This window comes from Pinus tabuliformis, chromosome 4_1 (genome assembly GCF_031772625.1).
Source record: "Pinus tabuliformis cultivar Carrire ecotype Pingquan chromosome 4_1, CPIR1, whole genome shotgun sequence".
Taxonomy (NCBI): Eukaryota; Viridiplantae; Streptophyta; class Pinopsida; order Pinales; family Pinaceae; genus Pinus; species Pinus tabuliformis.
In genome coordinates, this window is record NC_142303.1 from 836,863,735 (window position 1) to 836,935,823 (window position 72,089).

The window sequence follows — 72,089 nt, forward strand, 5'->3', positions numbered from 1 at the left end:
ATAGAGGGACGCGATGATGGATAACTTTGTCTAGATCCTTTAACAACTACCCACATGTGATGCATTTTCATCCAGTAGCCACTTTGGAGGTACCACTCCTTTTAAGGTACAAGTTAACTTCGATATTCCCATATCCAAAAGCCTGATAGATGTAGACGCCGTGAATAAATGGTTAAATCTATTGGAAGGATATTTTTCAGTTCATGACTTTTCCAATCAAGAAAATTTTACTTTTGCACTTCTTAAAGCACCCCACACATCAAGGATTGGTGGGAAACCTACTGTGAACAAAAGGACGAGAGTGAACCCTCACTATTTTTAGCCGCACCCACTTGGAATTCTTTTTGAGACGCCATCAAGGAACAATATTACCCTATTGGGAGCTATGAAGACAAATACTTAAAGTGGACCATGCTATGATAGGGAAGGGACCAAGATGTGCCAGATTTCAAAAATACTTTTCATACCCTTTGCACGAAGTTGGGTATCAATGATATTGAGTAGAATTTGGTGCTCAAGTACCACAACTGTCTACACAAGTACATCCAGGACGAGATGGAGTGATTGGACATTTCCTTGCTCGTCACGGAGTATCATTACACTATTAATATTGAGTAGAAGTTTAAACAGAAGAAGTGGGACTTTGGATTTGCGAACCCAAAGCAAGGAAAAGGCACCACCAAACCACATAACGAAGGACCAAGCCAAGGTGATGCTACCCAGGACAATCTACCAAAGCCACAAGCAAACAAAAACACCTCGAAGATGAAGAAGGACATGGGAAAATGGTGTGAGTTCCATAAGAGATCCACTCACAATACAAGTGAGTGTCAGGCTAAGTAGTCAATGGCGGTCGAACTAAAGGTTTCTGAATTAGATGCAGGTTCTGACTCTGAATCAAAACTTGATAAGGGATATGACAAAGGGAAGCAGATCATTGATGCAGAGCCTAGTGCCACCATAGCCACCACCAAGATCCAGAAGATTGAGCCTGAAGATCTAGAGGAGGGGGAATGCCTCTTCGACTCATAGATGTGGGTGAAGGGTTCTCCGCTATAATTCATTGTCAACGACGAGAGCCAAAAGAACCTCATTTCAGTAAAGGTCGTGAAGCGACTAGGCCTAAAGTCTATAGCACATCCACAACATACACCATCGGGTGGCTTCACCAAGGATGAGATCTTCGTGTCAGCCAGCAGTGCCGCCTTCCCTACAACATCAAGCCCTTCATGGATGAGGTACTGTGTGATGTTGCTCCTCTTGAAGTTTGTGATGTGTTGTGAGGACAACCATACTTGTGGAAGAGACATGCTATATATGAGTCTGGACCTCACTCTTTGATTATTACTTTGGCTAATAAGTTGTACAAGATACCGGAGGTAGCCTCACCTACCATCATCTCTTTGATCACTATAAAGCAATGCAGTAAGATCATTTCCTAGACTAGGAAATTTTCTTTCCTTATGATTCGCCCCCAGGGCAAGAAGAAGGTTGTGGCCACGAATTCCAGGCAGGGATCCTCTGCATAGCAGCAACAAATGAACAATGTTGTGGAGGAGTACAGGGATATTTTCACCTCACTCACAGGGGTACCTTTGCACTATCAGGTTAAGCACTCCATCGATTTGACCTCGGGTGCACCACTTCCCAATGGACTGATCTATCAACACTTTTTTCTGGAGAATAATGAGATCAAGAGGCAGATTCAAGAACTATTGCAGAAAGGGCACATCAGTTGAAGATCATCACCTTGTGGGAGCCTGATTGTATTGGTATAGAAGAAGGATGGGACCTAGAGGCTCTGTATTGACTATCAGGTGCTGAACAAGATCACTGGCCAAAATAGGTACATAATCTCTCCGATTGATGACCTTCTGAACCAGCTCAAGGGGACCAAATATTTTAGAAAGATTGACTTGAAGTTAGGTTATCACCAAGTGCCTATCGAACCCTCCAATGTGTGGAAGGCTACTTTCAAATCTAAGGAGGGCCTTTGCAAATGGTTGGTCATGCCATTCAGATTGATGAACGTCCTTGAAACCTTCATGAGATTGATGGATGACATCTTGCGACCCCTCACCAATGAATTTGTGGTGGTGTATTTAGATGACATCTTGATCTTCATCCCGAGTTGGGAAGATCACCTCTACCACATTCAAGAGGTCCTTCAAACCCTGTGCCAACACAATTTGTGTGCTAACTTGGAGAAATGCACGTTTGGCTAGACTGAGGTTCAATATCAGGGGTACATCATTGATGAGAAGGGTGTACATGTGGACCCATCCAAGATACAAGTCATTTGGGATTGGCCAACCTCAACCACTCTAACAGAGCTCCACAACTTTTTTGGTCTTGCCAATTTCTACTGTAGGTTCATGTTGGGGTTCTCTCATATCACTTGGCCTTTAAGTCAAGTTACCAAGGGTAGAGAGAAATCAAAGTTTTTTTGGTTGGAAACCCAACAAAAAGCATTCTCCGAGTTGAAGAGTCACCTTTGTTCTACACTAGGGCTCACATTACTAGACCTGCAACAACCATTTAAGATTTGGACAGATGCCTCTGACTATGCTATTGGTGTGGTTCTTACTCAACATGGGCATCCAGTGGCTTACCACAATGAGACACTTTCAGACATAGTCTGAAAGTACCCCACTTACAACAAATAAATGTATTCCATTGTGTAGGACTACCATCAATGGAAGCATTACATTTTGGGGAAGGAAATGACCATCCACATAGACCACCGACCTCTACAGTTCATACAAACACAAGGGAAGTTATAGAAAGATCGACATCAGAAATGGTCCAACTATTTGCAACAATTCCATTTGAACATTAAGTATAATAAGGAGAACACCAATAATGTTGTTGATTGCCTCAACCAACCACCGGTCATGGCGCTGATCACTATGCTCGAATCTTGTGGGAACGAGACATCAGGGTGGATCCATCTTTACAAGAGTGGTCTACAGTTTGGCAGCATATAATAGACACTCCTAGAAGGGAAGCAAGTTCCAAAATTTCACCTTCAGGATGCACTGTTATGCCACTTGACACACATCTATGTTCCTTCAAGTGAGCATGCCAAGATGATTTGGGAGGCACACTACAGTTGGGTTGTTGGATATTTCAGAGTAGAGAAAACAATGGCAGTATCGTAGAAGTATTTTTATTGGCCGAAACTTCGTTAGGATGTTGGGAATTACATTAGATCCTGGACTGCCTGCACCATTGCCAAACTAACCATCAAGAAGCAAGGCCTGCATACTCTTCTACCTACTCTTAGCCAGCCTTGGGAAGTTGTCTCCATGGATTACTTGTAGGGCCTTCCTTTTACTAAGCATGACAATGATTGCATTTTCATGGTCGTCGACAGATTCTCTAAGATGACCATCATGGCAGCCTACAAGAAGAGTATCACAGTAGAGGCCATTGTAAAGCTATTCTTTGAGCGAGTATAGGTACACTTTGGGATCCCACAATCCATTGTCTTATATCGGGACAACAAATTCTTGAGTGCACTTTGGTCAGGTCTCTGGTCGACGTTGGATACAAAACTTACTAAGTCCATGACTTTCCATCCCCAAATTGATGGCCAAACAGAGGTTTTCAAAAGGATGATTGTACACATTCTGCGCATGTACAACTTGAAGCATTCACACACGTGGGATGAAAGTCTCCCCTATGTCCAACACAACTATAACAAAGCTCTCCACAACTCAACATGCCATAAGCCCTTTTAGGTAGGGTTGGGATTTCAGCCATTATGCCCCATTGATGTGGCCATAGCATTTGCAGCCAGTTAGGTAGATTCAACTCACGTTCAGTTCGAAGCTGAAAGGGCTAAAAGCTTCATTGAGCACATTCAACACATCTACTAGTAGGTCCATGAAATATTGGACTAAGCCAATGCTAAGTATAAGCAACACCATGATCAACATTGAGTACCGCACAAGTTCCAGGTGGGTGACAAAGTTTGGCTATATTTTCATAATGAACACCTTGTTGGGACCCACCGCAAGCTTTGTCTACTCTGATATGGGCCATATACCATTACCAAGGCTGTTGGTGACAATTAATTTGAGCTCAACATCCCACCGTTCCTTGGTATACATCCAATGTTCAATGTAGATCACCTTCGGCCATACTTTCCACCATTGTTGGACGCATCTGACATTGTAGAACAACTCACACCAATAGATCTCAACCCAAACTACATGGAACATGCCACACCTGATTATATCATGGAAACACAGATCAAGAGCACTCGCCAATAGAGGATACAACTATATCGAGTTGTCAAAGTAGGCCAACTCCTTCACTAAGGCAAGTGGTCCGCCAGGGACCAGGTTCAATAGAAATTTCCTCACCTCATGGAGGCTTTGCACGTAATGGGGACCATTGCTTCCTAAGGGGGAGGAATGATCCAGGTGGATATTGGTGGCCACCCAACTATTCCACCTAGACCCCCCAGCTAGTTTCAATTGTTTCCTTGTTCATTTCAGCATTTACTATTTTTAGCATTTTTTTCGGGTCTTGAACTTCCAGAGTAGTTTTGACCCCCTAAACGACATTCTTTGGGGGTCTAGAGTAGGCTCATAGCCATATGCATGGGCCTGCGGTGAAACCTGTAGTACTCAGAGAGACCTTTCCAACACGGTATTGTACGAGCCAAATGGAGATAATATGACCAAGTTATGACCCGGGAGGTTGGTCGCCCAACTAACCCCAACGAGGCCCACAAACTCTTGGATTTACATCTCCTGGGGTTAGGGTTTTCTCATGTTTTCCAATAATAAATAGGCCCTTGAGCCTCATTGTAACATAGTTTATAGGCATGTAGCCGCCACATCTCTTCTTAGGGATTGCTACCGTTTCCTGAGCTATCTTATTTCCATTTTGTTTGTAAGCATACTTCAATATTTTTATATTAATGAAATGAAGTGATTTTCTGTTGCATCTCTGTGTTTATGATTATATTTGTAAGTTGTTGCGTTCTTGGTTAAGTTCGGATCAATTAAATGCATCTTAAGTTAGCCTTAATAGCCTTCCAATAAGAGAAATTATTGATTAATTTGATGAAACACAATTTTATGAAGAAGAAATTAGTATAGTTTGGTTTTGTGATTTCTAAAGATGGTCTGAAGATGAATCAAGAAAAAGTTAAAGTGATTATTAATTGACCCGTTCCAAAGAATGTATTTGAGGTAAGATTTTTTCATTGTCTAGGAAGTATTTATATAAATTTTATTAAGAGCTTTAGTAGCATTTGTGCTCCTATTGTAGAGACCATCAAAGAAGGTGAAAAACCATTCAAATGGATAGTAGTAGCTGACAGGAATTTTAAACTACTAAAACAAAAGATAACACAACATCCTATCTTAGGCTTAACGGATTTTCTTTTCTTTTATTTATTTATTATTTATTTATTTATTTTAATTTTTTTTTTTGAGAAAGATACAAGTGGAGATGCTATTAGAGTTTTTTTAAGCCAAGAGGGAAGACCATTTTCCTATTTCATTGAAAAACTTAATGAAGCAAAACAAACGTATTCCTCTTATGACAAGGAGTTCTATGCTATAGTTCAAGCCTTAAAAGAAATGGATACGTTATCTTATTCCCAAGGAATTTGTTTTGTATACTGACAATCATGCTTTGCAGTTCATGAATGATCAACTAAAATTGAATGAAAGACATTCTAAGTGGGTAGCATTTATGAAAATTTTCACTTTTGTAATTAAGCACACAAGTGGTTCATCAGATATGCTAGTTGATGCATTGAGTAGAATTAATTTAATTCTACATGAATTTCCTTTTTTTTTTATGATCTAAAATATATGTACAAAAGATGATGTAGATTTTAAGGATACATATGCAACATGTTAAAATATAGTTCATATAGATATAACTCAGTGGTTGAGTTATGTGATTCAAGAAGGATCATTGTTCAAGGGTAGTAAGCTTTGCATACCAAAATTCTCAATGAAGGACACTTTGATAAAGAAAAGGCATAATGGAGGACTGTCAGGACACTTTGGACATGATAAAATGTTTGCCTTGTTGAATGTTTTTTTTATTTTTGGCTAGGCATGAAAGATGATATAATTTTTTTTTTGAAATGTGTAGAGTATGACAACATGCGAGAGGAATGAGTCTGAATATAGGTTCATATCAACCACTTATATTCCAAGTAGGCCATTGGACTCAATGGGTATGGATTTTTTTGGGGTTTTCTTCAAACTCAAAGAAGTATTGATTCTATTTATGTCGTTGTAAACATATTTTCAAGGATGGCCCATTTCATAGCTTGTATGAAGACTAGTGATGAAACCAATGTTGCTAATTTATTCCTTAGAGAGGTTTTAAGGTTGCATGGTTTGCCAAAAAGTATTCTTTCAAATAGAGATGCAATATTTGTAGGCCATTTTTGGAGAACATTGTGGAAAAAACTAGGCACTAACTTGAATTTCAGTTCAACTTACCAACCACAAACATATGGGAAATTAGAGGTGGTAAAATGGAGCTTAGGAAATATCTTAAGGAGCTTGGTGAGTGGCATCCCAAGAAATGAATCAAGTATTTGCTCAAGCCAAGTTTGCATATAATTATTCACAAAATAGAAGCACATGGATGAGTCCATTTTAGATAGTATATGGAATACATTTGAGATAAATTTATGAGTTGAGAAATTTAGGAAAAAAAGAATTAAGGAGTGCTAATGGTGAACACTAAAGACTTTGTAGCAAGTATTCAAGAGTTACAAGAGAGTCAAATAATAGTTGCATGAAAACAAAAACAAGCATATGCAAATAACTAATATGAAAAGAATATCGATGCACCTTAAAGTTGGTGACTTAGTGATGGCATATATGAGGAAGCAAAGGTTTCCTATAGGGACATATAATAAATTACAACTTAAGAAGATTGGTTGATGCAATATTCTATGGACATTTTCTTCTAATTCTTATGAGTTAGAACTCCCAAATGACATTGGGATTTCTCCAATTTCTAATATTTCAGATTTATATCCCTTCAAGGAGACATAAATTGTTACAAAATATGACCCTGTAGATGATGAATATAAGACTAGTGGATGGAAGAAATAATTGGAAAAAGTTGTTCAAAAATAGATTGAAGTAGCGTTGGATCAAAGGGTAACTAAGAGAACTAATGATAAGTAATACTTTTAGTATTTGGACAAATGGAAGAATCAACCAATAAGATATGCCACTTGGATGATAGTACAAGAGATTTCCAAGTATGGCACAACCATTGAAAAAATTATGAACAATTCTTTTCTTCCTCGGGAGTCTAATGTAGGAGCATCTACCAACCAAATTCATCTTTGACCTTCTTAGGTAAAACCCATTTACCAAAGGAAGTTGGTTTCATTATTTTTTTTTTATTTGTAATATTTTCCTCAATATGCTCTTAGAAGGTGTCTATGTTTATAGGAAGTTATATGAGTGTCATCCAGTTGCTATGAAAAGGTATAGACTTAGACAAATTAAGGATATGTTATATAATGTAGAGAAATAGGTTGAGCTTTTTGAGTTGAATACAAGAGATTTATGTAATAGATTTAAATGAAGTTGAAGAATTATAGTTTTAAAAAAGAGACTTTTGTGAGTTGGATTTTATAGCTAGAAGTATATTTTGGATTTTGGGAATTACACTGAAAGTCATTCCTCTTAAAAAATTAAATCCAGCCTTAAGGAAATTTGGGTCTTAGTTAAGTGTGAATACATAAAAATCATCTGAATCCAAATCAAAGTGCTAGTTGAAATCAAAGAAAAACCTAGATAAAGGACCATATGGATAAAAGGGAAATATCCATTTCAGAGTGATATCCATAATTAGAACAATATTTGGATCACACACAATATTTAAATTAAAGAAGAACTAGATCATCTAAATTTGAAATTCAACAAAATTTGTGGTTTATGTTGAAACAAAAATTGGGTTTTAAGCTTGAATATAATACATTTATTTGATAACTTGGAGTTGGGAGTCGATCACCATTATTCCACACAAATTTGAATATAAAGAGAGGAATAATTGATTACTCACAAAGTTTTTTAAGGGCATCAATCTAACATCAAGGAGAGGAATTTAGTTTAACTAAGGTCATCGACATCAATACCCATCATAGAAATCTCAACCATGTAACTGAAATAGAGTTTTAGGAAAGGATGTCAAACTTATGTAGTTCATATGGATGAGATAGCCGAGGACGAAGTTCTAAGTATTGAAGAAATTCAATTTTAAAAGAGTATGACAATGTATTTTGGGGAGATTCCAATATTTCCACCAAAGAGGGATGTTGATTTCCTTATTGATTTGGTGCCTGGAGCTTGCAAAGTTTCTAGAAATATTTATATAATGGGCACAATATAATTTAAGGAATTGAAAATGTAGATTGAAGAACACTTGGTAAAAGGGTAGATACTTCCAAATGTGCCACCTTCGGGTGCCCTACTACTGGTTGTCAACAAAAGGATGGAACATTAAGACTATGAATTTATTTCACATAGTCGAATAATATTACGATTAAGAACATGTATCCTTTACTAAGGATAGAAGTTTTTTAAATCAACTGAAAGGTGTAATGATAGTATCCAAGATTAACTTGAGATCAAGGTAGCATTGGGTGAGAATTAATGAATAAGATATAACAAGAAAACATTTAGAACAACACATGGACATTATGAGTTTGTATGGCACCATTTGGGTTGTCAAATGCACTAATTGTCTTCATGTGTTTGATGAATGGTATTTGCATAAATTAATTATAGAAATTTTGCATTATCTTCTTGGATGAAATACTCATCTATTCCAATTCAGAATAAAAACATGAACAAAACTTAATGATATTGTTATAGGTATTAACATAATATTAGCTATATGCCAAGGTGAGTAAATTTTCATATTATCAAAAATAAATCCGTTATTGGGGCCATATCATTTTAGAGGAAGGCATAGTGGACCAAGAAAATATTAAAGAAATCAAATAATTACAACACCAAGAAATGTTACATAGGTCAAATCATTCATGGGACTTGTTGATTATTATAGAAGATTGATTGAAGGAATTTCAAAGATTGCACACCTAGTCACATATTTGCAAAAAAAGGGTGTGAAGTTAAAAAAAAATATGAATGTGAAGAGAGCTTCCAACATTTGAAGGATTTATTGACGACTACATGAATATTACAAATTGTTGATCCAAATGTGGATTTCAAAATTTATATTGATGCATGCAAGAAAAGGCTCAGTGTAGTCCTTACATAAAACCATAATGTAGTATGATATGAGTCAAGAAAGTGTTAATTTGGCAGCTCATTGAAAAATTCCAATCATGGTACTAGATTACTCTTTCTGAGAGGACCAATTTTGACCTTTGAAGCATTGGATTTGGACAAGGGAAAGTGTATTTTTGAAGAAAAATCCACAACGTCACATTTGAACAAGCTAGCCCTAACAAAAGCTTGTAAATACAAGTGTCCTCAACCTCATTTGGACATAATTACCAAGAATATTCTTCTCTCTTATTTGGATTGGTTTGCATAAGTCTGAAGTGAGTTGATGGAGTTTGGTTTGTACATGTCCAAAATTGCAGGGTCCAAAGGTCGCATGTGTGATTAGGGTTTTTGGTTTCCAGCTGCAGGGTTGTCATAAGGAATTTTTGGCTATAACCGTAGACATACAGTCTCATCTGTGTAGTTGGAGCCTCTCAACGACACACATAACTCTCCTTCCATATGGTTGGGATCTAGGGTTTTAGTTTGACAATTGATTGCAAATTAGGAAAGCTGTCTCTGATTAATATTGTTGTTGGGATCATATTTTTGATATTGTATGGTTTCTATTGTTGGTTGCTTTTGTATGGGCTCATTGTACACTCTGTTGAACATTTTATGACAATCTAATAGAAGAATAATTTCAAAGGGTTTTCCCCATAGTGAGTTTTTCCTTGGTCATTAACAAAATTCTGGTGTCTCTTGTTGATGTGTTGATTGTATCCTACTGTTATTTTCATTTACTTCTCTATCTTCAATTACCCTTGATTGAAAATATTATTAATTGATGAAAGATTGCTAACTAAAAAAGTGTATTGGGATAAAGTAATTGAAACAACATAAAACAATGATAAAAATTAATATGGTATCAAAGCTAAGTTGAAGGACACGCCCAAGGGAGACAAGAGTTGAAGCAATCATCTTTGGAAAAGTTGAAGGAGCCTATCTAATCAAGTCAATATGTTTTCCTCTTACTTCAAGGAAAATGAGAAGTTAGCTAATTCATTTAACTTTTCTACATGGAAAATCAAGTTGGAAATCATAGTTGATAACAATGATGCTTTAGAATACATTCAAGGAAAGGTACCCGATCCTCCGGAAAATTCTTCCGCTGCTGCCAAGAAAAAGTACAAGAAAGGTGAGTTAAAAGCAAAGAAAATTATAGTTGATGGTTTACAAGATAATTTACTTTGATATGTTGGAAATTTGAAGGTGTCTAAGGATATGTATGATAAGCTAGCTGGCATCTCTGAAGTCAGTAATTTGAATAAAATTATCTCCTTGAAAGATCAAATCAAATATATGAAGATGAATAAAGTAGAGCCTATGAAATCCTACATTATGAGGATATCTCATCTTAGAGATCAATTGCAGAGAGTTGGGGAAATTGTGCCTGAAAAGGAACTAGTGATTGTAACCCTTAGATGTCTCCCTCCTCTTTGGGAAACCTTCATTACTACTATAAGAATCAACAACAATTTCCCCTCATTTGATGAGATTGTTGGAAAGATCACTCAAGAAGAATCAAGGATGGTTTCTATCGGTAGGATATAAAAGCATGAAGAAGGAGAGCCCACTACATTTGTCACTCATAACAAGAAAAATAAATTAAAATGAGTTCCATCAAATTCAAGGAAGCCTCCTCCTCGAAATTCAAAGAGAAGGAATGAAAGAGAAGCATCGCACATTGAATGCTACAATTGTGACAAGAAAGGTCATTATGCTCGATATTTCCCTGAGAAGAACAATGGTCCATGCTACAATACTAGAAGCAACAATATCAGATTTAATAATCAAAGAACCAAAGAAATGATCATAATGGAAGATATGAAATAAGAAGAAGATATTCTCTGATTCATCATGAAGAAGACCTCCTTCCACAAAATAAGTCAAGATATACCAGGTATGAAAGTAATGCTATAAATCAATTTGAATATGTCCTTATTTCTGCACTCACTAATTCCTCTCCTATGAATTCATCGAATAGTTGGTTGGTTGAGAGTGGGGCCACTCATCATTTCTTTGGGTATAAGGAAGTTCTCTCTAATTTGGTAGAGAGAGATTCAATTTTGAAAATTATTCTTGGAGACAACTCCACTTATCCCATAAAAAGATATGGGACTGTAAAATTTCATTTGGATTCCAAGGAGTCTATTTTTCTCCATGACGTGATGTATGTGAAAGGGTTGAAGAAGAATTTGGTATCAATATCTATTTTGGAAGATAAAGGGATGAGGGTTGCCTTCACCAAGGGAAAGGTTGTTACTTGGCTTGGGGGGTCCCCAATAAGAGATGCATTCACATTGGGATATATATTTAAAGGAATATATAGAGTCATTCGAAAACCTATTCTAGCATTGGTCCATCATACTAATCATCTACGAGAACTATGGCACCGAATATTGACCCATCTACATTATGATTCTCTTCCAAAATTGAAGAATTTGGTCTCTATAATTCTTTATGTTCAAGCCCAACATGATGGAGTATGTCCATGTTGTGCCAGTGGAAATAAGACAAGGGGACCATTCCACTCTAGCAACAATAATACGAATGATATCCTCCAACTCATTGATTCTGACATATGTGTACATTCTATTGGTTTCCATCTTTATTATATAACCTTCATTGATGATTTATCAAGGAAGACATGGATATATTACTTGAAGCACAAGGATGAAGCCTTCAAAATGTTCAAGGAGTTCACAGATTTGGTTTGAAATCAAACAAGGAAGAAAATTAAGATATTCAGGTCTGACAATGGTGGAAAATTCATCTCAAATGAATTCATAGATTTTTGTAAGAAGGAAGGCATCAAGAAAGAGATGATTGTTCCTTACAATCCGAACAAAATGGAGTAGCTAAAAGAAAGAACAAGTCTATTGTAGAAGCTGCCCATTCCATGTTCCATGATCAAAAGTTGCTAAAGTTCCTTTGGGGAGAAGTGACGAATTTTGTAGTATATGTTCAAAACAAGGTGCCTCATAAAGCATAAGACAACAAGAATATTGAATAAGTAGTTGTAGGTGTCAAGCCTGATGTTAGTCACCTCCATATATTTGGGTACCCCATATACTTCCATGTACCAAAAGCCAAAATAAACAAGTTAGAAGCCACAAGAATAAAAGTCACGTTTGTTGGATATTGTAAATATTCTAAAGCATTTAGAATATATATTTCTGGTTAAAGGAATGTTGAAATTAGCAGGGATGTAATGTTCGATGAAGATGTTTCCCTTAGGAAAGCAAGGGACCTTCCTCCTCCTCCTCTTGAGAAGAAGAATGATGATATGGATATTTTAGATGGTCCTTTCGTGCCTGAATCTGAGAGAGACATTATTGATGATCCCATGGAACCCATGGACCTTTGGATCCTCCTTCATGTGATCCTCCTACTAGGAAAAGGCCACTTTGGCTTTGTGATATATTATAGGATTCCGATTGACACGTTCCTACAAGAAGATAATTTAGAGAAAGCAAGAAGCCATGCAGGTACTAGGGATACATTGCAACTATGAGTACTATGATTCAAACCAAACCTCACACTTTGAAGAAGCTGTGAAAGAATAATTTTGGAATGATACTATGGTCGAAGACTATGAATCAATTATGAAGAGCAACATATGGGATTTTGTTTAAATACCAAAGGGAAAATCTATGGTAACTTCAAAATGGCTATTTAAGATCAAACATGGAGTTGATGGAAGAATTGGGAAATATAAGGCAAGGTTCATGGGGAGAGGATTCTCACAGAAAGAGGGAGAATATTATGTTGATATATTTGCACCTGTGGCTCAATATACAACCATTTGTTTGATTGTTGCTCTTGCTGCAAGTTAAGAATGTACCCTTCATCAGATGGATGTGAATACAAAATTCCTTCATGGTATGTTACAATAAGAAGTCCACGTTGAGCAACCATAGGGATTTGAAGAAGAGGATCGAAACACTCATGTTTGCAGGTTGAAGAAGGCATTATATGGTTTGAATCAAGCCCCTAGAGCTTGGTATGCCCACATAGATAGTTATTTGGTAAATATGGGATTCATAAGAAGTAATGTCAATCCAAACCTCTAATTCAATTTAGTCCAAGGTATGCCATTGATTTTTGTTTTATACATTGAAAATATATTCTTGACAGGTAGTGAGCAACTGATGGTCAAATGTAACAGGGATCTAGCCTCTGAATTCAAGATGAAGTACCTTGGACTCATGCACTACTTTATAGGCCTTGAGGTGTGGAAAAGGTCTGGTGAGATTTTACTTTCACAAGGAAAATATGCTGTGAATTTCTTGGAGAGATTTGGGATGACGAAATGCAAGTCCCTACCCACACCGATGGAATTGAATTTTAAGAAGTTATGTGGAGAAGCTGTAGGACCCGATTTGGTGAATCCATCCTAGTATAGATAATTGATTAGGGCTCTAATGTTCGTAGTGAACACCTATATGAACATATGCTATGTAGTGAACATGTTGAGTTAATTATGGACGAGCCTCTCCATGCACATTAGGTTGTGGAAAACACATTTTGAGATACTTGCATGGGATGACCAACCCTCGTATGAGATATTCTATTGGAGATGTTCAACTACATGGATATACCGATGTTGATTGGGCACGCAATGATCTAGATAGGAAAATAACTTTTGTATTTTATTTTAGCCTTGGATCTACCATGATATCTTGGATGAGTAGGAAAAAAAAGTTTGTAGCATTGAGTATCGTAGAGGCAGAGTACATTGCTGCTAGCATGGCTAGCTGCAAAACAGTTTGGTTGAGGAATCTCTTTGGAGATTTGTGTGAGTAGGTCATAGACACTACAATGATATATTACAACAACAAGGATGGGATTCGAATGGAAAAGAACCCTGTTATCACCCCAAGAAACTCACCTAGGTTGTGAATCAGTGATGCTCAGGAACATTAAAAATTCAACAGTTTTGTTGGATAAAATGATGGATAAATGGAAGATTTGCAACACCTTTAAGCCAGATAACCACTCCTACTATGATTTGCCCCAGACATGGGTGAAGACCCCAAACTACAAGGCTTTCGACCACCAACTACTCACGGTTTAAGGTAAAAGTGATGATGGAGGATACTGATTGCACCAGCAGATGCACAAAGCTCTGTGATGGCCAGCTGCAATCAGTTAGAGGATCTGCACGACTATTATTCAATAGACAATGAGGATGACAGCTCTCTGCTATTTGAACAACAGCAACCTGCAAACAATTTTCAATGAACTACTAAATTTTAACATAGAGGTGGGATGACAGCCCCTCAGATGCCAAATATTCACAACACATTAACAAAATGCAAAGCAGGCAGAGCCTAGAACATAGAAGGAGTGAAAAGCGAGCAGGTGATAGCAAAAGAAGCTTGTATTGATGGAAATCAAGACCAGAAGGTGCAGGTCTCATAGTATTAACAGTCTCCAGAAGTTAAAAGGATACAATAAGCTCTCATTTATCAAACACTCATCCATCTATTACATCTCTGTTCTGGGTATATATACAATTTGTTTACAAAATTGCTCTGTTAAGCTATGCGTGGAGGAATCAATAAATGATCACCAACCACATTTACAATTAGATATGGGCCACTGATACAAATATGGCCGTGTTGTAAATGGATTTGACCCCCTCTGCAAGCTGGAGTATTAACTGAAAGACGCCCCATAACTGATAAATGCAGTGATCTGCTCGAGGCTATCCTTTTCAATCTTCGGCCACTCTGTTAGTTAAATGCAGTGGTTGCAAAATAACTGCATTGAGTGGTAAACAATGGCCGCCTTCGGGAGCACAGGACAGGCTATGGACACGGGCAACATGGAGGAAGATCCACCGTTGAATATCATGGATCGACGGAGGAGAGCGCTTTGCAATGGCTATCGGGAAGAAACCGGAACAACGAAACTGAGCCGTTGGATGAAACAGACGGACGACAGATATAGCTCAGCGGGAGGAAACAGGTGGAAGTGGGATCAGCAATTATCGTTGGATAAAATGAATGATCGGTGGATGAAGGGATACACTATCAGGAAGCGCAAAAGGCAGAAAGATTGAGTTACACGCAAATACACTGTCGGAGGCGGAAAAGCAGACTTGAAATTTTATACAAGGGAGCAGCGAGTTGAATCGGGTTCGGAACCTGATATCGCATCGGTGGAGTGGAGTGGTTTACATTAACAACAAGCCCTGACCCTGCGACTTGCGATCGCCGATGAATATCGCATCGGCAGTTCGGAAGCGGGCGCGAACAGACATGGGCCGTTAGATCTCGGGCAGCCGGATCCGACGGCTAACGCAATATCGCATCGGAGGAAGTCATAGAGGGGAGCCCTTTACACAAAGATGCGATTGCGATCAGTGATTGGGCACGGGCCGTTGGATTGTCAGGACTGATCGGATGACGTAGAAATGATTCCAACATCACAGCGGGAAGACAAGGGGAGCGGAAGCCTTTTTACAGATGCGATCGCTGATAGCGACGAGGCTGCGGACCCGATAAAAGAATTAGCCGCAACTTAAAGTCATGTCGCGTCTGAAGGGGCAATCAGTGATCAGCAATCGATGATTATTAAGGACACGGCTTATGAGAGACCTGCGGAAAGTTGCGATTGCGATGAAGGAAAAGGGGCTTAAGAAGAGTGCGCGGTCACACGGTCACGGTCATATGACCGTTTGAACTAGGTGTGTTATAGACATTTTTGTGCCTTACAGCATGAAGCATGAAATGTCCATAATCTAAGGGATCCAAAGTCCCTAAACATGTTGTTCCTACCCCTAGGGGAACAAGGTCAGCAAACCACAGCAATCCAAACAAGTTCTCCACTGAAAATTACTCAAAAACAAGGCAATTCTGGATCATGTCAACTGCTCCACTGAGCATCTGTGCTGAATGTCAACTGCTCCATGGACCACCTGCGTTGAATGTCAACTCCAACAAAGGCTACCTGTGCTGAGCGAGTCTTGACATGTGGAAGTCTCATTCCTCAATGAGTCAATGCCCAGGAAGCTTCCATAATGACACTTGGATCAAGGAATTCGACTGGTGATGAGTAAGAGGTTCTAGATCTCCAAGTGGAAGCAAGAACCTCCAAGTGGACTCAAGAAGTGAAGAAGAACTGGAGTGGGAGAGGACACTAGTCACATCTCAGGCTGACTCATCCTCTCTCCAAACTCCTATATATGGATCTCTCTCCCATGAGATCCAGAGGCTGGAATCTTGTGAATGTAAAGAATTGTTGTTGGTTTGAGTTTAGAACTATTGGGTGATTTGCTTTGAAGGAGGTGAAGAGGAGATTTCTTTCTGCTGGGAAGGTGATGCTGGATTGGGCCTCTTATGGTTGTATCACTTCCTGAACCTTACTTCTTCCATTAATAAAGCATTTGAGGTTCTTCTATATACATGTGTCTCAATGATGTATTGTTATACTGGTGTATTTGATTTATTCTAATCCTTGAATCAATTATGAATGTAAGCTTCTTGTAGTTTCCCTCTCTTGCCATTTTGCAGGATCTTGGTGTAGCTGGGCCAGTGAAAGAGCAAGGAGCTGGGGGCAAGCAGCAAGGAGAGAAGATTGGATCAATCATTAGCGAAAGACATCGGTTAGTGGATCTCTTTCTCCCCTCTTTTACACCTCATAAAGAAGTAATCTTAGATAGCTTTGCTTTGATTGTTGCTAAGGAACTATCACCCTTAGAGTGGGATAGGGTCATTCCGTATTGGATACTTTTCCCAACAACATGGTGCCTGGGGCTAAGGAAATATGGGTCTCTAGTGGATTTCGGGGTTGTACACGGGAAATGAAAAGGCTTTAAGAGGAAAACAAAGATGGCAGGGCTATGGGAAAAGAGAAGATGAAGGAAAATGGAGAAAAAGACTGCTGCGATCTCCCCCTCTGAGTGTAAACACATGGCTGATCTGAACATTGGTCCTCCAAATACTGAAGTTTGTAGCAGAGCTAACACTGGCTCCTTCTGGGGATGAGATCCTCCCTGCGAGGTCTCAAGAACTGCAGACCAATGCCTTCCTACAAAACAAGCTTTAAAAACATTTGCCTAGTGTCCATTGGGCATGGAGTCAACTAAGCATACAACATAAAACTGTAAAAGAACTTAATTACAAACATAAAAGCCTGAAAATGCAAACTTCAAAATTTGCCCATTTGCTGGGCCACCAAAATTGTTTCTCCTGCTCTCAGCCCGGTTCATCATATATCAGCAGGACAGGATTGATTTGATCATCCACCTCAAACAGTTTAGGACACTTGAGCTTAATAGGTAGAGATGATCGATTCTTCATTCCCTTTCTGTGTGTTTTCCTCCTTGGACGTTGTTTAGAGGAGCCTTTGTACACCTGCTGAATAATTATCGCTGCTTTGTACTTATCTTTGTCTTCTGTGGTCTGCATGACTAATATGAATGAGGCACCATTGAATTCTTGTGCAGGAGACACAGAGACGACATTTGCCCCTGAATATTTCTTTGAACAATCCTCATCCAAGGAGGATTCCCATGACTGAACATTTTCTTCCTCTGTCATCTGGCAAGCTGCCCTCTCATTCAGTGTGGAGGCCATCTGAGCAGACATTAGAATATCAAGACTGAGATGATCAGCTTCAGCCTTGAGCATTAAATTACTTGCTGCCTCAGTGTTCAAGGAACAACTTCGAGGGAATTCTACTTGAGCAGACAGAGAAACATAAGATGATGGGGAGCATTCTTCTCCCTTCTTGATTACTAGTGCGGGGACATCGGCAGGTTGCTCAAATTGCAGATCTTCGTAGTCATGGGAAGTTGAGCTGGCTTTGGGCTCAGAGTCTTCGAGGACGGAAGGATCTGCTGCTAGCTGCCTCCGCTGATAAGCTTGTTGTTCTGCAGGTACAACAAACTGATAAGCAGCGCCTCTGGATAAAGCTTCTTCATAAGCAGCTCTGGTTAAGAAGGGGGCATTGCCCTTGTTTTCCAAACCATTGACCTCCTCCTCCTCATCAAACTGCTCTTCTTCTGAATGCTGCGCAGCTCTTAACCTGGAAATTTCAAAGGCCAATAGCTCTATCATCCTGGCCATTTCGTCGATCTCATGATCTGATGATGATGAGAGCCCATCCCTCTGCGAGTTTCCAGACTTAGTATTATCATAGAGCAGATCTTCCTTATTCCCCCAGTACTTTAAAAATACCTCATCTAGGGCCTCAATGTCTGCAATAGACCTAGGGGCTAGTTCATTGAACCATTTTTTAGCATCTCCCTCTAGGCTTTGGATAAACACCCTCATCCATACATCCTCTTCATAGATGTCCAGGTTATCAGCATAATTATAAAAAGACTCGAGGTGCTCTTCTGCTGATACTCCTTCTGTACCAGTAAACTTAGGCATGTATTCTTGATAATCTCCTGCAGGCATGGCATGTAATGGGACCGGCAAGACTAGGGGTCTATACCTAGCAGCAATGATTTTTTCTATTTTTGTGGGAGCTTGCTGGCTTGCCATGACTGAGGTATATGAAAGAATACTGGTAGGCTGAGAGGAAATAATCAATGGAAAGACATTTATTTTTATGCTGATAACCTAGATATCAATGAAAAGGTTGACAGAAACAGAGGAATACGATGGACAGCATGGAAATCTTCTTTCAACTGAGGTCCGAAAGGGAACTGAATGGGGAAGGAGCTGAATGAATCCCTGAAGGAAATACTTCAACAGCAGAGATACATAAACTTCTTTAAGGCTTACCTGACCCTGATGCTCCTTCTGCAATATTTTCTTCTGCTTAACGGTCTTCTCAGGATCAAGAACTGGTCAGCTAGTGATTTCTGAATATTTCCCCGAGCATGCTTCACAAACTGCGCCAGAACTTCAATGTGGAGTCGCCAAAGGATGGCCTTCCTCCAGTGGAGTCGCCAGATAAATGATTACAACCAAAATCTGTGTTCAAACCTTGTCTTTCATCAAAGTTTGAAGCTGTGTAATCTCCCAGGGAAGCTGAGCTTCGATTCTCTTCTCCCCAAAAACGACGCCATTTAATGTTATCACCCCAAGAAACTCACCTAGGTTGTGAATCAGTGATGCTCAGGAACATTAAAAATTCAACAGTTTTGTTGGATAAAATGATGGATAAATGGAAGATGTGCAACACATTTAAGCCAGATAACCACTCCTACTATGATTTTCCCCAGACATGGATGAAGACCCCAAACTACAAGGCTTTCAACCACCAACTACTCACGGTTTAAGGTAAAAGTGATGATGGAGGAGACTGATTGCACCAGCAGATGCACAGAGCTCTGTGATGGCCAGCTGCAATCAGTTAGAGGATCTGCACGACTATTATTCAATAGACAGTGAGGATGACAGCTCTCTGCTATTTGAACAACAGCAACCTGCAAAAAATTTTTCAATGAACTACTAAATTTTAACATAGAGGTGGGATGATAGCCCCTCAGATGCCAAATATTCACAGCACATTAACAAAATGCAAAGCAGGCAGAGCCTAGAACATAGAAGGAGTGAAAAGCGAGCAGGTGATAGAAAAAGAAGCTTGTATTGATGGAAATCAAGACCAGAAGCTGCAGGTCTCATAGTATTAACAGTCTCTAGAAGTTAAAAGGCTACAATAAGCTCTCATTTATCAAACACTCATCCATCTATTACATCTCTGTTCTGGGTATATATACAATTTGTTTACAAAATTGCTCTGCTAAGCTATGCGTGGAGGAGTCAATAAATGATCACCAACCACATTTACAATTAGATATGGGCCACTGATACAAATATGGCCGTGTTGTAAATGGATTTGACCCCCTCTGGCAGCTGGAGTATTAACTGAAAGACGCCCCATAACTGATAAATGCAGTGATCTGCTCGAGGCTATCCTTTTCAATCTTCGGCCACTCTGTTAGTTAAATGCGGTGGTTGCAAAATAACTGCGTTGAGTGGTAAACGTTGGTCGCCTTCGGGAGCACAGGATAGGCTATGGACACGGGCAGCATGGAGGAAGATCCACCATTGAATATCGTGGATCGACGGTGGAGAGCGATTTGAAATGGCTACCGGGAAGAAACGGGAACAACGAAACTGAGCCGTTGGATGAAATAGACGGACGACAGATATAGCTTAGCGGGAGGAAACAGGTGGAAGTGGGATCAACGATTATCATTGGATAAAATGAATGATCGATGGATGAAGGGATACACTATCGGGAAGCGCAAAAGGCAGAAAGATTGAGTTACACGCAAATACACTGTCGGAGGCGGAAAAACAGACTTGAAATTTTATACAAGGGAGCAGCGAGTTGAATCGGGTCCGGAACCTGATATCGCATCGGCGGAGTGGAGTGGTTTACGTTAACAACAAGCCTTGACCCTGCGACTTGCGATCGCCGATGAATATCGCATTGGCAGTTCGGAAGCGGGCGCGAACAGACATGGGTTGTTAGATCTCGGGCAGCCGGATTCGACGGCGAACGCAATATCGCATCGGAGGAAGTCATAGAGGGGAGCCCTTTACACAAAGATGCGATTGCGATCAGTGATTGGGCGCGGGCCGTTGGATTGTCAGGACTGATCGGACGGCGGAGAAATGATTCCAACATCGCATCGGGAAGACAAGGGGAGCGGAAGCCTTTTTACAGATGCGATCGCCGATAGCGACGAGACTGCGGACCCGATAAAAGAATTAGCCGCAGCTTAAAGTCATGTCGCGTCCGAAGGGGCAATCGGTGATCGGCAATCGATGATTATTAAGGACATGGCTTATGAGAGACCTGCGGAAAGTTGCGATTGTGATGAAGGAAAAGGGGCTTAAGAAGAGTGCGCGGTCACACGGTCACGGTCATATGACCGTTTGAACTTGGTGCCTGGGGCTAAGGAAATATGGGTCTTTAGTGGATTTCGGGGTTGTACACGGGAAATGAGGAGGCTTTAAGAGGAAAACAAAGATGGCAGGGCTATGGGAAAAGAGAAGATGAAGGAAAATGGAGAAAAAGACTGCTGCGATCTCCCCCTCTGAGCGTAAACACATGGCCGATCTGAACATTGGTCCTCCAAATACTGAAGTTTGTAGCAGAGCTAACAAACCCCATATATCATGACAAGTCAAAGCACATAGAGATATGATATCATTACATTTGATACATGTTGCAAAGATGAGTTGTTAGAATCCATCACGTATTGATAGATGAGAAAATTACATATATTATTACCAAGGATTTGCCGAAAGGGAATTTCTTGGTCTTCAAAGAGTAGCTTGGACTAATGTATGTGACCCCTCTTGATAAGGTACATTGCTATTCAAGGACATTGAGGCAAATCTTCCCCTTGTATGATCTCCCAAGGTGAGGAATTGAGATGTAGGGCTCTTGGGGTTGAGGGATCTATGGAAAATATGGTAACACCCATATCTATCACACATAGGGTGGAAGATGTAGCTCCCATATCTTGGTCTAGAAGAGTATACCCCAGTTTGAAACATACCAACAAGTTGGGCTTGCTGGGATTATAGCTCATCATATGGCCAACAGGTTGAGAAAATATTGGGGTGTGTGATCCTTATCTTTGGTAACTCAAGTATCTCATCCAAGAATGATTATAATGCAGGTGTTCTACCACATGAATCTTGAGGGTTGTTATCGGGAAGATCACTGAGAAATAGGATGGATGAGATATTGTATTGATCGACACAGGGTGGAAGATGTTTGCTCCTATACAAGATGACTTGGGGTGAGAGTGTCCCATAGGACCTTCCCCATTGTCATAGACATGAGGTGAGAGTTTCCCTTAGGACCTTCCTCATTATCTTTAGAGGGTGGTAGCTATTGGTCCTCGATGATTCTTCTTCTTTAGATTCAAGAATGTTTCAACAGATAGAGTTGAGCAGAGATGGGACATGATATGATGACGGGATACTTATGATGATTACATGATGCAGTTGGAATTTCTCCATAGCTTAGAGGGAATGTTAATTTTGCAGCTCAATGAAAAATTCCAATCATGGGACTAGATTCATATTTCCAAGAGGACCAATTTCAACCTTTGAAGCACTAGATTTGGACAAGGGAAAGTGTATTTTTGAAGAAAAATCCCACAATGTCACATTTGAACGGGTCAACCCTAACAGGAAATTGGCCACTCTTGGAAGCCTATAAATATAAGTGACCTTGCTATGCATAATTTTCACTATTTTAGACAAAGGTGAATTTCATAGATCTAATGGTTTGATCTAGAACAACATAAGGAAAAAACATAGAGTTTTCGTTAGAGAAATTAGAGAATGGGAAAGAAGCCTACCTCAAATTTGTAGCAAGCCTTCCTCTACTCCTTGCTTGTGAGTTCTAATTCCATCTCCAAGCATTATAATTAGAACTTGCACATACGACTAAAACAAGGAAAAGATCCACAATATCGACACAACATAATAAAACATCTCTATTCAATTAATTATAAATGCATTGAAATACATGAGTTTAAACATAACACAACAAATATAGGAAAAAAAGATACTATTTGTATTAATAGATATAGGAGAGAGTTTACAACCATAAATAGAAGCTAACTTTGTAGATGTCTCCCCAAAGTTGACTTGTCCTTCCTTGTCACAAAGTACACCATAACACCAACCCTAATGCATAAAATTGATGACTCCTTTAGGTTAAAAGCAACAACATGGGGGCACAATAAGTCTCCAAATCCAACCTAAACCTTTTGGGAGGTAGTAAATTTATAGGAGGAGTTGGTAGTTTGGTAATTCTTATCCAATAACTAATCTAGGCTTGAGAGCCACTTAAGAGGGGAAGATGAGCTCAAGGGATAAGAGATAAGGTCTCCAAGATAGGATTCTAGTTCTCTTTCCATGATAAATGGTTAAAAATACCTTGGAAGCATTTGGAAGAGGAAGCTTCAAAATTATTTTTTATTTTTCCTCAATTTCTAGAATCAACACACCTACAGAAAGGAGAAACATTTTCTAGTCAGCATTGGTGACCAACCATGCAACTTGTGCTGAGGGCATGTGGGATAAAGGGCTAGGTGCATTGGGACTTAAAACAATGATTTTGAGTATGTAGTGTCAAAAACTCATACTTTTTTGGAGAAGTGATGCTTAGGTATTTGTGAATAGATGATGACAAAATATACATGGATGTTAAATGATCTAGTTTTCACACCTATAACCATATGTGAAAAATGTCCTGTAACAGATTTCCCAATAAAGTAAAAAGTCAGAAGCAATAGTTGATGGTTGAAGTGATTTACCTTGTGCCAAGTCCAAATCAAGAACAACCGATTGAGGTCATCACCTATCACAATACATTTTTCATCATGATATTATTACTGAGGGAGGAATACCCATGCTTAACATGTAATCCAATATTACATGTACAATGATCAAAATTCTCATCCACTGATGATAAAGTGTGGACTCATATTGGATCACTGTCTTATATTAATCCTAAAATTGGAGCCTGGATGGATGTAAATAGATCCAGGGTCTTCTATCTCATTCACTTAATCATTCAAAAGCATGAGCCTAACCATGTGAATAGATGAGTTGATGTCGAACATGGTAGCCATCATATGATTACCAATCAATGATGTAAGTCATTAACAGATGCGAGAGAAACCACCAAGGATGTGAGCTGTTAACGGATGCGAGAGAAACTGCTGATGATGTTAATGGTTCTCAAGGTATCGCGGCACAATCTATATGGTGTGAATATATGAGTTGAAGTCAAACACCACATAGAATCTTCTAGTTGAAGGACGATGATGAAAACCTGTCGCCGAAAGTGAGGAGAATTTCCATTGATGTATGAAAACCCCAAGGTATCGAAGGGCATTTCTAAGTCATATTCCCAGATAATGAGTTGATGTCGACATGAAGTGACTTGTTGCAGGAGGGTCTTGATGTATGCCTCATCAATGACTTGAAATGGGTATCAAGATTTGAGATGAAATGATGTTGATGCAAAGAATTTTTAGGAGCAACAAAAGTTCTAGGAGTATCATAGCAGATGTCAACTAAGGGACTTCTCTTGAACATATCGGCAATAATGAATGGAGTTGGTAGCATTGACCAAAAATTGATGATGAATGATTTTAATTATGGTGTGATGAACCAAAGAGGAAAGCAGATTTCCCAAATGAAAAACAACAAAGATGAAGTGGAAGAGTGTCATTTTCAAGAGAAATTCATTGCCAGTAAGAGGTTAAGTACCCTATTTTCCCAATTTCCTAGTCATTTTTGACTAGTACCTCTTTATTTTTGACAAGTTCGAGGAGTATAACATATGCTTGATCTGTAAGTTCATCCTTTAGATGAATCCCTCTATGTGTTTTTAAAGAACCCTGAGTATTTTTAAAGCAAACCAACTGATACAATCTGAGAAGCCAAGGGTTGTTATAGACATATTTGGGCACTTCAACCCCAAACTTATATGTCGATAAAATAGGGCCCTTCAACCCCTAAAAGAGTTGTTTTATACCCTAAAAGAACATGGTCATCTGATTACATCATCCCCAAAAGTTCCAATTGAGAAACCATCCACAAATGGCCTAAACTGAACCATATTGACTACTCCATTGGCAAGGTGCGATGCATACTAAGTATTACACTAGCTAGGTGTGATGCATACTGTTTTGGCCTTCTATAGGGTGCGATGGGCAAGGATGGACAAATGCCCGAGACAATTTTCTAGGTGGTTTCTCATGGAATCTTCTAGAAACCTCTCCTATGAAACTTGCCTCTCTGAATTTTCCCAGGGACGAGTAATAGATCCAAGAAATCTCCAAGTGGAACCAATTATAACAAGTGGAATGACACTAATCAAAACCCAGAGATGGCTCACACCCTTGCACACATCTATAAATGGATCCCTCATCTAAGAGATCCAGAGGCTGGAATATTGTGAATTGCAAGGAAGTGATGATAGTTTGTAATTGAGGAAGGAGCATTGTATTGTTGGTGTGATCTTGTTATTTCATGAGGTGAAGAGGGATTGATGCTAGATCAGACAACTGGGTTGTAATTCTCCCTTATATTTAATAAAGTTATTCAAGTTTTCTTCCATATGATTGTGCAATTATGAATGTTATCATTTGTGAATGCTATTGTATGTTCATTATATATCTGATTATGTAATGTTTATGTTATAATAGATCAAGATGCTTTTATGGTTCTTTTCTACTGTGTTTCTACAGGTACTCTCCAAGCGGGTTAAGTACAGGGAGGATTTGCAAGCTCTGTCAAGGGGGGGAGAGATCAAGCAAAGGATTAAGCGAAAGTCCCAGGTTGGTTCCATTGTCTTTCTCTTATCTATGATACATAGGAGAAATCATTGAATTGCTTTAAACTGTTATTTCTAGGGTAGCTGCCAAACCTAGAGGGCTAGTTGTTCGAAAAGACACTAGTTTTCCTAGAAACAAATTGGCGACTCCACTAGGGAACAAATAGATGTTTGTTTGTTGTTATTGTTTATTTTATAAACTATAGACAGAGCCTGAAATCATCCAGGTAGCCTTCAAACTTCTTTGCTATGCAATTGCATAGTAGATGAATGCTGCTTTAGTCAATCTTTGGTTTAGTTTATGAATTAAAAATTTGAATTACAAGCATTCTAGATGCCCTTTTGGTAGCTCAGTAACCTCTCAAGACTTGCCTCTATACTTTTCTCTTTACTGTCCATCATAGCTTAGCTTAACTCACTGAAAACAACTGCACATCTGAGCCAAAACCCATTTTAGTTGTGCTCCCTGGCCCATCGCACTGTTTGTCACTGTAAACCAGTATGCATCGCACCTCCCGAGTGTGTAAAGTGCGATGCATCCCTGTTTCTATGAAGCCTAGGTGCAATGACTAATTGAACCTATTTCCATGCTAGAAATTTGGGGTTTTTGTCCTTGTTTTTGGCCTCGTTTAGTTGTTTTGCTGCTCATGAACAATACTTCCTTATTGAAGCCTGCTTACATCACATAGGTCAACCTCCATAGATTAGGATTAGTAAATGTTTTTTATGTATTTGTCCATCATTTACAATCCTTTGTCGAAAAGTTGCTTAAATCAATCTGTCGCTTTGGTACAAAAAGTGTCGTAATTGTCGTTTTGTGTCAAAAAGTGAAGTGTCATGGATTCTTCCTTCCCTGGATAGTCAATCAAAATTTTCGTCATGTATTTGATTTGATTTGTTTTTATTCAAAGTTTCAAAAGCATTTTTTATTCAAAATTGAAAAGTTTCGTTTAGTATTCCTTTCTCTTTTTAAAAAGAAAGTGTCGAAAATGTCGCTTTTAGTAAAATATTTCAGATCTTTGCTACATTCAGTTTTCCTTTTTGGCATTTTTCACATTAAGGGGAACGAAAACAAATACATGCATTTACATTTGCATTTAGTTTGTGTGCGAAATATGGTTTAGGAAAATGCACTAGTGTGTGCTCTTTGCTCTTTGTTTGAAAGAATTGTAATCTTCTTTCCCTAGTAGCTAGGATTTTCATTGCTCAAAATAAATAAAGATTGTTTATCATTGTAGATTGCATTTTAGGAATCTCAAATCAACATCAATTTGTCAACCATTGAAAGGAAAAATTTGAATAATATCAACTCTAAAATAAATTTCAATGAACCTAATAACGCTTTGGAACTTAACGCAACACATCTAGAAGTCTAGGCTTGAGACGTGTTCCGTTGTCGTAAAAACTAGTAACTATCATTTTCATCGAAGGTTGGGTGATTCCTCCTCCTTGATATGACAAGTGCTAGCACGGACTTGTGCTCCCCATACCATCACATATATATTGGGAGACCACAATAGGATTATATCCTTTATCCATAGGAAGCCGAGTCTGCCACCTTATTGATCGCAATGCACTGAACATAACATTCGAGAAGATTGATTGTCGTACATAAGTCCTTGGTAATTTATCTTTAATTTATCACCAAGGTGTATATTGTAGTTTTGCAATTGGTTTACTAATCCCTCTGTCAAGATTTTCCATAGTAGTCACTTTCATTCCTTTTCAAATCTTTAAAAGAAAAGGTCCATCTAAGCACTTGTCACTTCAGGCTCATTAAAAATTGAAGGAGACTAGAGTCATCTTTAGCTTTTTCTCGACTCTTAAAAACTGAAAAAGCAAAGTTGTGTCAAAGTGTCTTTAAAATTAATTGAATTCAGAAGAATATCCTTGTTCCTGAGTCGATCTTAGGTTGAGATATATGGAGACAAATCCGAGATCCACCAATCAAGGAATCCCTTTTGAGGGGAATCCTAGTCCTTTTTCTTCTTGGGGAAATATTGATGCTTCGTATATGGCCACATTGTCCCTCCTGGGTGTTACACTAAAAAATGTCACCATGACTATTTGCAGTTAGTATGGCTCCATCCATTGTCATACTATCCTCCTTGGCAAGTCTCATGCCTCTGCTCTTCATGTCAAACTTCAAGAAAGAGAGAAAGTCATTAAAAATCTATATATCTCTGGGTACGCAGTTTCTCTTAGCCTTACCTGCGTGTACGCACTCCAAGTTCACAATACCTGCGTACTTGTACGCTCTGTATGTAAAGGGGTGGGTGTGTACTCCTGTAAAGGTCAAAAGGTGCAAGTTTCACTCCAAAAAAGTTACTTGTGGTCATTTCTAGAGTATTCTAGAAGCTTGTTTGACGTGTATGAAGCGCCTCCAGATGGTTCATGTATCCCTACCAAAGAGGAACTTATCCCATCAAGAGGGGAGCTATCCCATCCAAAGAGGGGCTTATCCCATTGATGGGGGACCTGAATAAATTCCTCTAGAGCACTATAAATACAGGCATTGGGCCAAAGGGAGGGGAGGTTAAAAGCTGAACATTCCTAAGGGTAGATGCTGCTGGAATTAGGACTTCCTTGTAGAAGCTTGTGAGGAGAGATTACCATCTTTACTTGTTTCATTTGGAAGTGGGTGAGCTGATCAGAGTAAGGGAGAACTCTTGTGGACCCTGGGAGGGACCTGCACAACACCAAGGCTCAGGTTGTAATGGCTCCTTTTGTTACCTTTTAATACAAATTAGTCCATTCTTCTCAACAATTTGTTATTTATGAGTTGTTTCATATACTCCTTGGTATATATGTTAAATATGTTTTATTTTATGTGATATTCAGGTGCTATTTAATCGTTTGATTGTTAGTGAATGCAGGTTTCGAAGAGAAGGAGGAGCTCATCCGGATCAACGAAGCTGGACTACTACAACAGCGTTGGGTTACAGGTAGGATCTAAACACTTGATTTCTCATATTGTAAACACATATTTAGAGAAGGATTGCTCTTATTTGTCTTGTTTGTCACTAGAAAGTCTTAGGCTTCTAGGGAGGTCGGTTGTGTCCGCACTAACGACTCTTTCTGCATGACAAAATGGCGACTCCGCTGGGGAATCCATGAATGTGTTTGAGTTCTTTTTGATTTGATATTTTGGTCTGAGAAAAATCGCTTGTTTTCTAGTTTTTGGCTGTCTCACTGTGTATTTGGGTGGGTTAGCTTAGAGTCAAATTAGATTTTTATTTTTCTTAGCTTTGCCAGCAGTACTCAGTCTCTGAGTTAGGCACAATGCGTACTTGTACGCACTGCGTCTTTGTGCACAGGGCGTACCCACGCCTGTGTCAACAGATCACCTGCGTACCCCTGTCAAATTTGAGAAAATTTCATTTTTCCTCTTTTTTCTCTTTAGATTTTGTTTTTAATTTGTTTTTACTGCCCAGATCCATTGGTTTACTGTCAGAGATCTTCACCTGAACTTGTCCCGTTAGTGTCGAGGGTTTTGGTGGAATTCATAGGGATTTTGCCTTAGGGTTTGATTTTTAACTGGTCCTGTAGTGACTTTAGCGTTAGAGGTTGTCAAACTTTGGATCTCCTTGGTTTTGTTTAGTCCTCTTAGGAGTCGGGCCTGTCATAGAAGTCACCCTTGTGAGAGACCTACCTTTGTGTCTTCTCTTTTCGAATCTCGAAAAGTTTGTTGGTTAAAGCTTTGAATTTCATTCTTGAGAAAAAAGAACAAAAAGATTTCGATTTTGTTTTTTGATTAGTTTATGATTCTGCATGAACTGATCCTTAGTTGCATTTTGACTGAGTAAAACATCCGGGAATTATCCTTGTAGGCTTTTGTCCTCATTATTTTTTTTGCTTTTAGGTAATTTTCCTTTTAATTTGCTTTTGAGTGAATTTGATTTGATTGTCTTAGATTTGTTAAATTTGATTTGATAAATAGTTTTACATGCTTTATTAATATAGAAAAAAACACAAAAATTCTTTTGGAAAAAGTTTGCTTTGGTAGCATTTGTAGTCTTTTGGGAGAGAAAAGAAAATTTCGTGAAGTAATTGGTGGTCATGAGTTGTATGTTTTGAAAAGATAAAGAGATTGTTTCTTTGATTGTCTTTGCGAAGAAAGTTGTTTTCTATAAAATTTGCATTTTCCAACTCTCTTAGCTAGGAGATTCATTGAAAAAGAAAATTAGTGTAAATCATCTTAGATGCATCTTTGTAGTGGTTGCGAGTCGAGTCTACACACCACCAGTTTCATCTCCACTACCTTTTGTCTTAAAGAAAGCCATAAAATTAACGCTTAAAGTAAAATCAACTTAGTAACTTTTATTTACTAGGGCTCTGAAACACCAATATAGATCAGGCTAGTGTCTTGGAGTAGGAGAGTAATTAACTCTCCAAGACAACAAAACCAAACAAGTAGCTTATCTTGTGATAGAATAAATCCAATTGTTTCATTTGTACTCTGGGAAAGCTCCTCTTAAAGGAGAAGCACGAGCTCGTGTCCGAACCAGTGAGGGGATCAATCCTCCCTCGTTGGGAATGACGCCAGACACGCACATATTACAAATGGTAAACCTCAGATTAACCATTGTCGAGGAGCCAGGGGTCACTTGTCGGTAAACCTTGGATTATTGTCAAGGAGCCGGCAAGGGGATTGAGCTTGATACTCTGCCCTTGCGTGCTGTCGGAGTGTAGACTGTTCCCCCAGGTGAATTTGTTGCGGTTGGTAACCTTAGTGACCATTATCTTTAGGATTCTACCGAGGTGACGGTGGAGGGAAGATCCCACCGTACCTGGAGCAGACGTCGGCTAGACTCACTTGGATTTTCCGGGGGGTTCACTTCACTCGAGATGGTTAAAGTGGAGGAACTTGTGCCGGTCTATTCATTAAGCAGGTTGCCGGGGTAACTGTTCCACCTGCCACTTCTGTACTGAATCCGGCGATGTTGGGTTTCATCTCCAACTAGCATTTTTGGTCCGGAAGGCTACTGTTTGTGCTTGGTTTGACGCCCTAGATTCTTTAGGCGTGTGATTCAAATTTGTTTGGTTCTTTAGAGGCTTTAGGTGGTTTGCTTTGATATTTTACTTTGTTTGCGTGTGCAGTAGTTAAAAGTTTTTAACTGTGGCTGAATTACCGAGACAGTCCCCTGGATCTCGGGGCAAGTCTCCTGAAGTTGTAACCATGGCCGATTTGTTGAGGAGGTCTCGTAGACTTCGAGGCCAACCTCCCAAAGAGGTTCCGAGTCATTACAAAGGTTTAAAGGTCCTTGTAACTCCTAGTGGCAGTAAAGTAGGTTCACCTGAAGAAGGAGAATCGTCATTGGTAGTCCATTCAGATTACCAAGGTCTAGAAACAGGTTATAATCCTGAAGCTGTTGCAGTTTCTGAGCTTGCTGGTAGTTTTTCATCTACTAGTGATATAGGCGAAGAACCTGAAGTATCTGAACCTGTTACTCCAACTTCTAGTGCACCTGATTCACCTAGGGTAGAAAGAGTCATCACCGAAAATCTTCCTGCTGGTTTGATAGCTATTGAAGAACTTGCTCCAGAGGAAGAATTAGGCGTATCTATCCTTGAAGATCAACCTACTATTGATCTAAGAGAGCGTGAATCTATCTTTTACAGCCCTCCTAGAAGTACTACTTGGTACCTTTCGTTAACCAATTATTTAGACAACTCAGGGATAAGTTTTTCTCCACCTCGAACTCCTTTTCCACCTGGAGGTATTTATACTCCTGTAAATATGTCTGGTCAGTCATCCGTGTTCACTCAATCTCCTGAATCTTTCTTGTACGACGGTCCTTCTGTTCCTTCCGGGTATCAGTCACTTTCTGGTACTTTTGCGGGAGCATCTCCTCAACCCATTGAACATGGGTTATTAGCTGGAAACAATGGTAATAAGCCATTGGGCGTAGGAGACATTTACATGATGTTAGGTTCAGTTCCCGGTTCTCCACCTCAAGGTGGCCAATTACCGCCTGGGGGGCAGCCTCAATTAACGCCTGGGGGGCAACCTCAAGGTACACAAATTGTGTCTGGGGGGAAACCTCAAGGACAGTATGTACCCGTAGTACAATACATTCCTCAAGGTCAACCCCAACCTCAATACGTACCCCAAGGTCAACCTCAGTATCAGTATTTACCTCAAGGGTATCAACCTCAAGGTCAAGGTCAACCCCAGTATCAGTATTTAGCCCAAGGTTATCAACCTCAAGGTCAATACTCGAGTCAAGGTTATCAACCACCTCAAGGTCAAGCTTATGTTCAAAGTATGGGAAATGTACCAGTCAATTATCAATCTTACCCTCAACCTGGTTACGGATCTCAGTATCCTCAACCTGTTACGGGTCAATACCCCGGAATGATAGTGTGGGATCCATCACAAGGTCAACAGGTGTTGCAGCCAAGTATACAGTTGTTACCTCAAACTGGACAACCCGTAGTTTCTGGTTCACCCCAGCAACCGCAACCTGTCCAGTCAAATATTCAAAATTCTGTAACTTCGGTAGTTACTCAGCCACCAATTGCACCTAGTACTCCATCTCAAACGACTGCTGCAACTACCGCAACATCTACCGCACTTACTTCTGGAGTATCGACAGCTCTGGTTTTTACTATCTCTGCAACCACTCCTCAGACATCTTTACCGTTTTCCGGATCTACGATTCAAACCACGGTCCAGATGCCTGTAGGGCAGCCTGGTTTAAGTACTGTTGTAACAAGTCAACCTCAATTTACCTATCAACAGTACCAGGGACCGTCCCAATTCGATCCTGCTGTCCAACAACCGGTTTACCAGTATCAACCGTATCCTGGGTACACTTATCAACAACCTCAACAACCCCAGTACGGTCCGGTTAATCCTGGTTTTCCAGGAGGATATAATATCCCGAATGCGATTCCTATTCCTAGTTATCTTGGATATCCTCCTCCTGGAATTGGTATTGTGACCCAGAGTTTTAGAGATCATAACCAGCAATTACCGTTTATCGCAACTTTGGATTTACCCGACTTGACGCGCCTAATGAACGATCCAATCAATTATCTTCCGTTTTGGCTGCCAATGCCTAATAAGTTGCCCAGTGATATACCCAAGTTCAAAGGTAAGTCTGGAGAGGATCCGTCAAATCATGTGATGACTTACCACCTCTGGTGTGCTTCAAATTCCATCTCGGATGATTCGATCCGCTTACGTCTTTTCCAGCGTACGCTCATTGGTCTCGCGGCCAAGTGGTACATTGAGTTACCACGGTCCTCTTTTTACAATTTTAGCCAGTTAGCTACCTCGTTCCTAACTCATTTTCAGTTGCCGGTCAGATACGATAATGGTACTAAGTTATTAACTTCATTAAAACAATCGACGTCCACTTATATTTCCGATCATATCCATGAATGGAGACGTCGAAGACGTTTAGTGAAAGTTTTTATCCCGAACCAAATCTTAGCTGAATGGTTTGTTAAATCATTATTACCGAAGATTACTGAAGACGTAGCTAAGGCCGGAGTAGTTACTGAGGAGCAAGTCATTGCTCAAGCCCAGTACCTTGACTTATTTTACACTCAGTCGGGTACGTTGCACGAGAAGATCCCGGATCTTCCTAAGTCGAATCAAATCACTGCTGCTCCTTCGGGGTCTCATGTTGCTGATGGCATGATTGGTACGGTGAATACTAAAAGTAAGAAGAAATCCTCAAAGAATTCTTCTCCAATAATAACCTTACCAGACTCCCCGACAGGAGAGTCTTCTCCTGAAATTACCGCCGACGTTCACGCTGTAGAGTCATCTACAACTAAATCAAAAAACGGTGGTAAGAAGAAAGGCAAGAAGAAGGATAAAGCAGACAAGGCTCCAAAGGAGAAAAAAGAGAAGTCAGAATCTAACGAAGAAAAGCGCAAACCTCGCTATCCTTGTTTAATTTGTGAAGAAGATCATTTCACAAGAGATTGCCCTCATCGGGCAGAGGTTGTGAAAATCGTTAAAGGTTCCCCAACTCCTGCTGTTTTGAAAGATCCATTTCCAAAGCAGGAGAGTAAAATGATAGGTTCTTCCTCGAATGCCAGTGAAGAACCCATATTGATGATGTCTCATGTACGGATTGCGACTCGATCGCAAGATTATGGTAGTAAGAGTCCTTTTGATGGCAAAGAAGCAAAATCTTCTCATTCTAATCCATCAACCTCAGCTCCCGGTTCCGATCCACTACAGATCGAGAAACCTAACCCGGACTTGGTAATCAAACCGCCCACCAAGGGTATACTTCGAAAGTCTGCTTTCAATCCACATGCGAGAGCAACTCAGAATTATAACATTGTTGAGGATTTAGCTGTTTCACCCTCAGCAATGTCGGCTTTGGAAGTGCTGCAATCATGCCCAGCACAACGAAAATTACTTTTGTCGGCTATAGGAGCTATTGATATTCAGGACCCGAACCTGATAATCTTTGATCTAGAAAATAGTACACCGCGTCTCCCTCATCAGATGGCTTTCTAGATCCCAGTGATAGTAAAAAACAGGCCTATTCATCGGACTGTAATTGATGAAGGAGCTTCTACGTGTATTATGTCGATTCAGTGTTGGAGATCGCTTGGTTCTCCTTCACTGAACCAATCCTCGACGATTCTTAAGGCCTTTGATGGCCGTGGGTTCCATCCGTTTGGCATTCTACAGGATTTACCTATAGGGGTTGAAGGAAAAACCGTTAGTCTGGATGTGGAGGTGGTTGATGCCCATCTAGACTACAACCTTCTTTTGGGTTGCAGTTGGTCTTACGCTATGACAACGGTCATGTCATCGGTCTTCAGAGTTATAAAGTTTCCACACAATGGTAAGATCGTGACGATAGACCAGCTGGCTTACTTTTCGTCCGACCCAGCCTCTTCAGAGAGTATCCAGCATGTCGGTAAAACGACTATCCCTTACAAGGATGTTGGTGTAGGATTAGTTAAAGATTCCGGTTTACTGGGAACTTTTCCTTTCCCTCCAATCAACACAGACCCTTCATTTGCTTTCATTCATATGATTACTTCAGACACTATTATTTACGATGATCCTTGGATTGTCCCATCTGAATCTGAGATAGACTCATTCGGTGATGCCATGCCTTTGAGTCCATATGAAATTGCTTATGAAGCCGTGCAGTCTTTTACTGACTCACGTTCAACCCAAATCGACCAAATGAATGTGGTCCGTGAGGAATCACTTTTCACATCAACCTCAGAACAGATAACGTTTCCTGAAGTTGTGTCATCTGACGAACAGCTTCGCGAAATCCTAAGTCTAGACGATCTACCATGGGGAGATCTTCATCATAGATCTTCGTTTTTACCTGAGGGTGATGACTTTGAAAATGATTTTTCATCAATTTTTACAGCTGAATATGTCAAGGATGCTCAGAATCCCATGAAACATCCTGATTCAGAGTTGAATTTGGGAAACATTTCCCAAACTATTTCCATTGACATTTCAGTCAAAACCGGAATTATTGAGAACATTCATATAGGTGCCTCGTGTACAGATGATGAAATTCAAACATACAAGGCCCTATTTCAAGAATTCCGCGACGTGTTTGCCTGGTCCTATGAGGAAATGCCAGGAATTGATCCCTCCATTGTTGTTCATGAGATTAAGACCTACCTGGACGCTAAACCCGTTCGGCAACGTCTGCGTCAGATACACCCTAGGAAAGCGGCTGCGATTAAAGCAGAAGTCGAGAAACTGTTGAAAGCAGGTTTCATTTATCCGATCCCATTAACGGATTGGGTATCGAATATTGTTCCGGTTAACAAAAAACAAGGAACAATAAGAATATGTATCGACTATAGGGATATAAATCGTGCTTGTCCAAAAAACAACTATCCCACGCCCTATATCGATCAAATAATTGATGATTGTGCCGACAGTGAAATATTTTCCTTTATGGACGGTTTTTCCAGTTACAACCAAATCAATATTCTACCTGCCGATCAACCAAAAACGGCTTTCATTTGTCCCTGGGGGACATTTGCTTACTGCAAATTACCTTTTGGACTTAAGAATGCCGGAGCCACTTTCCAACGGGCAATGTCTTATGCGTTTCATGACACCAAACACATTGTGCAACCGTATCTCGATGATTTTCCTGCTCATTCTTTACATCGAGCTGATCACCTTGTCCACTTACGCGCTATTTTTATGAGGTGTCGGCATTATCGAATTCGGTTGAATCCACACAAATGTGTCTTCTGCATAGCAGTGGGATGATTGCTAGGATTTGTCGTTTCAAAATCCGGTATCCGCGTCGATCCCTCGAAGGTCGAAGCTATCATCAAATTGCCTCCTCCTTCGAGTTTGCGCCAACTCCAAAGTTTGCAGGGGAAAGCAAACTTTTTACGTCGATTCATTCCTAACTAAGCCGAGGTTACAAAGGGTTTCACCCGGTTGTTGAAACAAAATGCTCAATTCTCTTGGGATGAGACAGCTTAGAAGTCTTTTGATGCACTTAAGCACGCGTTGACCCATGCACCGTTGCTGCATCCTCCCAACTACAACCAGGACTACTTTTTGTATCTCGCCGCCTCCCACTCCACCATTGGAATGGTCTTAGTTCAGGAAGATGAATTCGGAACGGAACATGTGATATATTACCTCATTCGAACATTGAATCCCACCGAGCTAAAGTACTCGCATGTGGAAAAGTTGGCACTGGTAGCCGTTCAAGCTGTCCAGCGATTTCGTCACTACATCCTTCTTCGTAAAACTACAGTGATTTCGGATTGCAACCCTATGATCTATATTCTGACTAAACAATTGCTAGGGGGCAAGTACTCCAAATGGATTGTTATCCTGCAGGAGTTCGATTTGGAGTTTGAGAAGTCCAAGTCTAAGAAATCCTTAGTTTTTGCTGAGTTAATGTGTGATTTCCCGCGTGCTGACACAGAAACAGTGGCAGAAGAGCCCATTGCGGACGAATCTTTGTTTCTTATCAGCACTTTAGATCCGTGGTATGGGGATATAATTGTCTATCTCCAGACCCAATCCTTTCGGCCCAAAATCTCAAAGTCGGAGCGTCGGAAAATTCGATTCCAGTCCCAACAATACAAAATCATTGGAGATACTCTTTATCGTCGTGGGGCGGATCTGATTTTTCGACGTTGCTTAACTCATGAGGAAGTTGAGAGGGTTGTGAATGACTGTCACTCTGGAGCGTGTGGCGGTCATATGTCTGGGTATGCCACAGCCCAAAAGATATTGCGCGCTGGCTATTTTTGGCTGTCCTTGTTTAAAGACTGTATTATTGCGGTCCGAAAATGCCACAACTGCCAAGTGTTTGATCGTAAGATGCGCGTGCCACCTGCTCCTCTCCACCCTATAATTGCCATTGGTCCTTTCGCCAAATGGGGTATCAATTTTATTGCTTGTAACCCTCACTCGGTCGGGGGGCATGCGTATATCATCCTTGCGGTTGATTATTTTACTGAGTGGGCCGAGGCGATGCCTACATTCGAGGCAGACGACCAGACAGCAGCAATTTTCGTATTCAATCACATTATTGCTAGGTTTGGTGTCCCACAAGCGATAATCACTGACCATGGGCGCCATTTTCGAAACATTATGATGACAGAACTTACAGGCCAGCTTGGTTTACGTCATGATAGTTCTACTCCTTATTATCCCCAAGCGAATGGTCTGGTTGAGTCTATCAACAAAGTTCTAGTTATCATGATCCGACGGATCATTGGTATTCATCGGTCAAATTGGCACAACATGTTATTTTTAGCGCTTTGGGCATATCGAACCTCAGTGAAAACATCAACAGGGTTCACTCCTTTCCAACTAGTTTATGGTTTGGAAGCCGTGCTACCCATTGAATGCGAAATCCCGTCACTGCAAATGGCCATCGAATTACTCCCAGCTACTTCCGAAGAGGAGAAGCGTCTGTTATACTTAGCTAAATTAGATGAGACTCGACGTGAAGCTGCTTTAGCAATCGAGACTCACACGAAACGAATGAAAGCTCAGTATGATCGGAATGTGACCCCTCGAAATTTTTCGGAAGGAGACCTAGTGTTGCTATATGATCAAGCTAATGATAAGTTAGGTGCTGGAAAATTCGTTCCTATGTGGCATGGGCCCTACATTGTCAAGCGCAAGCTAGCAAAAGGGGCCTATGAGCTGGTAGACTTTGACGGGGACTCTTTGGGTAAACCCAGAAATGGACTTTACCTAAAGAGGTATTATGCTTAAATGATGGGTATGGAGATTTTAGTTAGGTTAGGTTTCTCTTTCTAGCTGGTATGTTTGCTTAGTTTAGACAGTGTGTTTGGTTTAGACAAGTGTGCTTAGTTTAGAGAGTGTGTTTTTCGTCGTTATTCTGGCTTATCTTGGTTTTACTCTTGATATTGCAGATGTCGACGCCTCTCCAAACGTACATTGGATTTGCTGATGGTGCTTGTCATAGTACACGGAATATCTCTTCCGCAGCTTGGGTTATCTATTCGCCCTCTGACGAGTTAGTTTCTATGCATGGGGTGACCCTCGGTCAAACAACAAACAACATTGCAGAATACAGTGCAGTGATTGAATTATTATCTGAATCTATTTCATTTGGGATTCGGAGTTTGATAGTGAGGTTAGATTCTGAACTCGTTGTATTACAGCTTAATAGAGTCTATGCCATTAGAAATCCAGTGTTATTAAGATTGTTTTTGAGGGTGCGTCTCTTGGAACGTGAATTTGATTACATTGAATATCAGCATATTCCAAGGTCTTTAAATACATTAGCAGATGCAATGGCGTCTCGAATGTTAAATAGACATTTGTAACAATCATAAATGTAAATTTATAAAAATTTCATCACACATGTTTAACAAAATAAGCCGGTAATAATGATATATATATAGATAGGAGTGTGTCAAAAATATACATCGTCTACGATCATAGGTTGAAAAACACCTTATGATCGGCAAAAATGATAAGTACAAAAACCAAAAATGTCACATGTGTCTACAAAAAGTGACTAGCCAATCACTGGTGGTGCTCTCTATACGAGACCACTGCCCGCGCTACCCTACACAGGAACCTCCTGAAAGGTCCTGGGACTGCGACCACATAGCGCTGAAGTCGGATAGGAATATCGTCTATAGTCGTCTCTGGTATGTCGGCCGTGAGACGCTCTAGGTCCTGTTCCAGCTCGGCTAAGGTCTCTGCGGCCGCATCCTGTGGGGCCAGTGCTGGTGCAGCTGGTACTCTTCTCTCAAAAGCCCGGAGATTGGCCGGACGCCGTGGGCCTACATCTGCATTTTGAAAATTTTTGCTGTCAGTTTTGAGACGATATATAAAAAACAAAAAAAAATAGATAATTTAAAAACTTGTGAAAAATGAAGTACCTCTGTCGTCCCATTGTTCTCCCTGTGGAAGAACCATGTCCGGATCATTGCGAAAATCCATTCCGGCATAAGGAAAATCCTAAATCGCAAAGACCTGGCTCTCCAACCAGTGAAAGTAACCCGCAGGAAATCGGACAACTCCCGCTCCCTCATTAGGATGCCGGGCCATTACCGAAACCCACCGCGTCAACTTAGGCTCCCGAGGAGGCCCAACTGGAACAGTAAGATGCTGGGGGATCAGCATTGGAACTCTCTCTAGGGCAAAGCTCACAACTAAAGGCCCATATCCAAAGGTCTTCAATTGTCCGTTCTTTACCCTAGTTAGTTGGCCTTTCATATTGGCCAGCACAGCATCGCACCAGTTGAAAATGGTGCCTCGGAAGCAATCTATAGCCATCCGCATTTGGGAACCAATGGCTATGTGCAAAGCGGCAGCACCGCAAAGTCTGGTAACTGTAAAGGCAATTACCATAAGTTCAGGTCGGGATATGTATTTGATTTCTATCCCCTTCTCCTGGTTTTGATTGTTGCACCACTCTAGCCGGAGACTAGCAAGGGATTGGCCACCCGGCCTAGTCCCGAATAGAGACAGTTGCTCACCCCTGTTAGGCAAGCCAGTGAGAAAATATATGTCGGAGGGCTCTATCTCTAGCTGGTGTTCTCCAATGTAGAAACATTGATCCTGAATGTTCCACCTTTCAACCAGCCACTCTAAGAATGGCACCTGGGCCCTCATGCCAGGTATGGCCCAGTACTTGTAAAGACCGCATGCCTTTAAAGCATCAATGGAAGGTTGATGACCTATTGCGGCCAAATCGACATCTTCGTGTTCTCTTTCACGCCAATCTAGCATGGTGGGTAATCTACACACCAAAAAACATTGATTAGAATTCATTAAATCAAATTTTGATGGTTAGGTTTTGAGTTTGGGTTTTGAAAATCCGCTTTGCGCGGAGTACGCACCCTGCGTTCTTAAAACAGAGCGTGGGTACGCAGCTGTTCTGAAGGTGGGCTGCGTACTCCGACCATTTTCCCATATACGAAAATGTTGGGGTATGTGGGTCACCCATGGGGCACCTGCGTACCCCGAAAAGCGGACCCTAAAACCCCAAACCCTCCAAAAAATCAAACTAAAACTTAAAATGGAATTCTAAACGGATGAAATTGAAGAGGAGGATGTTGTGAAATACCTGAAAGAGACGACGCTCGATTCCGATGGTCGGATTCTCCGCAAAGTCCACGGGAAGTTTCTTGTCAAAAGCCCTTTTCTCACCCTCAACAGTAAAATGGTAAAAATGACATGGTAAAAAGTCTTTTTATAGGTTTTTTGGATAAATGAATGCTAAGTTTGTTTATTTTTCACCATGAAAGGATATTTTTCAATGTATTTTTGCCCATCTTAAACATGTATGAGTAATGTGTTGTTTTTGTGCAGGACAAAAGGACTTTAGGGTAAAATCATCATTTTTCACGAACCAAGACATCAAAGTCATCTTTTAAGCCCTTTTCTGACTCCTAAAACATGAAAAGATTGCCGAGCGTTTTTTTTACACTCGTTAAAATGGAATTAAAAGACGGTCCTCTTATAGCCCTTTTCTGACCGTAAAAACAAGAAAAGATTGCTGGATTTTTGTCGTTTCAAATTCGATACTGGAAATAAAACGACATGCCTCTGATCGCTTTTTACTTTTCAGGTCAAAGGCATTAATCATGAAAGTACTCCTTGGTCGCAAGATCAAGCGGTTCTCTCAGGTATTATTTTATACTTTTTCGGGCTTGAGAGACACAAATTTACGAAAAAGTTCACCTTGGAGTCTTCTTTAGTTTTTTCAGACTCTCTAAAATTGAAAAACGCCGAGTTTCTCCTATACTGGACTCGTTAAAATTTCACAGTAAAGGACCTGTTCGATTACAAACAGGAACGGACCGCTCCTTCTTAGGGTCCGAATCTAAACTAAGTTGGACTCATCCGAAGGATGAGCTTATAATCAAGCATATGTTATCCTCCTCAAGCTTGTAAAAAATAAAGAGGTACTTGCCAGAAATGGTGGGGGAAAAGAGAGAAGAATGAACCTATTTGTTATCCTTTGTTACAAAAGAACCGTATCACCGCTCTTGAACACGACACTTTGCGTTCACCTGGGTTGGGAAATCCTTTGCCTTAAAGCTGATAAAACCACTTTGAAAGTCTTCAACCGTTTCTGGGTATTAACTTTGGGTCAATCGTCACCAAGCCATCTGTCGTGTCGTTATGTGTTCGAGAGGTCTCTGCAAATAAACCATTCATATGCAAAATACTTGTCATCCATTTGACCATCCCTGAGTCAGTCCTTACAGCAACATTTCTTCAACTTGAACAATGATTTCGTGTTGTGGGCTTGCCTGCAACGGGTCGCTTTCTATCGACATCAGCACATTATCTAGAAAGATGACTTAGAAATCGTCAGTACGTTGAAGTCTGCATGCATCAATGGCAGGTTTCTCGCCTTTGACGACAGTTTACATCATTGACTTTCGATCAAAGGATTCCGTGATGTGTTCGACATCAACCCATTCATTCACATTTCATGGATTGTACTGGGTACTTTGAGAACCATTGACATCACTGGTGGTCTCTCTCACACTTGTTAACAGTTTACATCATCGACTGGTAATCAAGTGGTTTCTACCATGTTCGACATCAACTCATTTATTCACATGGATAGAATCGTACCAATTCGGGAAGTAGAGATGAAGACCTTGGATCTAGTTTCCACCATCCAGGCTGCGAGGAGTTTTGTATTCATTATATAGTAGACTAATCATAAACAGATGGCTGCGTCCATACTGTGTCTACAAAAGTCTATGATTGTGATGTACTGCAAAATCATTCTTGTATCAGAGCAGTAGTTAGATTGTTAGTTAAAGTTTTCAATCTGAGTATGGGAATGCCTACCTCAGCGATGATATCATCTTATATATGTATTTTGTGTTGAATATTTGCAGGTTCTGACCGGGCTCTCCGCAAGATACTCCTTGAAATGATAAAGTACTTCACCCTTCCTAGATCATATAAAACCCTAATCTACTACAGGCTTCGCACTTTAGGGGGCAATCTGTTACACTAAAAAATGTCACCATGACTATTTGCAGTTAGTATGGCTCCATCCATTGTCATACTATCCTCCTTGGCAAGTCTCATGCCTCTGCTCTTCATGTCAAACTTCAAGAAAGAGAGAAAGTCATTAAAAATCTATATATCTCTGGGTACGCAGTTTCTCTTAGCCTTACCTGTGTGTACGCACTCCAAGTTCACAATACCTGCGTACTTGTACGCTCTGTATGTAAAGGGGTGGGTGCGTACTCCTGTAAAGGTCAAAAGGCGCAAGTTTCACTCCAAAAAAAGTTACTTGTGGTCATTTCTAGAGTATTCTAGAAGCTTGTTTGACGTGTATGAAGCGCCTCCAGATGGTTCATGTATCCCTACCAAAGAGGAACTTATCCCATCAAGAGGGGAGCTATCCCATCCAAAGAGGGGCTTATCCCATTGATGGTGGACCTGAATAACTTCCTCTAGAGCACTATAAATACAGGCATTGGGCCAAAGGGAGGGGAGGTTAAAAGTTGAACATTCCTAAGGGTAGATGCTGCTGGAATTAGGACTTCCTTGTAGAAGCTTGTGAGGAGAGATTACCATCTTTACTTGTTTCATTTGGAAGTGGGTGAGCTGATCAGAGTAAGGGAGAACTCTTGTGGACCTTGGGAGGGACCTGCACAACACCAAGGCTCAGGTTGTAATGGCTCCTTTTGTTACCTTTTAATACAAATTAGTCCATTCTTCTCAACAATTTGTTATTTATGAGTTGTTTCATATACTCCTTGGTCTATATGTTAAATATGTTTTATTTTATGTGATATTCAGGTGCTATTTAATCGTTTGATTGTTAGTGAATGCAGGTTTCGAAGAGAAGGAGGAGCTCATCCGGATCAACGAAGCTGGACTACTACAACAGCGTTGGGTTACAGGTAGGATCTAAACACTTGATTTCTCATATTGTAAACGCATATTTAGAGAAGGATTGCTCTTATTTGTCTTGTTTGTCACTAGAAAGTCTTAGGCTTCTAGGGAGGTCGGTTGTGTCCGCACTAACGACTCTTTCCGCATGACACTAGGAATTACCATTCGCCTGCCAGTATGGGTGTTTTCAACCTTTGTGGTTCAAAATGTCGTGATTCCTCCATAATCGAATCAACCTCTTGTTGATACTGAAGTTGACCCTTCGCCTTCTTCTTCATTTGTTTCTCCCTCCCCTTCTTCCTCTTTGCTTGGTGAAAGTAGTGATGCTAGTAACCAGGTGGCTGAGAAGAAGAAGAAAGGGGGGGAAGAAGAAGAAGTTAATTCAACAAGGGGGCAACCAAGAAACCATTGCTTTGAATACATCATTTGGTGAAAATCCACACATTAGACTTGCCAAAGCCAAATATCCATGCATAATTTGTCCGAGTGACCACTTTTCTCGAGACTGTCCTTGCTTTCCTCGAATCTTGAGAGAATGGTCTCCCCATTCGCACCATCCTATGTCATCAACTTCTAGAGATCATGTTGATAACACAACTTCAACTGGTGATAGTAAAGTTCATGGACAGATAAGGAAAGTTAGATTTCCATGTAGCTTATGTGAAGGAAACCATACCCTTCACCTTTGTCCCTTTTTGGATGAAGCCAAAAGAGTGTTGGATTACCGTCCTGCTTCACCATAGCGACTTCCATCTGGCTACAGGAAACTCTCCCCAAGTCCTTTACTGGTTCAAAAACTGAGACTTAAATCAACCGTTGGTCGAAACCACTCTCTCTGAAAGTGAATCTTTTGAGTCTATACCTAACCAAAATCAACAGGTCGAGGTAACAGTTGACCCAGTTCCACCTTTAGATAATTGTACACTTCCTGAAGAGAGTGAGAATGATATAGTTCAAATTATTTTTGTTACTTTGGATTCTGATGAACTTGGGGGCAATCTGCCTGTTCCTTCACGACAGGAGGAAAACCCCCCGGTTCTCGTAACTCAAGCGGTTAATTCACCCATTTATTCGATACCCCCTCCAAGTAGTCTAGTTACTTCCTTTGATTGGAATCGACTAGCAAGATCCCGCCTTCCTTCTTATGTACCTTTCCAGATCATAGTACAAGTTTACAAAATGATCATGCCTGGCACTATCATAGATGAGGGTGTGTTACACTAAAAAATGTCACCTTGACTACTTACAGTTAGTATGGCTCAAATCAACAGTCATGCTACCCTCTTAGGCAAGTCTCATGCCTCTGTTATCCATCTCAAACTCAAAGAAGAGAGAAAGTCTTGTAAAAAATCATGTTTATCTCTGGGGTCGTAGGTTCTCTCTAGTCTTACCTGCGGGGACGCGGACCTTGTTCACAAAATCTGCGTCCATGGACGCTCTGTATGTTAAGGGACAGGTGCGTCCCTCTGTAAAAGGCAAAATGCGCGAGTTTTATCTTGAAAAAGTTACTTGTGGTTACTTCTAGAACATTCTAGAGGTCGGTTTGATGAAATGGATGCGCCTCCAGTTGGTTCATGTATCTCTATTAAGGGGAACTTATCCCATCAATAAGGGAGCTATCCCACCCATAGAGGGGGATGATCCCATTGATAGTGGACCTGAATAACCTCTTTACAGCACTATAAATAAAGGCATTGAGCCAAAAGGAGGGGAGGTTGGAGCTATACATTTTCTTTGGGTAAATGCTGCAGGATTTAGGTCTTCCATTAGAGCCTTTGTGAGGAGAGATTGTCTTCACTTGATTCTACTTGGGAGAGGGTGAGCTTTGTCAAAGTAGAGGAAAACCCTTGATGGACCCTGGGAGGAACTTGCACAACACCAAGGCCAGGTTGTAAGAGTTTCTTTGTTTCGTTATTAATACAAACTGGTTTATTTTTCTCAATAGCTTGTGTTAATGAGTTATTTCATGTGTTCCTTGGTCTGCATGTTGAATATATGTTTTATTATATGAAATACAAGTGCTTGGTAATTGTTTGATTGTTTGTGGTTGCAGGAATTGACTTGAAGGAGGAGCTCATCCGGATCGTCAAGAACGGACTTCAACAACAGCGTTTTGGAATAAGGTAAGCCTAAACACTTGTAGTTTTCATGTTGTAAAAGGTGTATTTAGAGAAAGATCACTCCATTTTGTCTTGTTTGTCATTAGAATGTCTTAGACTTCTAGGAAGGTCAGTCGTGTCCGCACCCTTGACAGATTCCGTGTGACAAATTGGCGACTCCGCTGGGGAATCCATTAATGAGAGAGTCTTTTCCTTTATATGAACTTTGCTTTGAGAAAATCATTTTTATTTTCTGGTTTTTGACTGTGAGAATTAGTATTTGGGTGGCTTAGCTTTAGATTTAGTTGGCTTTAGTTTTTCTTCCTTTTTCCAGAAGGACGCAGTCTCTGTGTGCTGCACAGTGCGTCCTTGGACGCGCTGTTGTCGACTGCACAGTGCGGGGCCGCACCTGTGACAACGGGTGGCCTGCGTCTTCCTGTAAAAGTTAAGAAAATTCCATTTTTGCCTTAAATTACTTTTAGATTTTGTTTTTTCTTAGTGTTTTCTGCCCAGATCCTTTAGTACCCTGTCAAGAATTCTCACCTGAACTAGTTTTGTGAGCTTTGAGTGTTTTAGTGGTTTTCAACGAAGTTTAGACCTAGGGTTTGATTTTTGGAAAGGCTTTGTAGTGACTTTGATAATAGAAAGTTGTCCAGCCTTAGATATCTCTGTTTGGTCAACCTTCTTAGAAGTTGAGCCTGTCGTAAAGTCTCCTTGTTTGAGCAACTTGTCATTTGAGTTGTTTTGGGTCAAATTTCGCATTGCTTGTTTTTAAAGTATTGATTTCCATTTTCAAAAAGGACAAAAAGATTAGAATTTTGTTTTGACTAGTTTTTGGTTCTGCAATAAGCTAGTCCTTGATTTGATTGTGATCAAGTAAAACACCTTAGAAATAATCATTGTTAGTTTTGGCCTCGTTAAGATTGCTTAGAGTAAATTTGCTTTTAGTTTGCTTATGAGTGCATTTTCATAGATTTTAAGAGTTGTTAAGATTGATTTTTGGTTATATTAGATTTATTTGCTTTATTAAAAGAAAAATACAAAAACATCTTCTTAAAAAGTCTTGTTTCAAGTAGCTTTTTGTTTTCAAAAGAAGAAAAGAGTTTTTTCGTGCATGTAAAGAGAAGTTATGTTTTTATGCTTGGAAAAGAAAAACGAATTGTTTCTTTGATTGTCTTCAATTAAGAAGTTGCTTTTATAAAGATTGCATTCTCTCAACTTTTTAGTTAAGCAATTCATCGAAAAAGTAAAGTAGTGGATAAATCATTTTAGGTGCATTTTGTAGTGGTTTCGAGTCGAGTCAACACACCACTAGTTTCACTTCCATCACCTTTTGACTTAAGAAACAACCTTAAAAGTAACGCTTAAATTAAAATCAATCTAGTAATCTTTATTTTTCTAGGGCTCTGAAGCACCAACATAGCTTAGGCTAGGGTCTTGGAGTAGGTGAGTACTTAACTCTCCAAGACTACAAAACCAAACAGATAGTCTATCTTGAGTAGAACAAATCCAATTGTTTCAGTTACATTCTGGAAAGCTCCTCTTAAAGGAGAAACACGAGCTCGTGTCCGAACCAGTGAGGGGATCATTCCTCCCTCGTTGGGAACGACGCCAGGCAGTACGTATTACAAACGGTAAACCTCGGATTAACCATTGTCGAGGAGCCAGGGGTCACTTATCGGTAAACCTTGGATTGTTGTCAAGGAGCCGGTAAGGGGATTGGAGCTTGCTACTCTGCCCTTGCGTGCTGTCGGAGTTTAGACTGTTCCCCCAGGTGTAATTGTTGTGATTGGTAACCTTAGTGGCCATAATATCTAGGATTCTACCCAAGGTGACGGTGGAGGGAAGGTCCCACTGTACCTGGAGCAGACGTCGGTTATACTCACTTGGATTTTCTGGGGGGTTCGCTTCACTTCGAGACGGTTAAAGTGGAGGAACTTGGTCCAGTCTATTCATTAAGCAGGTTGCCGGGGTAACTGTTCCACCCACTATTTCTGTACTGAATCCTGCGAGGTTGGGCCTAATCACCAACTAGCGCTTTTGGTCCGGAAGACTACTGTTTGTGTGTGGTTTGACGCTCTAGATTATTTAGGCGTGTGCTTCAAATTTGATTGGTTCTTTAGAAGACTTTAGGTGGTTTGATTTGAAATTTTTTACTTTGATTTCGTGTGTTGTAGTTAAAATCTTTAATTGTGGCGGAATTACCGAGAAGGTCCCGTCGCATTGCGGGCCAGTCTCCTGAAGTTGTTTCTGTGGCCGAATTGTTGAGAAGATCCCGTGAACTTAGGGGTTCACCTCCTCGAGACGACCCCAGTAATTTAGAAGGGTTAAAGGTCCTTGTAACTCCTCCTAGTGGCAGTAGAGTAGGATCACCTGAAGAAGGAGAATCTTCCTTGGTAGTCCATCCAGATTACCAAAGTTTAGAAACAGGTTACAATCCCGAAGCTGTTACAGTTTCCGAGCTTGCTGGTAGTTTTTCATCTGCCAGTGAAACAGGCGAAGAACCTGAAATTTCAGAACCTGTTACTCCAACTCCTAGTGTTCCTGATTCACCAAGAATAGAAAGAATTATCACCGAAAATCTTCCTGTTGGATTAATTGCTATAGAAGAACTTGTTCCAGAGGAAGAAATAGGCGTTTCTGATTCTGAAGATCTAATTACCCTTGATCTAAGGGAGCGTGAATCCATCTTTTACAGTCCTCCTAGAAGTGAATCTTGGTACCTTGCATTAACCAATTTTTTAGACAACTCAGTAGGTTTTTCTACACCTCGTACTCCGGTTCCACCTAGAGGAATTCATTCTCCTGTAAATATGTCTGGTCAGTCATCTGTGTTTTCACAAAGTCCTGAATCATTTTTACATGGCGGTCCTTCTGTTCCTACTGGGTATCAATCACTTTCTGGTACCTTTGCGGGAGCATCTCCTCAACCCATTGATCATGGGTTATTAGTTGGAAACAGTGGTAATGTACCATTGAGTATAGGTGAAGTTTATATGATGTCAGGTTCAACTCCCATTAACCAACCTCAAGGTGGCCAATTACCGCCTGGGGGGCAACCTTCGTTAATGCCTGGGGGGCAACCTCAAGGTACTTCATTTGTGACTGGGGGGCAACCTCAAGGGTATCAACCCCAAGGGTATCAACCCCAGCCTCAATATGTACCCCAAAGTCAACCTCAGTATCAGTATCAACCTCAAGGATGGCAACCTCAAGGATGGCAACCCCAAGGGTATCAACCTCAAGGATACCAACCTCAAGGTCAAGGTCAACCCCAGTATTCGTATTTACCTCAAGGTTATCAACCTACGGGTCAATACCCTGGTCAAGGTTATCAACCACCTCAAGGGCAATCATATGGGACTACACCTTACAGTTATCAACCCTATCCTCAATACGGCTATGGATCTCAGTATCCTCAACCTGTTACGAGTCAATACCCTGGAATGTTAACATGGGATCCGTCACAGGGTCAACAGATGTCGCAACCAAGTATACAGTCGGTACCTCAAGCAGGACAACCTGCAGTTCCTGGTCCACCCCAGCAACCGCAACCTGTCCAGTCAAGTGTTCAGACCCCTGTAACTTCTGTAGTTACTCAGCCGCCAATTGCACCTAGTACTCCTCCTCACACGGCTGCAGCAACTACCGCTTCATCTACCATGCTTACTTCTGGAGTATCGGCAGCTCCGGTTTCTACTGTCCCTGTAACCACTCCTCAGACATCTGTACCGTTGTCTGGACCCACGGTTCAAACCACAGTCCAGATGCCTGCAGGCCAACCTGGTACAAGTACGGTTGTTACTACTCAACCTCAATTTGTTCAACCTCCGTACCAGGGACAGTATCAACCTGGGCAAGCTGCCCAACAACCGGTTTACCAGTATCAACCGTATCCTGGGTACACTTATCAACCACCTCAGCAACCCCAGTACGGTCCGGTTAATCCTGGTTTTCCAGGAGGATATAATATCCCAAATGCGATCCTGTTCCTAGTTATCCTGGATATCCTCCTCCTGGGGCTGGTATTGTGACTCAGAGTTTTAGAGATCCTAACCGGCAGTTACCGTTTATTGCGACTTTAGATTTACCCGACTTGACGCGCCTAACGAACGATCCAATTCAATATCTTCCGTTCTGGCCGCCAATGCCAAATAAGTTGCCCAGCGATATACCCAAGTTCGAAGGTAAGTCTGGAGAGGATCCGTCTAATCACGTGATGACTTACCACCTCTGGTGTGCATCAAATTCCATCTCAGATGATTCTATCCGCTTACGTCTTTTCCAGCGTACACTCATTGGTCTCGCAGCCAAGTGGTACATTGAGTTGCCACGGGCTTCTTTTTACAACTTTAGCCAGTTAGCTACTTCATTCTTAACTCATTTTCAGTTACCAGTCAGATACGATAATGGTACAGAATTATTAACTTCGCTAAAACAATCGACATCCACGTACATTTCTGATCACATCCATGAGTGGAGACGTCGAAGAAGATTAGTGAAAGTTTTTATCCCGGACCAAATCTTAGCTGAATGGTTTGTAAAATCATTATTACCAAGAATTACTGAAGATGTAGCTAAGGCCGGCGTAGTTACTGAGGAGCAAGTCATTGCTCAGGCACAATACCTTGACTTAGTTTACACTCAGTCGGGTACGTTACACGAGAAAATTCCGGATCTTCCAAAGTCAAACCAAATCGCTGCTGCTCCTTCGGGATCTCATGCCGCTGATGGTATGATCGGTATCGTGACTACGAAGAGTAAGAAGAAGTCTTCCAAGACCTCCAATACTCCAATTATCACTTTGCCTGATTCTCCGACAGGAGAGTCTTCTCCTCCTGAACTTACCGCCGACATTCACGCTGTAGAGTCATCTACGGCCAAATCCAAAAACGGTGGAAAGAAGAAAGGAAAGAAGAAGGCTAAAGCAGACAAGGCTCCAAAGGAGAAAACGGAAAAGTCGGAAACCAATGACGAAAAGCGCAAACCTCGTTATCCTTGTCTCATTTGTGAAGAAGATCATTTTACGAGAGACTGCCCTCATCGGGCCGAGGTAGTGAAAATAGTTAAAGGTTCTCCCACTCCTGCTGTGTTAAAGAATCCATTTCCCGAGCAGGAAAATAAGATGATAGGTTCTTCTTCGAATGCCAGTGAAGAACCCATTTTGATGATGTCTCATGTCAGGATTGCGACTCGATCGCAAGATTATGGTAGTAAGGCTCCTGTTGATGGTAAAGAAGCAGAATCTTCTCACTCTAACCCATCAACCTCAACTCCTGGTTCCGATCCACTACAGATCGAAAAACCTAACCCAGACTTAGTGATTAAGCCGCCCGCCAAGGGTGTACTTCGAAGGTCTGCTTTCAATCCACATGCGAGAGCAGCCCAGAATTACAACATTGTTGAAGACTTAGCTGTTTCACCTTCAGCAATGTCGGCACTCGAAGTGCTGCAATCATGTCCAGCGCAACGAAAATTGCTTTTGTCGGCTATTGGAGCTGTCGATGTTCAGGACCCGAACCTAATGATCTTTGATCTAGAAAGTAGTACACCGCGTCTTCCCCATCAAATGGCTTTCCAAATTCCAGTGATAGTCAAAAACAGGCCTATTCATCGGACTGTGATTGATGAGGGAGCTTCTACGTGTATTATGTCGATTCAATGTTGGAGATCGCTTGGTTCTCCTTCGTTGAACCAATCCCCCACCATCCTTAAGGCCTTTGATGGCCGTGGGTTCCGTCCGTTTGGTATTCTACAAGAATTGCCTATAGGGGTCGAAGGTAAAACCGTTAGTCTGGATGTGGAAGTGGTTGATGCCCCTCTAGACTACAACCTTCTTTTGGGTCGAAGTTGGTCATATGCTATGACAGCGGTTGTTTCATCGGTCTTCAGAGTCATTAAGTTTCCACATAACGGTAAGATCGTGACTATTGATCAGCTGACATACTTTTCATCCGACCCAACCTCTTTAGAAACTATCCAGCATGTTGGTAAAACGACAATCCCTTATAGGGACATTGGTGTAGGTTTAGTTAAGGATTCCGGTTTACTGGGAACTTTTCCTCTCCCTCCACTCAATGCAGACCCTTCGTTCGCAACAATTCATATGATCACGTCAGAAAACATTATTTATGATGATCCTTGGTATGTTCCCTCTGACTCTGAGCTAGACTCACTCGGTGATGTTATGCCGTTGAGTCCGTATGAGATTGCTTATGAAGCTCTTATGTCTTTTACCGACTTTCATTCAACCGACCAAATGAATGTGGTCAGTGAAGAGTCACTTTTCACCTCACCCTTAGAACGGATAACGTTTCCCGAAGAAGTGTCATCTGACGAACAACTTCGCGAAATCCTAAGTGTAGATGATCTACCATGGGAAGATCTCCATCACAGATCTTCGTTTTTACCTAAGGATGATGCATTTGAAAATGATTTTTCATCTATCTTTACCGCTGAATATGTCAAAGACGCTCAGGATCCAACGAAACATTCTGATTCAGAGCTGAATTTAGGGAATATTTCTCGTACTATTCCCATTGATATTTCAGTGAAGCCCGGAATTAAGGAGAACATTCATATAGGTGCCGCATGTACTGACGAAGAAATTGAAACTTACAAGGCCCTATTCCAAGAATTCCGCGACGTGTTTGCCTGGTCTTACGAAGAAATGCCAGGAATCGATCCTGCCATTGTTGTTCATGAAATCAAAACCTACCCGGATGCTAAACCCATTCGGCAACGGTTGCGTCAGATTCACCCTCGAAAAGCAGCTGCAATCAAAGCCGAAGTCGAAAAGCTGTTGAAAGCAGGTTTCATTTATCCGATCCCGTTAACGGATTGGGTATCGAATATTGTTCCCGTCAATAAAAAACAAGGAACAATAAGAATCTGTATCGATTATAGGGATATCAATCGAGCTTGTCCAAAAGACAACTATCCTACGCCTTATATCGATCAAATTATTGATGATTGTGCCGGAAGTGAGATGTTTTCCTTCATGGATGGTTTCTCAGGTTATAATCAAATCAATATTCTACCTGCCGATCAACCAAAAACGGCATTCATTTGTCCATGGGGGACATTTGCTTATTGCAAATTACCTTTTGGCCTTAAGAATGCCGGCTGCTACTTTTCAACGGGCATGTCTTATGCATTTCATGACATCAAGCACATTGTGCAACCCTATCTCGATGATTTGCCTGCTCATTCTTTACACCGAGCTGATCACCTTGTCCATTTACGAGCAATCTTTATGAGGTGTAGGCATTATCGAATTCGGTTGAATCCCCACAAGTGTGTTTTCTGTATAGAAACAGGTCGATTGCTGGGATTTGTTGTTTCCAAAACCGGCATTCGCGTCGATCCCTCGAAAGTCGAGGCTATCATCCAATTGCCTCCTCCTTCGAGTTTGCGCCAACTCCAAAGTTTGCAAGGGAAAGCAAACTTTTTACGCCGATTCATCCCTAACTACGCCGAGGTCACTAAAGGTTTTACACGGTTGTTGAAACAGAACGTACAATTCTTTTGGGACGAGATTGCTCAACAATCTTTTGATGCACTAAAACACGCGTTGACCCATGCACCGTTATTGCATCCTCCCAACTACAACCAGGACTACTTCTTATACCTCGCAGCTTCGCATTCCACCATTGGAATGGTGTTAGTTCAAGAAGATGAATTCAAGCAGAGCATGTGATATATTACCTTAGCAGAACCTTAAATCCAACTGAGTTAAAATATTCACATGTGGAGAAATTGGCCCTGGCAGCCGTTCAAGCTGTCCAGCGTTTTCGTCACTACATTCTTCTCCGCAAAACTACTGTTATTTCGGATTGCAACCCTATGATTTATATCTTGACAAAACAACTGCTAGGGGGCAAGTACTCTAAATGGATCGTCATCCTGCAAGAGTTCGACTTGGAGTTTGAGAAGTCCAAGTCTAAGAAATCTTTAGTCTTCGCGGAATTAATGTGTGATTTCCCGAGTGCTGACACAGAGACTGTGGCAGAGGAGTCCATTGCGGACGAATCTTTGTTTCTTATTAGCACTGTAGATCCGTGGTATGGGGATATAATCATCTATCTCCAAACCCAAACCTTTCGGCCTGAAGCTTCCAAGGAAAACCGTCGAAAAATTCGGTTTCAATCCCAGCAATACAGAATTATTGGAGATACACTTTATCGCCTGGGGGCAGACTTAGTTTTTCGACGTTGTTTAACTCACGATGAGGCTGAGAGAGTTTTGAATGATTGTCACTCTGGAGCATGTGGCGGTCATATGTCTGGGTATGCCACAGCTCAGAAGGTGTTGCGCGCTGGCTATTTCTGGCCGTCTATGTTTAAAGATTGTATCCTTGCCGTCAGAAAATGCCACAACTGTCAAGTGTTTGATCGCAAGATGCGCGCTCCACCTGCTCCTCTCCACCCTATAATTGCCGCTGGTCCATTCGCCAAATGGGGCATTGACTTTATTACTTGTAACCCTCACTCGGCCGGGGGCATGCGTATATCATCCTTGCGGTTGATTATTTTACTAAGTGGGCCGAGGCGATGCCTACATTCGACGCAAGCGGCAAGACAGCTGCACTTTTCGTATTCAATCATATCATAACTAGGTTTGGTGTCCCACAAGCAATCATTACGGACCATGGAAGCCATTTTCGAAATGTCATGATGACTGAGCTTACAAGCCAGCTTGGTTTGCGCCACGATAGCTCTACACCTTATTATCCGCAAGCCAACGGTTTGGTTGAGTCAATCAACAAAGTTCTAGTCGTCATGATTCGACGGATCATTGGTATCCATCGAACGAATTGGCATAACATGTTATTTTCGGCGCTATGGGCATATCGAACTTCAGTGAAAAATTCAACAGGTTTCACCCCTTTCAGCTAGTTTATGGCTTAGAAGCTGTGTTACCTATTGAGTGCGAAATCCCATCACTTCAAATGGCTGTCGAATTACTTCCAGCTACTTCCGAAGAGGAGAAACGGTTGTTATACTTGGCTAAATTAGATGAGACTCGACGTGACGCTACTTTAGCCATCGAGACTCACGCGAAACGAATGAAAGCTCAGTACGATAAAAATGTAACCCCTCGAAGTTTTTCGGAAGGAGACCTAGTACTATTATATGATCAAGCGAACGATAAGCTAGGTGCTGGAAAATTCGTTCCCATGTGGCATGGGCCCTACATTGTAAAGCGAAAGCTAGCAAAAGGGGCTTATGAGTTAGTTGATTTTGATGGGGACTCTTTGGGCAAACCCAGAAATGGACTTTACCTAAAGAGGTATTATGCTTAAAATGATGGATGGAGAAATTTTTAGATAGGTTAGATTTTCTTTCTAGCTAGCAAGTGTGTTAGTTTAGTCAGTGTGCTTAGCTTAGCAAGTGTGGTTTTTCGTCATTATTTTGGCTCATCTTGGTTTTACTCTTGATATTGTAGATGTCGACGCCTCTCCAAACATACATTGGATTTGCTGATGGTGCTTGTCGTAGTACACGGAATATCTCTTCCGCAGCTTGGGTTATCTATTCACCCTCTGACGAGTTAGTTTCTATGCATGGGTAAGCCTCGGTCAAACAACGAATAACATTGCAGAATACAGTGCAGTGGTTGAATTATTATCCGAATCTATTTCATTTGGAATTCGACGTTTGATAGTGAGGTTAGATTCTGAACTTGTTGTATTACAGCTTAATAGAGTTTATGCCATTAGAAATCCTGTGTTATTAAGGTTGTTTTTGAGAGTGCGTCTCTTGGAACGTGAATTTGATTACATTGAATATCAACATATTCCAAGGTCTTTGAATACATTAGCAGATGCAATTGCTTCTCGAGTGTTGGACAGACATTTATAATAATCATGCAAGTAAATTTAAAGACATTTCATCATACATGTTAAACAAGATAAGCCGGTAATAGTGATATATAGATATAGATAGAAGTGTGTCCAAAAATATATACATCGTCTTCGATCATAGGTTTAACACACCTTATGATCGGCAAAATGATAGTGCAAAAAGTCAAAAATGTCACATGTGACTACAAAAGTGACTAGTCAATCACTGGTGGTGCTCTCTGTACGACACCACTGCGCGGGCTACCTTGCGCAGAAATCTCCTAAACGGTCCAGGGACCGCGACTACGAAGCGCTGAAGCCTCATAGGAATATCATCCATAGCAGTCTCAGGTATATCTGCCGTGAGACGCTCTAGATCATGCTCCAAATCTAGCGTACTTCTGCTGTCGCATCCTGTAGGGCCGGTGCCGGTGCAGCTGGATGTCGTCTGTCGTAAGGCCGGAGATTGGCTGGACGCTGTGGTCCAACATCTGCATTTTAAAATTTTACTGTTACTTTGAGACGATATATATGAAAAATAAAAAATACATAATTAGAAAACTTGTGAAAATGAAAAGTACCTCTGTCATCCCATTGTTCTCCCTGTGGAAGAACCATGTCCGGATCACCTCTGAAATCCATTCCGGCATATGGAAAGTCTTGTATCACAAAAAGCTGGCCCTCTAGCCAGTCGAAGTAACTGTCCGAGAATCGAACCACTGCAGCACCCTCGTCAGGATGCCGGGCCATCACCGCAACCCATCGAACAAGCTTTGGCTCCCGAGGACCCAAGTCATCAACAGTGAGTTGCTGAGGGATCAGCATAGGAACTCTCTCCAAGGCAAAGCTCACGACTAGAGGCCCATATCCAAAAGTTTTTAGTCGTCCGTTCTTTGCCTTGGTTAGTTGGCTCTTCATATGAGCCGACACAGCTTCGCACCAGTTGAAGATGGTGCCTTGGTAACAGTCAACTGCCATCCGCATTTGGGATCCGGAGGCAATGTGCAAGGCGGCCGCGCCACAAATCCTGGTGACCGTAAATGCAATAACTCTAAGTTCCGCCAGAGCGATGTGCTTTATCTCCACGCCTTTTTTATGGCGAGTCCCTGGTCTGCACCACTCCTCGCGGAGATCATCAAGGGATTGGCCACCCGGCCTGGTCCCCGCAAGGTTGAGTTGCTCACCTCTGTTTGGCAAGCCAGTGAGAAAGTATACATCCGAGGGCTCTATCTCGAGCTGGTGCCCTCCAATGTAAAAACATTGATCTTGAACGTTCCATCGCTCAACCAGCCATTCCAAAAATCTTACCTGGCCCCTCATGCCCGGTATGGTCCAATATTTGTACAATCCACATGTTCTTAAGGCATCCAGAGAGGGTTGGTGGTTAATCGCAGCTTCATCGTCCTCTACGTGCTCTCTCTCTCTCCAGTCTAACATGTTTTAGGTCCTGCACATCAAAAGAGTCAATTAGAAATTAATTTGAGCAAATTTGGTGGTTTTTTGAGAGAGTTAGGGTTTTGAAATGCGCCCTTTGCGGAAGACGCACCCCGGCTTTGTAGCACAGGGCGTCCGGACGCAGCTCGCCTGAAGGCGGACTGCGTCCCCCGACCTTTTTCCCATGTGAGAAAAAGTCGGGGGACGCAGGTCACCCGAAGGGCACCTGCGTCCGCCGAGGGGCGCATTTTGAACCCAAAACCCCCCCAAAAAATGAAACAGAGACCAAAAACAAAAAACTAAACGGATAAAAATGAAGAGTGGGATGTGTAAAATACCTCGGTGAAGCGGCGTTCGATTCCGACGGTCAGATTTTCCGCAGCAACCACGGGAAGTTTCTTGTCAAAAGCTCCTTTTTCAACCTCAACAGTGAAACGGTAAAAATGACATGGTAAAAGGTCTTTTTATAGGTTTTTTGGATGAATTAGTTCATTTTTTACCATGAAAAGATGTTTTCAAATGTATTTTTGCCTATTTTAAAACAGGTATGAGTAATGTGTCGCTTTTGTGCAGGACGAAGGGATTTCGAGGGAAATTGTAATTTTTCACAAACAAAATTTCAGAGTCATCTTTTAAGCCCTTTTCTGACTCCTAAAACATGAAAAGATCGCCGAGTGTTTCTTTTTCACTCGTTAAAACGGAATTAAAAGACGGTCCCCTTTTAGCTCTTTTCTGACCGCAAAATCAGGAAAAGATTGCCGGGTTTTTGTCGTTTCAACTCGATAAGGAAATAAAACGACGTGTCTTTGATCGCTTTTTACTTTTCAGGTCAACGACACTATTATGAAAGTACTCCTTGGTCGCAAGATCAAGCGGTTCCCCCAGGTATTATTTTATACTTTTTCGGGCTTGAGGGACACAAATTACGAAAAAGTTCAACGTGGAGTTTCCTTAAGTTTTTCAGACTCTCTAAAATGAAAAACGCCGAGTTTCTCCTATACTGGGCTCGTTAAACTTTTACAGTAAAGGACCTGTTCAATTACAAACAGGAACGAACCACTCCTTCCTAGGGTTCGAATTTAAACTAGGTTGGACTCGTCCGAAGGATGAGCTTATAATCAAGCATATGTTATCCTCCTCAAGCTTGTTAAAAATAAAGAGGTACTTGCCAGAAATGGTGGGGGAAAAAAGAGAAGAATGAACCTATTTGTCACCTTTTGTCTCAGAAGAAACTTTATTACCGCTCTTGAACACGACACTTTTCATTCACCTGGGTTGGGAAATCTTTTACCTCACAGTTGACCAAATCACTTTGAAAGTCTTTAACCGGGTTCGGGATTAACTTTGAGTTATTCGTCACCAAGCCATCTGTTGTGTCGTTATGTGTTCAAGAGGTCTGCAAGCAAAACTTTCATCTGCAAAATACTTGTCATCCATTTGACCATCCCTGAGTCAGTCCTTACAGCAACATTTCTTCAACTTGAACAATGATTTCGTGTTGCGGGCTTGCCTGCAACGGGTCGCTTTCTATCGACATCGACACATTATCTAGAAAGATGACTTAGGAATCGACAGTACCTTGAAGTCTGCATGCATCAATGGCAGGTTTCTCGCCTTTGAGTCAGTTTCATCATTGACTTTCGATCAAAGGATTCCGTGAAGTGTTTCGACATCAAAAAATCTATTCACATTTCACGGGTTGTGCTTGGTACTTTGAGGACCCATTGACATTACTGGTGGTTTCTCTCACGCTTGTTAACAGTTTACATCATTGACTGGTATTCAAGTGGTTTCTACCATGTTCGACATCGAATCATTTAATCACATGGCTAGAATCGTACCAATTCGGGAAGTAGAAGTGAAGACCCTGGATCTAGTTTCTACCATCCAGGCTGCGAGGAGTTTTGTATTCATTGTCTATGTAGACTTTCATAAACAGATGGCTGCGTCCACACTGTATCTACAAAAGTCTATAAAAATGATGTACTGCAAGATCATTCCTGTATCAGAATAGTTAGTCCATTAGTTAAAGTTTTGAATCTGAGTATGGAATGCCTACCTCAGTGATGATATTAATCTTATCCATGTATTTTGTGTTGAATATTGCAGGTTTCAACAGGCCATCCACAAGGCAATCCTTGAAATGATAAAGCGCTTCACCCTTCCTAGAATTACAAAACCCTATTCTATTCCAGGCTTCGCACTTTAGGGGGCAATCTGTTACACTAAAAAATGTCACCTTGACTACTTACAGTTAGTATGGCTCAAATCAACGTCATGCTACCCTCTTAGGCAAGTCTCATGCCTCTGTTATCCATCTCAAACTCAAAGAAGAGAGAAAAAGTCTTGTAAAAAATCATGTTTATCTCTGGGGTCGCAGGTTCTCTCTAGTCTTACCTGCGGGGACGCGGACCTTGTTCAAAAATTCTGCGTCTATGGACGCTCTGTATGTTAAGGGACAGGTGCGTCCCTCTGTAAAAGCAAAATGCGCGAGTTTTATCTTGAAAAAGTTACTTGTGGTTACTTCTAGAACATTCTAGAGGTCGGTTTGATGAAATGGATGCGCCTCCAGTTGGTTCATGTATCTCTATTAAGGGGGAACTTATCCCATCAATAAGGGAGCTATCCCACCCATAGAGGGGGATGATCCCATTAATAGTGGACTGAATAACCTCTTTACAGCACTATAAATAAAGGCATTGAGCCAAAAGGAGGGGAGGTTGGAGCTATACATTTTCTTTGGGTAAATGCTGCAGGATTTAGGTCTTCCATTAGAGCCTTTGTGAGGAGAGATTGTCTTCACTTGATTCTACTTGGGAGAGGGTGAGCTTTGTCAAAGTAGAGAAAACCCTTGATGGACCCTGGGAGGAACTTGCACAACACCAAGGCCAGGTTGTAAGAGTTTCTTTGTTTCGTTATTAATACAAAACTGGTTTATTTTTCTCAATAGCTTGTGTTAATGAGTTATTTCATGTGTTCCTTGGTCTGCATGTTGAATATATGTTTTATTATATGAAATACAAGTGCTTGGTAATTGTTTGATTGTTTGTGGTTGCAGGAATTGACTTGAAGGAGGAGCTCATCCGGATCGTCAAGAACGGACTTCAAACAACAGCGTTTTGGATAAGGTAAGCCTAAACACTTGTAGTTTTCATGTTGTAAAGGTGTATTTAGAGAAAGATCACTCCATTTGTCTTGTTTGTCATTAGAATGTCTTAGACTTCTAGGAAGGTCAGTCGTGTCCGCACCTTGACAGATTCCATGTGACAGGGTGCATCAGTGAGTATCCTTTCCTCAACTGCTTGGAAAGTGCTTGGTTCACCATCACTTATGCCTGTTACACAAAATTTGTTAGGCTTTAACAAAGGAACCAGTCGACCATTAGGGATCCTTCCTAAGTTACTGATCATTTTGGGAAGGAAAACCGTTCATCTAAATGTGATGGTAGTCCCAGGACCGTTAGATTACAATTTACTCCTTGGACGTGACTATGTTTATAACATGGAGGCTATTGTTTCAACACTTTTCCGAGTGATGTGTTTCTCGCATGAAGGCAAGATTGTCACCATTGAACAGCTTTCATTTCCTGGTTCAATCATAGCTCCAAGTCAATCATCATCCCTAAATGGTCCTTTTACATCAGCAGTATCTCTTGAACCTTCATTCCATCCACCCGATTTCCATGAGTAGTCTAGTAGATGTAACGAAGCTTAGGGGGCATGCACCCTTGTCTATTCTGGACGCACCCAACTAAAAAGATAAGTTTCCTTGTAGGTTATGTGATTGGTCTGACACACCATTCACCTTTGTCTATGCTAGATGAAGCCAAGGAAGTGTTTTATCTTCTAGACGAAACTGTCCTACCTAACCTTAGTAGTTTCCATATGATTACAAGAGACTCTCCTTTTCATCATGCTGGGGGCATGCAAACCTTTTTCCATTTTCAATTTTCATTTTCAATTTTTAGCTTTGTCGTTTCTAGCTTTTTAGTTTTATCATTTCTAGCTTGTTTAAAAATGAAACTAAAACCAAGCATAGTTCCCCCATGGTTCAAGCTTGTAAAAAAATGAACCCACCCTTGAGTAATTAACCTTTGTGATTGCCATTCTATCAGCCTTTTGAGCCTTGGTTGTGTACCTCTCATCACCTCCATTCTTTTGGCTGATCATATGCTTCCACTTGGCTATTTACCCTTCTTGAGGAACAGTTGTGATGAGTGGTCTTGTTAGCCAACCTCTTCACAGAATTCACCATGTTTTGAGAAGTTCCAAGATTACCCGGAACTAATTGCTACCCTAGACACCACTCGTTCCTCAAATCGAGTCTCCTTTAAACCCTTTCCAGACTCGTTAAATATGAAAAGATTTTCAAGCAATTGGACTTTCCAGCTCATTAAAGTGCTTGGAAATGTCATCCCTCCTATATAATTTTATACTTTTTCGGACCCAAGGGATTATCCTATGAAAAAGTGTGAGCGCTTGTCTTTTTTCTGCTCGTTAAAGTGATCAGAAAGTCATCCCTTTTGTATTATTTTATCCTTTTTCGGACCTAAGGGATTATTTTACGAAAAAGAACTTCTGGATTTTCCTTTTCATTCCTTTTCAAACTCTCTAAACATGAAAAGAACCGAGTTATCCTTGTCATTAAACTCGTTAAAACAGTAGTGACAAACTTGTCCATTCTTGACAAGACCGAGTTTCACTGTCACAAGACTCGTTAAAACATAGCAACAGGTTTGCCAGAAGGGAAAATTATAGAACAAGAATATGTTATCCTCCTCAAGCTTGAAAAAAATAAAGAGGTACTGGTCAGCAATGACTGGGGAAAAAGGGGAAAAAACTTGAAGAAATCTATGGTAACAGGTCGCTCTTGAACATGACACTTTCACTCCATCACCATTATTGAGTCGGGTTGGGTTATTTCGTTCACCGGTCATCTCATCATTGGTCTTTTACACCATCCATATTTTGGGGTTAATGATACCAGTCCATCTCAGTGTCACCGACATGTTCAAGAGAAGTCATTTAGTTGAGAAACCACAATCCAATTAATGCCTCATCCACTGCAATACCTCCAACCTTCATTTTTTCATGACCGCCATTCCTGAACCTTGTGTCGTTAGATCCTTTTCACCTCCAGAAATCATTTGCTTCATTTCAAGTCATAGATGTGGGATGCATCAAGGCCCTCCTACGATGAGTCGCTTCTTGTGGACATCAGCTCATTATCCAAGAAGTTGACTTAGCAACACCCATTTCAGTGCTTTGGAGCTTGCATGCATCAATGGCAATTTTCTCACTTTCGGTGACAGGTTGACATCAATTGCCTTCGACCGAAAGATTTTACGTGGTGTTCGACATCGGATCATATATTCACACCATGTGAATTGTACTGTAGTACCTTGAGGGTCATTTTCATTATCGGTGATTCCTCTCACGCCTGTTAATAGCTCACATTATTGGCTGGTAATTAGGCAATGTCTCTCCATGTTCGACTTTAGAACATATCTTCACATGGATTGACTTGTACATCGGCTGAAGATTGAACAAGTTTGAAGACCATGGATCTAGTTTCATCCATCTGGGCTGTGATATATTCAGGGATATAAAAACATCAAATGTACAAAGGCACTGCACAGATAGTAATCCGAACTAAGGATGATGACTCTACATCTGAAGAATCGCCAGTCTGCATCTACAGGTGACTATCTGATCTATGTACATGAAATGAATTTATAAAGATGAGCATGGGAATGCCTACCTCAGATAGATCATGAAAATTATATGATGATAATGTATTGTACTGTAACTTATGCAGGTCACCTTTCAGTTCGAAACCTCGGATCCTCATGGTAAAACATTTCACCCGACATCAAGATTTATGACTTCATGCTTTAGGGGGCAATTGTTATAGACATATTTGGGCACTTCAACCCAAAACTTATATGTCAATAAACTAGGGCTCTTCAACCCTTAAAAGAGTTGTTTTATACCCTAAAAGAACATGGTCATCTGATTACATCATTCTCCAAAAGTTCCACCTGAGAAACCATCCATAAATGGCCTAAACTGAACCATACTAACTGCTCCACTGGCGAGGTGCGATGCATACTGAGTATTACACTAGCCAGGTGTGATGCATACTATTTGGGCCTTCTATAGGGTGTGATGGGCGAGGATGGACAAATGTCTGAGATAGTTTGCTAGGTGGTCTCTCATGGAATATTCTAGAAACTTCTCCTATGACACTTGCCTCTCTGAATTTGCCCAGCGATGAGTAAGAGATCCAAGAAATCTCCAAGTAGAACCAATTATAACAAGTGGAATGACATTAATCAAAACCCAGAGATGACTCACAAACTTGAACACATCTATAAATGGATCCCTCATCTAAGAGATCTAGAGGCTGGAATATTGTGAATTGCAAGAAAGTGCTGATAATTTGTAATTGAGGAAGGAGCATTGTATTGTTGGTGTGATCTTGCTATTTCATGAGGTGAAGAGGGATTGATGCTGGGAGGATGATACTGGATCAGACAACTAGGTTGTAATTCTCCCTTCTATTTAATAAAGTTCTTCAAATTTTCTTCCATATGAATGTGAAATTGTGAATGTTATCATTTATGAATGCTATTGTATGTTCGTTATATATCTGATTCTGTAATGTTTATGTTATAATAGATCAAGATTCTTTGATGGTTCTTTACTACTATGTTTCTACAGGTACTCTCCAAGCGGGTTAAGTACGGGGAGGAGTTGCAAGCTCTATCAAGGGGGAGAGAGATCAAGCAAAGGATTAAGCAGAAGTCTCAGGTTGGTTCCATTGTCTTTCTCTTATCTATTATACATAGAAGAAATCGTTGAATTGCTTTAAACTGTTGTTTCTAGGGTAGCTGCCAAACCTAGAGGGCTAGTCGTTCGAAAAGACACTAGTTTTACCAGAAACAAGGGTCGACCATTGGACCAGAGTTGACGAAACAGAAACTCAAATAAAATATGTTAAGAAATATCAGTCCACCTGTAAGCTCAACACAAAACACTCAGAGCAAGTTTGGTAACACAACTACAATGAAAAGTGCTTCCGTAAGTAGTAAGAGTAAGACCAACATTTCGGAAGTCACAAACCAAGTCAGACCCTAGACACTTCGAAAATCCTTCCCATTGTATATTAAAACATTTTTTATGACATGAAGAAGGTTAGTGCGAACATCTCAATGTTTTAACTAACAAAGATCATGAGTGAGCGGAACATCGTCCTACACGTAATTGGGCAATCCCCTGCAGGTATTGATGCTTCTTATGATAAGGGATCTTGTATATCCTCTGGTTCCCTTGAAAATGTACTTAATTATTTAACAATGGATTCAAATACACTCTACCCTCCTTTTTTGTTAACTTTTGAAATCTTCAATTTCAATGTACATAGTTTCTTGGTTGATTTTGGTGCATCGGTGAACATAATTCCATTTTCTATTGCCAAGAAAATCAAAAATGGGAAAAAAGAGATGCACAAATCATTCAGCTAGACAAAACTCTTGTCTATGTAGTTAGTGAACTCAGAGGTGTGATTATCCTTTTATCATCCGATGAGTGAGTCCACCAATACATGAACATAGTGATTTTGGACATTCCGGAAGAATATGGAGTGTTTTTGAGCAAAGATTGGTCGAAAAAGCTACTAGGGTACTTTGATACAAAATGGTCACATTTATAACTTCCATATAAGGGCATAAATAATTAGATCCTGGTGAATTCACAGAGATAGATGAAACATATTATCACTAGCTTGAATAGACATAATGAACCTATGGCATTCACAGAACTTATCTTCGACAATTGCTTCTTGGAAACCCAACTGGGGTGCTATCTTGTACAACCATCCCTAGTCCCATTGGTGACAATGAAATTTGTATAATTAGTGATAGTAATAATAGTATTAGTGTAGTTCCCAATCCTTGTACATATGATATGTGGAATTTGTACTTTGATGGTTCCAAAAAACAAGAGAGATCTAGAGCTAGTTGTGTTTTAATAAACCCACCACAAAGAAAAAATTTGATCTCTAGTTGGTTGGAATTTGGGTTCACGAACAACACTGCAAAATATGAAGCACTCATCTCGGCTTGCAAAGAGCCATTGACTTCAATGTTGTGATCCTAAAAGTAGTAGGTGACTTAGAAATTGTTGTGCGACAAGTACGTGATACCATACTATTATAGACATTTTTGTGCCTTACAACTCCAAGCATGAAGTGTCCATAAACCAAGGGCTCCTAAGTCCCTAAAAGTGTGGTTCTAACCCCTAAAGGAACAAGGTCAACAGATTACAGCTTCTCCCAGAAGTTATCCACCAGAAACTGTTCAGAATTGGTCAAAACAGGATCATTTCAGCTGCTCCACTGGCTAAGTGCGTTGCATTGCACCTAAATACACTGTGAGGGTGCATTGCATTTCAAAAATCCCTTCTGTAGGGTGCGATGGGCGAGAAATGACAAATGGCAGTGTCATTCCGTGAGGTGGAGAGGCAATGGAAGCTTCCAGAATCTTCTCCTGTGACACTTGCCTCACTGAATTCGACCAAAGATGAGTAAGAGGCCCTCAGTCTCCAAGTGGAAGCAAGAAATGACAGAGAGAAGACACCAATCAAATCACAAGCTGACTCATCCTCCTTACACATATCTATATATGGATTCCTCATCCCAAAGATCCAAAGGCTGGAATTTTGCATATTGTAAGGAATTGTTGTTGGTTTCTAGAGATAAACATCAGATTGTTGGGTGATTTATGCTTTGTTTGAGGTGAAGAAGGGCTTCTTTGCTGGGAGGTTGATGCTGGGTCAGAACCACTGGTTGTAACTCCTCCTGAATCTTTTCTTGTTTATCAATAAAAACTATTTGAGTTTTCCTCCATGCTTTCGTATCATTGATGCTAGTTACATTTGTATGGTTAAATTAAATCTGATCCTAAGTTATTTATGAATATAGATCCATGTCTTTGTATAGTGCTCTGCTTCTGTGATCTTACAGGTACTTTGTGAAGCTGGGCATGCAAGGGAGTAGGTAGCTGGAGACTATCAAAGAAGAGAGGGATTGGATCAAAGGATTAGCGCAAGACACAGGTTGGTTCTTTCTATTCCTCTCTATTTATAATTCATAAAGGAAATACAAAAGTAGTTTTTCTCTGTTTGTTTCTAAGGCAGCTGTCACACCTTAGTGGGATAGAGTAGTTCTAAATAGACACTTTTCCCTGTAACAAAATGGCGACTCCGCTGGGGAATTCCTAATTAGTTTGTTTGTGTATCATTCTTTGTTGTTTGTTTCATAAACTTATAAGTAGCTCTCGAACTGCATTTTCCATAACAAATGCAAAGTAGATAACTGCTGCTTCAATCCATTCACTGGATCTGTTTATGATTTAAACAGCTGATTCACAGATTATCTGATTTCCCTTGTGATAGCTCTTAGATCCTCCTTAGATCTACCCCTGATTGTTGAATTACTGATTGCTTTTTACTCGGCCAAAAACCAAGGACTGAACTGCAAACTGTGACCCAGAACCCAGACAGAGTCTCGTTTCTGGCCCAGTGCAGGTACTGTTCAGAGATCCTGAATTTCAGCGCACTTCCCGAAGGGGCAACCTGCGCTGCATTTCAGATTCTCTGTGTTACAGGTGCGCTGATCAGACTAGCTCTGTGCAGCTGTGGCTCCTGTGCTTCATTCTTTCCAGTTCTATCCCTGAATTTTGCTGCCTGTGATTAGTATATGTCTGTTTGAAGCCTCTTTTCCTTGCTGTTATTCTGCCTCCTTTGTACAAAAGAATTGTAAATGTTTTTATGTGTTTGTTGAGTCGTTTACAATTTTCCATTGCAAAAGTAGAATAGTCGTACTGTCGTCCTTTGATTTGAATCTGTCGTAAGTGTCGATTTCGATCATAGGAGAAAGTTTATTTGCTGTTGATGGTCGATTATACTGTTACTATTGCTTTTGGTCTGAATTTGTGATTTTCTAGTGTCAAGAACAAGTGTTCATTTCAAAATCGTAAGGTGTCGTAATCATCTTTGTTTTTCGATTTCGAAAAAGAGCTTGTTTATATTTGTCACTTGAAAAGAAATTCAGATTTGTACATCAACTTTCGTTTTAGCATCAATACTAAGAAAGTTGAAAACAAATACATGCATGTGCATTTGCATATAGACAGTCTGTTTGGCTTGATTTAGGAAAGTGCATTTACGGTGTGCTCTTTGCTCTTTGTGAAAAGATTGTGTCTTTCTTTTCCCTTAGTAGCTAGGATTTTCATTGCACAAAAGAGATAAAAGTTTGTTTATCATCTTTAGGTTGCATTTTAGGAATTACATCTACATCTCGTGGTGGAACTTAACGCACAACATTTAGAGGTCTAGGCTAGAGACATATTCCAGCATCGTAAAGCCTGGTAACTTTTGTCCTCACTGATGGTTGGGTGATTCCTCCACTTTGAGACGATAAGTACCAGTACGGACTTGTGCTCCCACGTACCATCGAGTATATTTTGGGAGACCCCTATAGGCTTAAATCCTTTATCCTTAGGAAGTCGTGTCTGCCACCCTATCGATTGCAATGCACTGAACACAGCATTCGGGAAGATTGACTGTCGTACCGTAAAAAGTATTTTGCAGTTTTGCGATTGGTTTGGTACTCCCTCTACCTAGATCTCCAGAGTAGTCCCTTTCGTTTCTTTTCAGACTCCTTAACGGAAAAGGTCCATCTGAGCACTTGTCACTTCAGGCTCATTAAAAATCAAAGGCGACTAGAGTCATCTTTTGTTTTTTCTCGACTCTTAAAAACTGAAAAAACAAGTTGTGTCAAAGCGTCTAAAAATTTATTTTAAACGGAATATTCATTACCCCTTTCCTACGTTGATCTTGGGTTGAGAAAATGGAGTCCACCAACCAAGGAATTCCCCTTGGAGGAAATCCTAGTCCCTTCTCCTCTTGGGGAGATGTTGGTGCACCCCATATGGCCACATTGTCGCTTCCAAGACTGACGATTGGTTTGCCTATATGGCTCTTCTCAACCTCTATCATTCAGAACACCACTATTCCTGAACAATCGAATCAGCAATTAGACGAGTCCAGAGTTACCCACCAACCTTCTACTTCCTCTAATTCTTCCTCTCCTCCTTCCTCTTCGCTTGATGGGGCTGGTAAAGCCAAAAGTCAAGTTCCTAAGGAGAAGAAGGAAAAGAAGAAGAAAGAGAAGAAGAAGAAGGAGCCAAAAGCGAATGGGGGCAAACGAGTGTCGTCTAACAAAAATCCACACACTGCACTGACCAGGCCTAAATCGTCATGTGTCATTTGCAAAGGAGACCATTTTCACAGAGATTGTCCCTGCATCCCTCGAATCTTAAGGGACTGGTCTCCTTGTTTGCACAACCCGGTGTCGTCAACCTCTGATGATCATGTTGAAAACACACCGTCAACTAGTGAAAGTGAAGCCCCAGGACGAAAAGGAAAATATAGATTTCCTTGTAAACTGTGTGAAGGTGATCATGTCGTTCACCATTGTCCCTTCTTAGACGAAGCTAAAAGAGTTTTGGATGATCGTCCGGTTTCACCGTTACGACTTCCTCCTGGATATAAAAAACTCTTGCCGAGTTCGTCACTAGTCGAAAATCCGGCTGACCCGCTCAGGTGGTCGGCCGAAGCATCTGTCATTGAAGATGAACCATCTAAATCCATAACAGACGAAAGTCAAAAGGTCGAGGCGACAGTTGACCCGGTCTTGCCTTCAGAGGTTCCATCTTCAGATGATACAATCACTGAAGAGAACAAGGATGACACTGTCCAAATTATTTTCATAAGCACAGACTCCAACAGACATGGGGACAATTTACCCGTTCCTTTACCACAGGAAGGAAGTTCGTCAGAGTCGTACCCAGCCGTCTATTCGGTCCCACCTCCAAGCAACCTAGTTGTCTCCTTCGACTGGAATCAAATAGGCAGACCCCGTTTACCAGCTAGTGTACCATTCCGAATTATTGTTCAAATATATAGAATGGTCATGGCTGGTACCATCATAGATGAGGGGGCTTATGTGAGTATCCTTTCCTCAGCTGCTTGGAAAGCACTTGGTTCGCCATCGCTTTTGCCTGAGATGAGAAATATGACAGGCTTTGATAAAGGAACCAGTCGACCGTTAGGGATCCTTCCCAATGTGCCCATAACATTGAGAGGGAAAACCGTTCATATGAATGTAATGGTAGTTCAAGGACCCCTGGATTACAATCTACTCCTTGGACAAGACTATATTTATTGCATGAGAGCCATTGTCTCATCACTCTTTAGAGTGATGTGTTTTCCACACGAAGAAAGAGTGGTCAAGCTCGTGGACCAGCTTTCATTTCACGGATCACGTATAGCAAATAGTCATATACCATCCCTGAATAGTCTTTTCACGCAAGAAATGTCTCAATCTCCAGTCCGTCCTCCCGATGAGCGCGAGTGATTCGGAGGGACATGACTGAAACCCAGGGGGCATGCACCCTGGTCTGCTTCGGCAGGAAAACTTCGGGTATAGGGTAGGTTTCCGCAGGAGAATATGACTAGTCTGTACCGCCATCCGTGATTGGAAGAGGGGGTTATTCTAGAACAAGATTCTCTTGTCAAAGTTATGTGAGTTGGCGGGCATCGTCGCTCACCTTTGTTTATTTCGGTAGACATTGCTAGAGAAGTGTTTTGTTTACACCGTAAATAGAACTATCTTTGGTAACCTGTAAGAGGTAGGCCTCTCTCGCTAAAACAAATGTTTTATCGGAAAGAAGTAGGGATAACCTTGAAACTCTATTTTATACCTAGGGGCATGCAAACCTTTTGGAGTGCAAGCGAAGAGAGACTATTTATTTTTTAAATTTTTAGGACCTCTAACCCTTTAAACTCGTAGGATTGGTCGTTTCCTAACTTGCATAAAGAAAGGATGTGGGGCAAAACTATAAAAGTTTCCGTTTTTATATGAGACATTCTTATCACAAGACTGGATTAATCGAGCAGTTTTAGCACATAGTTCAAGCTCGTTAAAAAATAAACATAAGACATGAGCAAATGTTTCCACCCGCGTTTAAGCTCATTAAAAAATGAACTATCCCTCGGTAAATAATCATCGTGAATGTAGTATTTCAGCCGTTAAAGCCTTGGTTGTGTTTGCACCGTCACCTCCACTTTTCATTGGTCGATCATTCACCTCCATTTGATTGTTTACCCATTTTGAGGAACAGTTGCAAAGAGTGATCTCACTAGCCATCCTTGTGACACTGCCGTGATTGGAAAATTCCAAACCTTACCTGGAATCAACTGCTACCCGTTTTATCACTCGTTCCTCAAAAGACGAGTCTCCTTTAAGCTCTTTTCAACTGACTCGTAAAATATGAAAAGATTGCCGAGCCATTGGCCTCTCCAGCTCGTTAAAGAGACAGGAAGTGCTATCCCTCCTCTAGATTTTAATCTTTTTGGACCTGAGGGATTATTACACAAAAAGATCGAGCGCTTGTTTTGTTCGGCTCGTTAAAACTATCGAAAATTCATCCCTTCTATATTGTTTTATACTTTTTCGGACTTAAGGGATTAGATGACGAAAAAGGAATTTGGAGTTACCTTTACGTTCCTTTTCAGACTCTCTAAAATTGAAAAGGACTGAGTTATCTTTGTTGTTAAACTCGTTAAAAAGATTAATAGCGACAAACTTGTCTTTAGACGAGAACGAGTTTCACTATCGCTAGGCTCGTTAAAACATAGTGATGGGTTTGCCCAAAGGGAAAATTATAGAACAAGCATATGTTATCCTCCTCAAGCTTGAAAAAAATAAAGAGGTACTGGTCAGCAATGACTGGGGAAAAATTGGGAAGAAAACTCAAAGAAACTTTGTTGGTAGCAAGTCGCTCTTGAACATGACACTTCCACTCCGTGTCCGAGTCGGGTTGGGTTGTTTCATTCACTAGTCACATCACCATGGTCACGCCATACCATCCACATTTGGGGTTAATGCTATCAATCCATCACATCAATGTCGCCGATATGTTCAAGAGAAGTCATCCAGAGAAGTCACCTGTGTCTCACCCACTACCATACATTATACTCCATGCTTTCATGACCGCCACCCTGAACATTATATCATCAGATCATTTTCACCTCCATCAAAATCATTTGCTCCGTTCTGTGTCATTGATGTGGGATTCATTAAGGCCCTCCTGTGACGGATCACTTCTTGTCAACATCAGCTCATTATCCAAGAAGTTTATCTAGAACACTCCATTCAGTACTTTGAAGCTTGCATGCCTCAATGGCAAGTTTCTCACTTCCGGCGATAGGTTTACATCAATGGCCTTCGACCGAAAGATTTTGCGTGGTTTTCGACGCCAAGTCCTTTATTCACACCACGTGAATTGTACTACAGTACCTTGAGGATCATTATCATTATCGGTGATTCCTCTCGCGCTTGTTAACAGTTTACATCATTGACTGGTAATCAAGTGATGTCTTTCCATGTTCGACTTCAAAACATTTCTCACATGGATCGACTTGTACTTCGAGTAAAGATCGGACGAGATTGAAGACCCCGGATCTAGTTTCATCCATCCGGGCTGCGATATATATTCAGGGAAATAAAGACATTAAATGTATAGCATTGCAGCACAGATAATCATCCTACCAAAAGGATGATGGCTCTATCAGAATCATCAGTCTATATTCAGACGATTGTCTGTCCTATGTACATGAAAATGAATTTATAAAGCTGAGCATGGGAATGCCCGCCTCAGCTAGATCATGAAAACAGTATGAAGATAATGTATTGTATTGTATCTTATTACAGGTCTCCTCCCGGCATTGAAAGAACTTCGGATCCCCATAATAAAGCATTTCACCCGACACCAGAAGGTTAACGGCCTCATACTTTAGGGGGAAACTGTTATAGACATTTTTGTGCCTTACAACTCGAAGCATGAAATGTCCATAAACCAAGGGCTCCTAAGTCCCTAAAAGTGTTGTTCTAACCCCTAAAGGAACAAGGTCAACAAATTACAGCTTCTCCCAGAAGTTCTCCACCAGAAACTGCTCAGAATTGGTCAAAACATGATCATTTCAGCTGCTCCACTGGCTAAGTGCGTTGCATTGCACCTAAATACACTGTGAGGGTGTGTTTCATTTCAAAACTCCCTTCTGTAGGGTGCGATGGGAGAGAAATAACAAATGGCAGTGTCATTCCGCGAGGTGGAGAGGCAATGGAAGCTTCCAGAATATTCTCCTGTGACACTTGCCTCACTGAATTCGACCAAAGATGAGCAAGAGGCCCTCAGTCTCCAAGTGGAAGCAAGAACTGACAGAGAGAAGACACTAATCAAATCACAAGCTGACTCATCCTCCTTACACATATCTATATATGGATCCCTCATCCCAGAGATCCAGAGGCTGGAATTTTGCATATTGTAAGGAATTGTTGTTGGTTTCTAGAGATAAACATCAGATTGTTGGGTGATTTATGCTTTGTTTGAGGTGAAGAGGGGCTTCTTTGCTGGGAGGTTGATGCTGGGTTGGAACCACTGGTTGTAACTTCTCCTGGATCTTTTCTTGTTTATCAATAAAAACTATTTGAGTTTTCCTCCATGCTTTTGTATCATTGATGCTAGTTACGTTTGTATGGTTAACTTAAATCTGATCCTAAGTTGTTTATGAATATAGATCCATGTCTTTGTATAGTGCTCTGCTTCTGTGATCTTACAGGTACTTTGTGAAGCTGGG